The 72,089-nt window shown below is 36.2% G+C and overlaps 1 long non-coding RNA gene and 1 pseudogene across 1 annotated transcript; one reads left to right on the forward strand and one right to left on the reverse strand.

Annotated features, from left to right (window-relative positions):
• Window positions 1–10,983: 10,983 nt before the first annotated feature.
• Window positions 10,984–42,545, reverse strand: LOC144293447 (uncharacterized). Its single transcript, XR_013360679.1, has 3 exons — window positions 42,335–42,545; window positions 17,353–17,430; window positions 10,984–11,163 (listed from the first exon to the last, which is right to left on the reverse strand). It is a non-coding gene; the product is annotated as an uncharacterized LOC144293447 (long non-coding RNA).
• A 642-nt stretch (window positions 42,546–43,187) lies between these two features.
• Window positions 43,188–47,854, forward strand: LOC144292061 (profilin-1 pseudogene; annotated as a pseudogene).
• The last annotated feature ends 24,235 nt before the right edge of the window (window positions 47,855–72,089 follow it).

Raw genomic sequence — 72,089 nt, forward strand, 5'->3', positions numbered from 1 at the left:
TGAGTCTTTCTGAAACATTCCAAATCCATTTGGCTTCTAAAAATGACTCCTAGGCTGCTCTTTTTTACAAATAACATCATCTGATGCTGCTGGTTTTCAAAGCTACTGCAGTGAAAGTTGAAACACCAAAAAACCCACCATTAAATTACATTTAACTATTTTTGTTTTTTTTTTTTCTTAAACACCCACTTCTGGGTTGTTGTAGCCTTTGGTTAAAGTTCAGAGTTCTGAAAAAGTTGATTTTGATAATTCCTCCATTGTTACCATTGCCTTTATGAAGGAGTAGATTTTTGAAATCTAAATTCTGCTATTCTGAAAATGCCTCTGACCAATGTCGCTAGAATTTTAATATTGGGTTTGTCTGTATGTATGTATGTTCTTTGGAGAACTTTATGATGTCTTTTGAGCCCACCGTAGTATGCCTTTGAAAAGACACATTGAACATGAGGCCAAGCGTAAGATCCTATGTTAATATAAAAGAGTAAATGTTTCGGCCCTAAGTACACAATGACCTCAGAATTAATATTATTAATATACGTTTCTGGTAAATATTGGAGTTTTCTGAAGGAAAAAGTTTGTATCAAAGTTAGTCCAAGCAAAATAGCTTAAAGAATGGTTAATATTGGAGAATAAACTTACATAGAAGTCAGGAGGACGGTCATCTTAGGCTACTCATCTCCTCACTTGCGATAATAAATATTTAGCTGGTTAACAATTGCCTTAAGGTTACCAGCACTAGGCTAAGAGAACTTAACCTTGAGAATATTATATGGGATTATTCCTTCCCAACTCATTATATTTTTCTTCGATGTAAAGGGACTTTTAGTCATGAAACACATCTGGCCCTTTTTAAACCAATTTTCTAGTCATTACACCTAAGAAGATGAGAAATCTGAGTATTCCATTTGGAAGGAGAAACTATGCATATCAACCCATACTCTTTTTTTTTTTTTTAATCTTTCCTTTTAGGGATGTATCTGCCTATAGGAATCGAGATCTGCTCTGCTATTCCAAGCTGTGAGTTTTATGAGAGAGCCATTCCTTGGGGAAGCCCTTCAGTAGTGAATAAGTGGTTGCCTCAGTATTACTTGTTTCTGTATTAATAAGTCTAGTTGGTTTTAGATCCTAAATTATATTCTTAAATATCAGTGTTAATTTTCGGTTGGTTTACAATTTGCACAAGGAATTGGACAGTTTATACTGAACCATCTCAAAGTCCTTCATGTATCTTAAAAAAAAAATATATATATATATATATATATATATATATTAGAGTCAATATAAAAATGCATGCAACAATCAACCAATATTATCAGAGGTCATAAAAAGTTATAATAATTGAGGAAATATACTGTTCACAAAGATCTAAGCTTGAGAGCAAATTCTGCATCTTTATGGTTATGTGACTTTGAACAGTTCATACAAACTCTCCAAGTCTCCAGTTACATTACCTTTCACATAAGAATATAGTAACCCTGACTTTATCACACTTGGGGGTTGCTAATATGAGATAATGTTTCTACAAATGTATTTGAGATTTTAAAAGTAAAAAAAGAAAGCATATTGGCACTGAAAGTTGGTGGATAGAATATATCTGGCCAGAAATGCATGAGGTAGAGAGTACTCAACAAAAACTTTGATTATGCATGAACCAAGAATATGGAATGGGAATGGGAATTCTAGGTAAGCTGGAAGAGAGGCATAAGTTTTAAGGAATATTTGCTACATTGAAACGTCAATTATTTGTTTTAATGTCTCTTTTCCCCACTAGACTATGAACACAAATATCTTATTTATCTTTATTTTCCCAGAGCCTGGCACAGAGTACACACTCAATAAATTTGGCTTAATTGAATTGACTGACTGAAGGTAAATAATCAGGCTAATGAATGCATGCCAGACCCTCTTTACCTGCAGAGTAAACCAGATAGGGAAGCAATTATGAAAGAGACTAGAGAGATATTGCTCAGCTTCAAGAAGACAGGAGGGGAAGATTTGTCCTGTACTTTCCTGCTGCCTTATGCCCTGATCCTATCTATTATATTTTAGGTACTGTATGATGTACTGAAGATTCAGAGATTAAAAGACATCCTTTGGCCTTAAGAAGCTTAGATTCTTGTAATATAAAAAATTGTCTTAAGTGCAATAGCTGAGATATGCAAAAGAACACAATTTGCTGAGCAACCTTTGTGTACCACACACTATACAAGGATTTTTCAAGGATTATCTCTTTAAATCCACACAGCAAGCCCATAGGATTGTTAGTTAATACTCTATTTTGCTGATAAGGAACCTGAGACTTGGGGAGATGATTTAATTTTTCTAGAATGTAAGATTTTGGAAAAGGCTTAGCTAACATTTGAAAGTAGGTTGATGGACTCCACATTTAGTTCTTCCTGGGGAGCTATGTGTTATTTTCCATGAAGAAATCATGAAGTGATCAGGGATTCAGATGAATGGAAAATATAGGTTGATAGAATCAATGATAAATAATAATGATTATATATAATCATTCTCAAGAAAATGCACATTTATAAACAGGATCACAGAGAAAAGTCTATATATAGAAAAACCATGGATATGTTTGAGCTACAGATTTTTTTTGGATGAGGCCCCTCACACCATTACATATGTATCCAGGCTCTATCATCAATCATTCTATTGACTGCGGTATCCATGCATGAGCCTGGGCTGAATAGTGCTGAATGCAGTTCAAGAAGAGAAAGAGAAGGAGTTGAGCCAGGAGCTAAGGGCTAGTTATCTTTAGGTTACCTAAAAAAAGACATTGATATTTCTAATTATAATCTTGGCTTTTCAAATTATTTTGAAAATATATATTTAAAATACTTTAAGATTAAGTAGGAGATAGCATTACATTAAGAGGAATATTTTATTAGCTTGGTACATATATTTACCTGTGCCTATATCTGTATCTATATCTCTATTTGAACACTTGTTCCATGTTGTCTTATAATTATCAGGAACAGAACTATTGGAAAGAATTCTATTGAGCCCACTAAGGATCTCTTGCCCAGAACCCCAGATTTTGAACTGAGCTGTCGTATTGAAACGTTAAATGCCTGAAGGAGGGTTTTCTTAATTCTTCCCTCCCTCAAGGATTTTAAATTTAAAAGTTATAGGAGAGAAGAATTTCTTATAATTTAGGTTGTACCATTTTTACCTCTAAATTCTAAATTACTCTTTCCTCTGATTAATTTTTAATATGTTATTTACTTGAACATTAAGTACAGCATAAGGTAGTTGCCAAGAAGTAGGCCAAGGGAATGAGTGAATAGTAGATTTCCTGTTAACAATTCTGCATGATATATAGCATGGAAAAGTAATCAATTTTGATTGGAGATATTGTCTCCAGGGAAGCTAATAAAAATGAGCTTTCTTTCCTTCTTGTAGCAATATTATTGAAGCGACTGAAATTGGGGTCATAAAGGGCTGATAGTTATTCTTTGAGGACTTTCTCTTCATTACATCTCTAACTCTACATCTTTTCTAAATGTGTACTTGCTACATTACTTCAGAAAATGGAAACATGTCTTTAAGAGAATTTGAGAGTTTGGGTTTTTCATTTTTGTATTGTTTTGGTTTGGCTTGGTTTTTGTTTCATTTTGTTTTGTTTTACTTTGGTTTGGTTTTGGTTTCAGTTTTCTCTTTGTGTATCACAAGCAGGAACATATCAAAATTCAAGTATTTGCTGTAGCATAATTTGGGACTAATGCTCAACAGTTATCACTACTGGAGCTAAAGTATTTTCAAAAAATGAAAATCAAAACATCTAACATTTTTAAAAATGGGCAAAAATGAGTTCATAGGTACATTTGTCCCAGATATCTGTCTTGGCTACTGATTATGCATTTAGATGGGGTCTCCAAGTTTAGTCTTTTTTTTTTTTTTTTTTTTTTAGATTTTATTTATTCATGAGAGACACAGAGACAGAGACACAGGCAGAGGGAGAAGCAGGCTCCATGCAGGGAGCCCAATGCGGGACTCAATCCCGGGACTCCAGGATAATGCCCTGGGCTGAAGGCAGGTGCTAAACCACTGAACCACCCAAGGATCTCCCTCCATGTTTAGTCTTGCACCTTTATGCGGACTTGTTTATCAGCAGCTTTCTGGCATATTATTATACAAAAAGGAATCTTTTTTTTTTTTAATTCTTTAGCATCACGTACCTTCAAGTTTTCTTTTTTTAAAGATTTTATTTGTTTATACCTGAGAGACACAGAGAGAGGCAGAGACATAGGGAGATAGAGAAGCAGGCTCCCTGCAGGGAGCCCAATGCAGAACTCAATCCCAGGACCCCAGGATCACGATCTAAGCCAAAGGCAGATGCTTAACTAGTGAGCCACCCAGGTGCTCCCAAGTTTTCTTTGTTTTGTGAGACCTTAAATACAAAGAGTTGTCTGAAATATTTAAAGTCCCCAGTCTTAGTCTGTCACTACAGTGTGCTCAGTATTTTGAACCAGTTGTTTCACTTCAATGAACCCTCAATCTCCAATATCTAAAATCAGGAAATCATATATTATCTTTTAAGTCCCATCTAGATAAACATATCTGATACCCATATTTTTTCTCTCCAGATGAAATAACATATCCTGAGATGAATGTATGCATACGTACACATACCTTGAGGTTGTATTTTAAGATTTCTGTTATATAGTTTTAAAACATCTACAACTGAATTTGGAGTGTGTTGTTTTTATCTGTCATGTGAAGAATCTAAGATCAGAGAGTAAATGATCTCCAAATCATTCAGCTCATAAAGGAGAGAGTAGAACTTGATATCAGATTTCCAAATTCTTTTTCTTTTTTAAGAATTTATTTATTTATTCATGAAAGACACACACAGAGAGAGAGGCAGAGACACAGGCAGAGGGAGAAGCAGGCTCCATGCAGGGAGCCCAATGTGGGACTCGATCCCAGGACCCCCGGGGTCATGACCTGAGCCAAAGGCAGACACTCAACCACTGAACCACCCTGGTGCCCATAGGAAACAGTTTTCAGATGCCCATAAAATCTGAAGACAAGCCAAGTAAATTTCCTACTGGTGTTAAGCATTGCAGTTAACGATGCACCATTATTTCAATCTGATAGAGCACCGGACCCCCCATGTCTTGAGCTCTACAAGGCCCTCTTCATTTTGTCCAGTATCCAAACTCTTCCCTTTATCCCTCAATACTTTCTTACTACTTAGTTCACAGCTATTCTTTATTGAAATCTCTTAAGTACTTATACAATTATACCCACAGGAAAACTCAAAGCCCTTACCATGCTCCACCCATACAAGACTTCTTTATTTTCTTTTTATTCCTGGTACACATCAAATTCACTCATGTCTAACTGCTTCCATACTTGCCTTTCCTCATACCTAGAGCACTCTTTAATCAGGATTTCATTTGTCTATCTTCTTATTGTGATGTATTCTCTTTTGGGGGGGAGCCCTTCTGAACCACTCAATCCAAAGTAAAGCAATTCGCTATCACTCCTATTGCATAATCTTCTTGTATGCTATTTATTTTTTTCACTTGTGCCTTGAAGGTCTCCTGCATCCTCAACCTTTCAAGAATTTGAGCTTCATGGTAGATGAGACTTATCTTATTCATGGTTATCTTTTCTGTATCTGGAAAAAGCTCCCAAATAGTTTGTGATCAATAACATCTGTTGAATGAATGAATTAGTTTAAGCAGATGTTTGGCCTTATTTCTGTTCATAAATGTGCGCATGCCCGCGCGCGCACACACACACACAATTTCACATCCCTTTACCTATCCTGACCAAGAGACAAATAAACTTGAAGTGAGGAAGAGGCTAGGACAACAGTGTTACTCTCCTTTTCAAAACCATAGGAAGATGTGATCTCTGAATTCATCTTACCACTCTCTTTAAGGAGAAGGCATTTCTTGCATTGTGACTGAATTCTTTTGTTGTGCTTTAGTTGTGTGAAATGTCCAGTGCTTATTTTATACATACTGACTAAATAATCCCTCCTTTAAGATAAAGCATAAATCTCAAGGACAAAAAAAAAATTGTAAAAAACACTAAGTATGTTCAAAAGCATATGGTAGAGGGGAAAACCACAATGAATTATCATTAAGGATAGGTGAAATCAAAATCATAGAAACACTTGTGCAAGAAAGTATCTGAGGAAAGGGTGTTAAAGGAGATTAAACAATTCCACTAATAAAATGAAAGAAGAAATATGAAATCTATAATTATACTAAATACTAAAGACATCAAAGAGTTTTCAAAAATGTATCATCAATTAAAAATCAAAAACATGCTTTAAAATGTGGAAATTATTTATCTTACCCAATTATGATGCATATAAAAGGGATACAATACAGTGCGTTTGTAAAATTGAAAGGAATGCCTGCATCTTCTGCAGAACTAACATTACAACCTAGTAGGCCAAGAGGCCCTGAAATAATTAAATACATCATTTAAAATCTCTAACTGATGCTGGATAAAGAAACTAGGGTTATATTTATATTTAGGATAGTTTGAGATTAGTCTTTTTAAAAATATATATTATACATTTATTTTCCTTTTTCAAAAAGAATGTCCATTTCTTCGTACTTAATTCAACCACTTATGTAAAAAATAATTCAACCATTTATTAAACAAATGTTTTTCAAGCACCCAGTATGTGCCATGAAGTATAAAGAATAGTGAGAGTAGTAGAAATAAACATGATTATGACAAGAAGCATGTCTGAAGAAGTCTCAAGTTTATTAAAGAAGCAAAGGAAAGCATAGAATGAGAAGTCAGTGGAGGGATTGGAAGGTGGGACAGTAGAAGCAAGACTTTCCAGGAATAAAGGATTACATATTTTGTATTTGTAGCACAATTTCAAATACGAGATATCTTCTAGTAGCACACATAAAATAATCAAAAACCTCATAAAACATTACATAAAAGAATAATAAACACAACACAATCACCATCACACTATACCAGTGTCCCAAATTGTCTATAAAGGTATCCACAGTGATTGCGCTGTTGAATCTGTGATCCCCCATATCGTATTGATGTTTGGGTTGAATTATTTCCTGCCTTGACCAAGCTTTCTTATACACTCACACAGTAGTTCTTATTGATCCCAGGAAACAAAGATTTGTCTTGGTGTTGGTTTGGCATTTCATTTCCCACCTCTGCCTTCTAGCATATCACATCCTGCTCTACCCCACATTGAATGACTTCCCCCCACCCCAGACAGTCTCTCTGACAGGTCTTCTCATAACAGCAAGTATTCCTAGTTCTATCAAAATGCATTTTTTAAATGGATCAAAATTTCAGCAACTTCTGTGTACAATATTTGCTGCTCACTGATGAAGAAATACTATCTTATGTATAACGTATGCTGAGAAGTTCAGTTTATTGAAATCTGTAAGAAGCTGAGTAGGTAAAGTTCATTTAAGTGTAGGTACAAAGTTGGATGGTAGAAGTTTGAATGGGCATAAAAAGGGATCAGATTGTAACATTTCTTGAATACCCCACAAAGAAAATTAAATTATTTTAACCAAGCAATGGGAAATAAAGCCAAGAAAGGAACCAATCTCCACAAGCTATGCTTTAGGAAGCTAAATATACAATATGGGCAAGAGTGAAATGGGGAGATCAGAGACCTAGAGTCCTGTTAGAATGTTGTCTTGAAAGCAAGTAGTATAAGCTTAAGTAGAAGAGATGGCTTTGTGAGCAGAATGGAAGGGAATACCTATGAAAGTTGCAACAAACTAGATCCAAAACTACCTGGGATGTAGAAAATTTGCAATATAGACTATGCTTGGTAACATTTGTTATGGTAATGAAGTGTGAGATGACATCACTCTCATCATTATCATCCCAACATTCTAATTTTTCCTAAACATTGTCTAGATTGTAACCAAGGTTGAGTATATCAGTAAATTATGGCCCAGAATCTTTTCCCCTTACTGTACCTTTCAGAAAAAGTTATTAGGTGTTCTGTGGACTGAGGGCTGCTAATCTTTAAGACTGTCTAGGCACAAGCTATTGTGGAATCCAGAAAACTATAAGTTAATGGCATTGTTTCCTCTGCTTGATGTGATTTAATGGTAATCAATGTCACTTACCAACTCATTAAAAAGCCCTCTTCACAGCTCATCGAAAACTAAAACCTGGGGGAGTTGAACCTTTCCAGTCAATTAAAAGACAAAGACACCAATTTTTTTTCCAAGTACAATTTAAAATCAGCACATAAAATAATAGCTAAGTGAAATATTTATTAGTATTTGAAAACTCCGCTTTGACATCCAGCTTTATGAAAAAAAAAAGTAGTCTAAAAAGAGAAAAAATATATATAAATCAAAGGCTATTGTTCAAAAGTTTACATTTTCAATATCTTAACTTAAAGCAAGAAATTTAGAGGAGTCATGCAAAGTTGGCTTTCTAAATTTCAAAAACCTCCTCTTCTCATTCCCAAGGGCATTCTCAGTTTGATCTTCCAAGTGGAGAGATGGAACTAAAAAATTATGAGTATATATTAAAAGAATTCTATAATTACCTATGGTTTTATACAAAAGAAAACCAAAATCTAAATTAAATCTTATTAATTAATTCACCAAGTTAACTTTTTTTTATTGCTTTGGCTTTGGTCTCTGTTTTGTTTTTGTAACTTACATTACTGTACAACCCACCATATTTTCTTGTAAACGTGCTGTTAACTAGAGGGAGCATTTGTGAGATTTGTGGGAAAATTAAATAAAATTTACTTTTACCTTCCCCTGAGTCTTCAGGAAGTTTTTCCAAAGGAGTAAAATAAAGAGATCTAGCCACATAACTCAGCCACATAACTCAGCAACTCTGTGTGTACCTGAAGACTCCCCATTGCATCCAAGTGAGGAGAACAACTGGAGATGAAATAGAAAAGAGATTTATTTCCTGTATTGAAAGAACATGCAGTTCTACAGCCAGTTTTACTGAAACATTTCTTCTTGCTTTATTTGTAGGAAAGCTTTAATTGCCATGAAAAGGAAACTTTTCGTGTGTCACCAAAAAACAAAACACAACACGACAATAAAACAAGTGTTTCTAAAAATAGCACTAATTCAATGTCATGAAAAAAATTCCAGTTATGTATCTCTCTTCTATTACTAGCCAACAAAATTGTAAAGTAGGTATATGAAAGAATCCATTAGTGTAATTGCATTGCTATAATTCCATGTTAGGAACTTGTATTGGAACATTAACTTATAATAATTATCTTCTTGGCAAATGTAAACACACTTTAAAAAAGATTTCTGAGTGGTAATTCAGCTCAAGAAAGAACTAGTATTTTAGTCTAAACTGCCTTTTTTTTTTTTTAGAAAATGGGAAATATAACAATATGTTTAAAGTTATCTATTTTCTTATGTTACAATATAGGTTATATAAAACTCTTCTGACAGTTTGAAATTAAACACAGTCCTCCTGGAATAATTAGTGCAAATTTCTTCTTTGGTCTTTTCTGGCAATTAGGACAAAAACACGTCCCACCCCCAAAGAGGAGACATGCGTGTTTCCACTTACACGAACACATTCACCACTAGTATATGCTATGGATTAGAGTAAAGATCCTTAAAAATCTATTCATGTCTGATAAATACTCCTGAGATGAGTGATAAGATTATAAGCTAAAACAAAAATTCATAAGCCCACGAAAACAATCATCACATTGTAAATGTTGATATTCAGGCATAATTGTGATTTTTTGTTGTCGTTGTATGTAACTACATTAATTTTGGTCTGGAAAAGTAGCAATTGGATTTTACATGTTCTAATCAAACAAGATAACATCCTCTATGATAAGTGGAAACATACTTACCAACTCCTCTACCACCATCCTCACAAAACACATCATACTTTCCACCATAATTTATTTCATTATTCAACAACAAATTGCCTCCACTACATATGGCACTCTTTGAACAGGAAGTGGAGCATGACACAAAAAGGAATGAAAATTAGGTGTTGACGATCTCATGTGTGACTAAGGTTGAAGAGTTAGACATTCCGAGTTTTACCATCCTTAATTTTTATTGCCAAAGTTGTATTTTATTGTTTCTTATCACATTATTACCAGAAAAATGTAATTTACTAAAATATGTTTAGTAAGGAGCATTCCATTTTATTTCTTGCTTTATCTTTATGGAAGCCATACACATCTGGCAAGCTCAGCACTTGGTTGGAATGAGATCACTACATCCTCTAAGTTTTACCATAAGAGTGATAATTTTTTGATGCCTTACCACATTGATTAAATTCTACCATCAAAAGTGATAATACCAGCTGATAAGAATCTTATTAATTGCAAGTCAGCACATTTTATAAGTCCGTTGTTCATGAAGAGAGAAAAAATGAAAACAAAAATTTAGTATTTATTTTCAAAAGGAAATGAAAAATAGCACTTTCTGTGGGACAGGCACTATAATAAGTGACCATTTCATTGAGTCTATTCCATCAGCCAAATGAACTGAGTGCTGATAATATTACAGATTTTACAGATGAAGAATTTGAAGCTTCAAAATGTATACTCTAAGATTCCAAGTCTAGTAAGTGTAGGAAATAAGCTTAAACACATGCAGTCTGAGAACAGAATCCCACACTCTTACTCAATAAGATACATTTACTTGTATAGAATTACAAATATACAATTTCCATTAGCTTTTGAAAAATTTGAAAATATTTTGAAAATTCTATTAACTCACAATTCTTAGAGGAATCAATGAGATAAACTGCTAAGTAAAAGAACTGTTTTACTCATTTTTACCCCTCATTTTTCACTGAAAAAGTGATTAGTTTAAGAGGTTTTCTGGAAGTTCTTTACTAAGAATTTTTTTTTTTTTTGCATTTTTTATTGCTTTAGGTTTTTTTCATTATTAGAATAAGTCAACTATTGGGCAAGGACACAACTGAACACAATGACATGAAGAAAACTTTCCTGTGAAATATCATTCAAGAGAGAATAAGAAACATTTTTTAAAGATTTTATTTATTTATTCATGAGACACAGAGAGAGAGAGAGAGGCAGAGACACAGGCAGAGGGAGAAGCAGGCTCCATGCAGGGAGCCTGATGTGGGACTCGATCCCGGGTCTCCAGGATCATGCCCTGGGCTGAAGGCGGCACTAAACCGCTGGGCCACCAGAGCTGCCTGAAAATAAGAAAATTAAAAAAATAAATAAAACTTTGCAAATTATAAAATTGGGGACCCATTTTACAAAAGTATAAATAGTTTGAGAAATTGGTAATATTACAATTCTGCTCTCTTTAAAAAAGATTTTTTGCCTTTAATGTGTTTTTAAAAAGGTCTTCTATTTTCACAGAAAAATACTTGACATAAGGAAATGATTTTAATTGCAACAAGATCCATCTATTTTTAATTGTAATTTCATTTACTTTGGATGTAACATTAGAGTTTACTTTTTCGTGGCAATCTCGTAGCCCATTTTTGTGCATAATTAATAGGGGCTTTGATACTAAAATATATTCATTATAACCTTATTGATGACTGTAATCCATTTTGTTCAATTAAACTTAAACTCCAGGGTTTATGTAGCATTCACTCATTTGGAGATCATTAAATAATCATTCATTGATCATGTATTAGAAATTATTCTAAACAATGGGGATTCAATGAGGTAAGAAATTAAAAGTAAAATCTGTTATTCATGGTTTTATTGTTTCATAGAGTAGACATATATTTAAATAAACAATTGCCACAAGATATGATGTATTCTACACTAGATTTTGACATAGTCTATTATGGGAACAGTCAAATGAAAGGAGCTGATTTTGCTTTGTGTTTGTATTGGGTGCATAATACACCCCCTCCCCCAACTGAAATAATGCCCATTTGGACCTCAGTATGTAACCATATTGAAAATAGCCTTTGTGAATGTAATCAGTTAAGTTAAAATGAGGTCATACTAGATTAAGATGAGTCGTAAATCCAGTATGACTGGTATCCTTATATAAAGAGGAAAATTTGGATACGGAGACACAGAGACAGAAGATATCCTTTGCAGAAGAAGGTATAAATTGGAGTTTCCCGGTCCCAAGTTGAGGAATGACTGGGGACACTGGAAACTGGAAGAGACAAGGAAAGATTCGTCTCCAGGGCCTTCAGAGGAAGCATGGCCTTGTTTACACCTTGATTCCATACTTCTAGCTTTCAGAAGTGTGAGAGAATAAATTTCTGTTGTGTTAAGTTTCCTAGTTTATGGTCATTTTTATAGTGGTCTTTAGAAACTTCTGTAGATTTTGGTATCAGAAGTTGGGTGGCTCTATGACAAATACCTAAAAATGTAGAAGTAGCTTTGGAATGGGTAATGAGTAGAAAGGCTGGAAGAATTTTGAGGTGCATGATTGACAAATCATAGTTTGCCATGAGGAAAAAGTTTGTAGAAATGTGTTAAGGGAATTCTGGTGAAGGCTCAGAAGGAAGTAGAGCAAGGTAGAGAAATCTTCTCTTGTCTTAAAGAATTATATACATCATCATTGACCGTGTGTTGACATAAATATGAGAACTAAGGGAGGGTTCAGAAGGAAAGAAGAAATTTGTTACGGGACATTGAATGGCCAGGGATCCTTGCTATAAAGTGGTAGAAAACTGAACTGGAGGGTATTATGCTGAGTGAAGTAAGTCAGAGAAGGACAAACAGTGTATGTTCTCATTCATTTGGGGAATATAAATAATAGTGAAAGGGAATATAAGGAAAGGGAGAAGAAATGTGTGGGAAATATCAGAAAGGGAGACAGAACATAAAGACTCCTAACTCTGGGAAACGAACTAGGGGTGGTGGAAGGGGAGGAGGGCAGGGGGTGGGGGTGAGTGGGTGACGGGCACTGAAGGGGACACTTGATGGGATGAGCACTGGGTGTTATACTATATGTAGGTAAATTGAACACCAATAAAAAAAATAATTTATTAAAAAAAAAAGAAGAATTGAGTTGCAGGGTTGTGTGGAAGGTGCAACTTGTAAGCTATGAACTGGGTATGTAGCTAAGGAGATTCACACTAAGTTCTGGAAGGTGTGGCCTGGTTGCTTATTGAGTTTATAGCACAATGCAAGAGCAAAGAGATGAATTGAGGAGGGAACTTTTAAGCAAAAATGAGGCAGTATTGGGTAATTTGGGAAATTTTCAGCCTATTCATATAGAGTGGTCTGGATCTATCTGCCCAGTGTTGCAGCTTAAAAACTTCTGCTAAAGAGATGATATGTGGAAGACATGGATCTAATTGCCCATCTCAGGAGAAGCCAGGAATAGAGATGGGTTATATAAGGGTAAGATCTATAGAGAACTTTCTTCTGTACTGGTACAGATTCTGTTTATCTACATGGAAGACTGACAGATTTTTGAGAATGTGATATCAACAAGAACACTGCCAGCTTGAACTGAAGGGGTCAGAGACAGGATAAAATGAGGGAAAGCTGTTGGATTCCGGGATTCGATAAGTAAGAAAGAAGTTGATAAAATTTCTCAGGGTCGTAGCATGTACCAGCTTCATGAAAAAAGAAAATGACTTTGAAGGAAGAGCCAGAGGCTAGGTAGGCTGGCCCAGCGGTATGGGATAATGGGAGTTGTGTAGGCAGAGAGGACGAGCTGATGAGACCTCATTGCACCAAGAAGACAGAGCCTCCATCAACCCAGAGGTGGACTGGACCATAGAAAATTATTCTCAGGGCTTGAAACTTAATGGAATGTACCTTGTTGGATTCCTAATTTATTGTAGATCAGTGGCCCCCTCGTTTTTTGTTTGTTTTTTTTTTTTTTTTTTTTTTTTTTTTTTTGCTTTCTTCCATTCAGAATACAAATGTCTATCCCAATGCCTCTTCTACTATTGTACTTTGGAATCAGATCTTTTCTTTTACAGGTTCTGAGATGGTGACAAATTTCGTCCCAGGATTGATCATACCCAGAATCTCACCCTTAGATGATTTACATTATTTAGATAATAATAAAACTTTGGAAATTTTTGATTTGATATGTATATGAGATTTTTGGATTTAGAGTTAATATTCAAATAGATTAAGAATTTTGGGATACTGGGATTTGGTGAATGCATTTTGTGGGATGTGGGGTGGATGTGCCTTTTTGGTGGCTGGAGGTGGACTCCCCTGGGTTAAACAGCATGTCTTCAAAATTCATGTCTCCCCAGAACCTCAAAATGTGAGCTTATTTAGAAATAGGGTCTTTGCTGATTTAATTAGTTAAGGTAAAGTCAGACTGTGTTAAAGTAACTCTAAATTCAGCCATAATTGGCATCCTTATAATAAGAGGAAAATCAGATGCAGAGACACAGACACATAGGGAGAATGCAGCCATGGGAAGACAGAGGCATAGATTACAATTATGCTTTCCCAGGCTAAAGAATGCCTCAGACCACCAAACACTGGAAGAGACAAAGAAGGGGGTATTCTTTAAGGTCACTGGAGAGAGTATGCCCCTGCAGCATTTTGATTTCAGACTTCTAGTTTCCAGAACTGTGAGAGAGTAAATTTCTGTTCCTTTAAGCCACCAGGTGTGTGGCAATTTGTTATAACAGTCCTAGCAAACTAATACCATGGAGAATAGATCAGAGAGGGCTTCACAGAGGAGGAAATATTTAAATTGACTTTTAAAGGATAAATATGTGTTTTATAGGCAGGGAAGAGTGAGATGTGTGAGATAAGAAATGGATGCCATTTCTTTTAAGAAATTATTTTAAGAAATTCTCTACAGATCATTTTAAGAAATTTAAAAAGAGAGAGAGAAGTTTAATTTGTAAAGCAAATCGGGTTTCAGGAATACCACAAGAATAACACAAACAGAACAAAACGTTTGATTTTTTTTTAAAGATTTTATTGATTTATTAGAGGGAGAGAGAGAGAGAGCAATGGAGAACATGAGCAGGGAGAGAAGGAGAAGCAGACTTACAGCTGAGCAGAGAGCCTGACACAGGGCTCCATCCCAGGACTCTGGGATTATAACCTGAGCCAAAGGCAGATGCTTAACAGACTGAGCCACCCAGGTGCCCCCAGGCCATTGAATTTTAAAACTTAATACCACTGGGGCAAATTTGGATAGAACCTCTAGCAATATGGCCTTTTTTGTTTGACCTTTTTAAGAAACTGACACTTTTTTTCAACAGCTCTGCAGTTGAAATCTGCAACTGGAGAGTTGAATTTCCAATTCTGGAATCTAAGAGTTCCAATTTTTCCATGTCCTTGACAATGAGTGGTACAGTCAGTCTTCATAATTTTAGCCATATTAGTGGAGGTGTAATGGTATCTTACTCTGATACTAATTTGCATTTCTTTTTTTTTAATTTTTATTTATTTATGATAGTCACACACAGAGAGAGAGAGAGGCAGAGACGTAGGCAGAGGGAGAGGGAGAAGCAGGCTCCATGCACCGGGAGCCCGACGTGGGATTCGATCCCAGGTTTCCAGGATCATGCCCTGGGCCAAAGGCAAGCCATAAACCACTGAGCCACCCAGGGTTCCCTAATTTGCATTTCTAATGGCTAATGATGTCAAACACCTTTTTTATCTTTGACCTTTAAAAATCAATAAAAACCGTTCAACACCTCCACATTTAATAGTGAAGCTTGCAAATTCCAAAGATAAGGAGATCCTTAAAGCAGCAAGAGACAAGAAATCCCTGACTTTTATGGGGAGGAGTATTAGGGTAACAGCAGACCTCTCCACAGAGACCTGGCAGGCCAGAAAGGGCTGGCAGGATATATTCAGGGTCCTAAATGAGAAGAACATGCAACCAAGAATACTTTATCCAGCAAGGCTCTCATTCAAAATAGAAAGAGAGATAAAGAGCTTCCAAGACAGGCAGCAACTAAAAGAATATGTGACCTCCAAACCAGCTCTGCAAGAAATTTTAAGGGGGACTCTTAAAATTCCCCTTTAAGAAGAAGTTCAGTGGAACAGTCCACAAAAACAAGGACTGAATAGATATCATGATGACACTAAACTCATATCTCTCAATAGTAACTCTGAATGTGAACGGGCTTAATGACCCCATCAAAAGGCGCAGGGTTTCAGACTGGATAAAAAAGCAGGACCCATCTATTTGCTGTCTACAAGAGACTCATTTTAGACAGAAGGACACCTACAGCCTGAAAATAAAAGGTTGGAGAACCATTTACCATTCGAATGGTCCTCAAAAGAAAGCAGGGGTAGCCATCCTTATATCAGATAAACTAAAATTTACCCCAAAGACTGTAGTGAGAGATGAAGAGTGACACTATATCATACTTAAAGGATCTATCCAACAAGAAGACTTAACAATCCTCAATATATATGCCCCGAATGTGGGAGCTGCCAAATATATAAATCAATTATTAACCAAAGTGAAGAAATACTTAGATAATAATACACTTATACTTGGTGACTTCAATCTAGCTCTTTCTATACTCGATAGGTCTTCTAAGCAAAACATCTCCAAAGAAACGAGAGCTTTAAATGATACACTGGACCAGATGGATTTCACAGATATCTAGAGAACTTTACGTCCAAACGCAACTGAATACACATTCTTCTCAAGTGCACATGGAACTTTCTCCAGAATAGATCACATATTGGGTCACAAATCGGGTCTGAACCGATACCAAAAGATTGGGATTGTCCCCTGCATATTCTCAGACCATAATGCCTTGAAATTAGAACGAAATCACAACAAGAAGTTTGGAAGGACCTCAAACACGTAGAGGTTAAGGACCATCCTGCTAAAAGATGAAAGGGTCAACCAGGAAATTAAGGAAGAATTAAAAAGATTCATGGAGACTAATGAGAATGAAGATACAACCGTTCAAAATCTTTGGGATGCAGCAAAAGCAGTCCTAAGGGGGAAATACATCGCAATACAAGCATCCATTCAAAAACTGGAAAGAACTCAAATACAAAAGCTAACATGAGAATCACTTGAGAAGTTAAATAAGGAGATATGAATGCCCAAATCCTAACCTAGGTCAATTAATGAAAATCTCTGTGGGTGAGACCCAAGCATCTATAATGTATTAAAAAACATTCAGGGGCACCTGAGTGGCTCAATTGGTTAAGCATCTGCCTTTGGCTCAGGTCATGATCCTGAGGTCCTAGGATCAAGCCCTGTATCGGACTCTCTGCTTAGTGGAGAGCCTGCTTCCCCCTCTTCCTCTTTCTGCCTGCTTGTGTGCTCTCTCTCTGTCAAATAAATAAAATCTAAACAAAACAAAACACCCCCCCTAAATAAATAAATAAATAAATAAATAAATAAATAAATAAATACAAAATAAACTAAAATCCACAGATAAGACTTTGATCTCACTGGAAGTAAAAGGATAAAAATAAATATTCCTACTTACCATGCCCAGCTATTTATCTTCTGCAGATTACTGCATTTTTTCTTTGAGTCCCTCTACTCTTTTTGATTTAAACTGCCTCTAAGTTTAGCACAAAAAAAAAAAAAAAAAAGAAGAGACCAGTGAATAGTTTTACAGTTGAGGAATTGCTATCATTGGTACACTTGAATTCTCAATACAGACCCTTTCTGCTAGGTTATATTTTGGATTACATCTTGATTACATGCTAGATTTAGATTATATTAAAGACCTAGACATGGGAAATTATTTTGAAATATTTTGGTGTCACAGCTCTTTCAGGATTAGGCAATGCTATAGCCCCTGACCATCTGTATCAACAATACTGTCATTCCCTGGTATGGCTCGGAATAGAACCACTAAGTCATATTATCTTGGATTTTTTTCATTCAATCCATTGCATTTTCTATATTTTTGATTGACAAATGCATGAGTGACTTCAGTGCTATCATTTTGCATCTAGGTATGGGAATGCTGATGAAGATTCCCTGACTTCAAATTCCATTTCTACCACTCACTAGGTTTGTGACTTTGAGCAAGTTGTGTAACTCCTCTGTGCCTCTGTGTTCTCATCTATAAAATGGAGATTATAATGGTATCTCACTTCTAGAATAATTAATCATATTTAATAAATAATGCATGGAAGTCACTTGGAATATACAACAACATACTAAGTAAATTATATTATGAGGCTCTGTTATAGAAAATACAATGATTTCAACTTCTGGAGACTATGTAGGATTTAATAAAATCATATAAGGAAAAGTACCTGGTCATGGCATGGTAAGTAAAGCACCTCTTTTCTTTACCATCCCATTTTCATTGTAATAAAGTCCAAGAAGTTTTCAAATTATGTTTTTGTGGCTTGGTATTGAAAATCTTATTATAAAGAAAGGATGATGCAGAAAGAGTAGATCTATATTGCTTTCTATTGTGATTGCAACTCAAATTATAAGGTACATTTTGATAGATTTTCATTATTCTCTTAACACCACTATAGTTCAGCCATAAGAGGCCAAGTGTCAAGTCCAAAGAACTTCCTGGAAGGACACATCAATCAAACTGCTTGATGTTCACCCACATTTTTGACTCAACGTGTATGATACCACAAACAAAATAAGTGAAAACAATGCTGATTTAGTTTCTTGATTGCTGAAGGAGTTGTAGCTATGCATTTCTTAATTTATGTTCACTCTTAAAAGTCATCCACAACACTACATATGGAAGGATGAATACACACACTAAAATGATCGGTATTTAATTAAAAGTGAAAGAGATGAGAAATTTGAATTTTTACTTTCTTTTTTCCTGCATGGAGGGTTCTCATCTTTTAATAAGTGGTTGGGACAAATGCTTATTGGGGCTGGTTGATGAGGGCATTGAAAGAGAGAATGAACTTTATTTGAGAAAAACATTTCAAATGGAAATACCTCATATTGTTTCCCCACAGGTAATTTTTACTTACAAAGAGCTCTGTAAAAATGTATTTTTCCAATTTTAATTATATGACCATTAAAAAGAATGGTTTTCTTTTGCAGGCAGCTAAGAGAATTTCCAGTGCTTTAATGTGTTTGGAGAACCCAAAACGAGTTATTATTTTATTTTTAATTCAAACTTGGCTTAGATTTAGTCCTCTAGGAGACATACTGGAAGACATTTGGTTTTGAAAAAATAATAAGAATAACAATATTAAGGGTTTATGTTATCCACTAATTGTTTTTTTTCCCCATCCCCTAACGGCTGAAAGTGCCTCTTGGTGAATTTTCCAAATGTTTGCAGGTGCCGAATGCATCAACTTTGCACCTGCAGATTTACATGAATGTGCTTCCAGTAAGCCTCATGCTGAACAATATATGGTAAATGCAATAAAAACAGATGGACCTAGGGACAGCTGGAGTCTGAGAAGAAAAATGAAAACAACAAAAACAACGGCAACAAAAATCTGGCAAATATATCAATGTAGTTATCTTTCATTGAATTAGGGGGGATACGGTAGGTGTTTCAGTATAAAACCACAGCAGCTGAATTACAACTGGGACAGGAGTTGCCCAGGCTCCTCAAATCAATAACCCAACTAAAGAAACATAGAATAATGATGTGTAATCCCAGGTGTCTCTACAATAAACTAGACACAATTCTCCCAGGGCCTCAGACTCTACCATCTATCTTGCCTTCTCTAAAGTCATTATGTGTTGTTTATCTTTTCATCAAGTTGTATAGATTCTTCCTTCAACTCGATTCTCTAATTACAGAAGCTGCCATTCCCATAGCCAACAATTAGCCTCCTCATTATTTCAAATTGGAAAGATTACAAAGATTTCCTGCCTCGAGTAAGGCAAGATGGTATAATGGAGACCATGCATGATTGTTTTTAATATAGTTCCAATAGTAACTCTATCACTTCCTTGTTTAACCCTTCCAAACCTTAGCTACCTGATATAAGAATAACACCATTAATGCCTTCCTCCAAAGACTGTGGAGAAGTCAAAAGATAAGACAAATGGAGTCTAAGTTGTGCAGCTAGTAATACACTAAACTATGCACCAAAGAACCTACCATAGAACCTGGGATTTTATGAAGTTTCCTTCCTATTTCTGACTCAAATTCAAGGTTGATCTCACAAAAATCAGCATCTTATTTCCTTTGAGGGTGGAATAAAAGTCAAATGTATTATATATTGATTAGGACTGTAATAACATATATTGTAGTTATCTGTGCTGCCTCTCCAGATCCATTTACCATCATTCTGTAAACTTTATCTGCCTGGGGTAAGAGGAATGAAAAGTGTCAACACCAGTTAGAAGGATATCATGATGGTTCAGACAACTGAAAATGAAATGATCATTTGAACTAAAGTGGATGTGCTGAAGAATGCTCAAATTTCAGATATTTCGAATATTGAAAAGAGAACTCATGCAATTTGAGAGGATATCCAATGGGAAAGAAAAAGTGAGGGAGTGAGAAGATTAAAGATGATTCTTAGGATTCTTGTTTAGAGGAACAAAATAGAAGGCCAAGTGATTTAGGAGTTTCAAAAACATAGGAGGACAAATTTAGGGGGCAGACACATATAAAATCTGGAAGGAAATGGAAGAAACAATCATTTATTAATTTACCATCCCATGATTTTAAGTAGATTTTATTTTAATCATCATATATCTGAATTTTCTGGATTTTAATGAGGATGTGTGTCTCTTATATTAACAATTTATTGCTTTTTTATGCTGGCTACAAAACCTGACTTTAAACACAAAGATAAAATAGATTATATATAAATAATAAGAATATACAATGAAAACACTAATCAAAATAAATATTGAGGGACTGTATTAATAACAAAGTTAGACTTTGGAATGATAAATATTACTAGGGGGGAAAAAAGGAATACTTCATGTTAGTAAAAGAGCCAGTTCATCAAGAGCACATAGCAATTATAAATGTTTATAAGCTGAGGAACTGTGCTTCAAACTATATGAAAAATTAAAAATATATGAAAAGAGAAATCAAAAATCCACAATTACAGTATGAGATCTCATCATTCCTCTCTCAGTAATAAAAACATAAAGGACATTTGAACAACACAAACAAGCAACATAATTAATGTTTGCAGAACACTTTAGTCATCCGTTACAGAAGGCCCACCTTTCTCTAGTGCACGTGAAACATTCACCAAAATAGACCATATCCTGGGCCATAAAAGTAAGACAACAATTTTAAAAGGAATGAAATCATAGAGATTATGTTATCTGGCCACAATGGAATCAAACTATCAATCAATAGCAGAAAGCAGACTGACAAAATTGAAATATTTTTAAATTGAACAGCATTAAAAAAAAGCCATATGTCAGAGAAAAACAATCACAAAGAAAACTAGAAACTATTTTGAACTAAATGAAAATAAAAACACACCCAATTAAATTTGTGGTATTGAGCTAAAGCAGTGTTTACAGAGAAATTTATAGCAGCCTTTATATTAAAACAGAAAAAACAAGGACTAAAATTAATGATATAAGCTTCTCCCTTAGGAAACCAGAAAAAGTGAGTACCTGAAATTCAAACTAAGCAGTAGGAAGAAAATAATAAATGTAAGAGCAAGTATCAGTGAAAGAGAAAACAGAAAAAAGAAAAGAAAAAAAAAAGAAAACCAAGGGGAAAATCAGTGTTATGGGATAGGGGAAGGGGTTCGATTTCAAAAGGATGTGAATGATGGGAATATTCTTGATCTTGATTGTGGTATTAGCTAAGTGACCATCTACTTTTGACACAACTCATCAAGCAGTATGCTAAAAATGAATACACCTTATACATTAGAAAAGCTCCTTTTTAAAAATTCTTACATTATATATTCTGAATACAAGGGCTTTATTGTTTATATGTACTTTAACACATGCCCACATTCAATAGCTGGACTTTTCACTTTCTTGTAATATTTGAAGTAAGCTTTTTATATTAGAATAGTTTTAGATTCATAGAAATGCTGAAGGAGAGTTGCTGTACCCCCTCCCATTCTGTTCCTTATTGTTAATATATCAGTATGGTACATTTGTCACAGCTAATGAACCGATGTTGATATATCGTCATTAACCATACCCCATACTTGATTCATATTTCCTTAGTTTTTAGCTAATGTTCTTTTCCTGTTCCAAGATCTCTTCCAGGATCCCATAGAACACTTAACTGTCAGGTTTCCTAGCCTTCCCGTAACCATAAGGTTTCTCAGACCTTGATTTTGATGACCTTGGCAATCTTGAGGAGTTAGATATTTTGTAGAATGCCCCACAACTGAGATTTGCCTCATGTTTGTCTTATGAGTAGGCTGGGATTGTGTGTAGTTTTTGGAAGAAGGCCATGGAGGTAAAGCTCCATTTTCATCATAACACATCAAGAGTATATATTCTTGACTCATCATCTGCCTAAAGGAATATTTCTTAGGTTTCTTTGTAGAGTTATTCTCCTTTCATCTCTTTTCATGCTGTACTTTCTGGAAGGAAGTCATTATGAGCAACACACATTTAAGGAATAGGGAATTATACTCAAATGCTTGAGAGCAGAGAACCTGCCTACATGTACTGGACTTCTTCTCTACAGCAGAAGTGTTTCTTCCACCCCCAGGCTATGGCCTGATGTTTGCATCCCCCACAAATTAATGTTGAAATCCTAATATCCAACGTGATGGTATTAGGTAGCACCTTTAGGAAGTGCTTAGGTCATAAGAGTGGAACACTTGTGAATGGGATTAGTATTTTTATAAGAGACCCACAGAACTCCCTAGCTCTTTCCAATATGTGAGGACATAGAAAAGATAGCTGTCTATGAACCTGCAGACATAGAATCTGCTGGCACCATCATCCTGGACTTCCCAGACTCTAGAACTGTGAGAAATAAATGTTATTTATAAGCCACCTGGTTTATGGTATTTTTGTTGTAGCAGCCTGAATGAATTAAGACACTTTATTTCATTATATATTTAACCATTTATTTATATTAGAACAGATATTAATTTTAAACTTTGGGTGATCATCCAATACATAATTTATTTAGTTGCTTAAATTGTTCCAGCTTTGGTCATTAAGAGCTCTTTCAAATAGCTCCTATGGCCTTTTGACATACTCTTTTGGTTGTGTGTTTTTGTTTGTTTGTTTTAGTGCTTTCTTACTTTCTGGCACTAACAGATGACACAAGCTTATCCTGAATATCCCTATCCCAGTCCTAGAAATATGAACTCTGTGTGAATGTTGTCCAAATTTCAATTTTTTTAATATTCTGTTTAATGAATATTTCACTATTCCAAATCCATAGATATTTACATTATTTTTTCAAAAGTTTATTGTTTTATTTTCTGCGATTATTTATCTTTGATCTTCAGTCTTCCTCATTTTGTTATTTCTGTATGTCTTGATTTATAAGTCAAGCTTCATTTCTTCTATGTGAATATCTAGAATTTATTAAAAAGACTAATCTTTTTCTATAAGTAATTGGCAATGAGTTTGTATCCATAATGTAAAAAGAATTCTTGCAAAGCAGTAATATTAGAGACAATGACCTATAAGAAATTTGGTCATGAAACTTGAATTTTTAAGCATAAATTAAAGATTTATTACAAAATAAAAAAATAGTTTCTCACTGTCCATAATTCAAGAAAAGAAGGCTATGAGCCATGGGTGGGGCTGAGGGCTAAAAACTAGGCTCAGGAGCCCCCGATAGGCACTGGTTGACAACGGTTCATAACAGGTGGATGTTCACCAGGGCAACTGCTACCCGTTCCTTATCCACAGCTGCTTGCTCACTGCATGCTCCAGCACATAAGGCCTTGGTGTAATATGCATATATCTCTTGAAACACTAAGGAAGGGATTGTAGAAGCTTGGCTTTGATGGACAGGCCAATAAGGGTGGCCATGCTGCAGCGCAGAATGACATGTATGAAGGCCATGGCCATTGTGTTTTGGGAGTCACTGACCTGAACCTGGACTTGCTCTGTGCATTAGTGGATGCTGTGGGTCATTGACAGAGTGAATCAGATTGAAAATCTAGTACATCATTGCTATCTGGAACCTGCTTATCCTCCTTGCTCAAGGTCACTGACCACTCCTCAGAGTACTAGTAAATGAGGTAGTTAGTGTTCAATTAAAAAAAAAAAGTTTAAGAAATAATTCTCTGATTAAAATATCTTCCCAGCTTCTTTCCATAAATATAAATATATTTCAAGATACCTGTGTGGGACTTTTTTCTCCATTTCATATTTATGGAAATATTCATTAGGAAATGTTAAATTCTCAACTTGGTTTGGTGTTTTGTTTTTCCTTTTATCCTAATATTTCTATATATAGATATAAATGTTTATATATACAAATATTTTATATATAAATAAGGATACTATGAGGATACCAAGTCATCAAATAATTATATGAAAATATCTCTATTCCATTAGTTGTCAAGTAAGTGAAAATTAAAACCACAATGAGATCCCACTCTATAACTATCAGAATGGTTCAAGTTTGAAAGACTAAAAAGTAATGTAGTGGCAAATGGTGCAGTAGGAATTCTCACTCACTACTGTGGATAGGTTTATTGGCACAATTCCATTGAAAAACTATTAGCATTATCTACCAAATTTAAACATATTCAGGTATATGCTCTGTGGAAATAAGTGCACCTGTGGCCAAAAGACATGTAAGGAATGATCATAGCAGATGTAATAGCCCCTGTGGGAAACAAACTAAACATACATGAAGGGTATCATGGAGAAATTAATCATATTCTATTCATGCAATGCAATGCTGAACTATAATGAAAAAAATGATCAAAATATTAAGAGTTTAAAGAAAGCCCACATACTTTATGATTAATTTACATAAAGTTCAAAGACAGGCAAAGTTTATATATTCTGTTAGAAATCAGGAGAATGTTTTCTTTGGGTGAGAAGGAGGGTCGTGTTTAGGAAGTGCTTTGTCTATCTCTTTGGGTTTTGGTAACAGTTTATTTCTTGACCTTGATGGTATTTACATGAGTGTATTTAGGTCTATGATAATTCATAAACCTGTGGACCTAAAGTTGTGAACTCTTTTGTATGTATTTGATATTTTAACTTAAAAAATTAAAAAAAAACAAGTGTAAAAATAGGGGAAAAAAAAGAATTAAAAGATTTATAAGTGAGGTGGTATGTCTGTCTGTCACTGAATAGCATGGAATTTGCCTCATTGACAAATTGAAAAAGTGTTACTTGGAATAAAGATGAATTTAGGGCTTTGCCAGACAAAGATGCCAGAGGCATACTCTTTCAGAGGTAAGATGTGCTGCAGAGAAAAGGATTAGGAATTAAAACAAACAACTTCCAATACTCTGATTGGAAATGTGCCTGTTACAAGAACCTAAAAAGAATGCTACATTCCTCCCTTTAAAATAAGTCCAAAATACAGAGAACAGCAGTAAAAACAATCATTTCAAAGATTTTTCTTTGTATTTCCATATTTCATGTGCATTAATAACCATTTAATTTTTAAGGATTAATGATATTTTGATGAACACCAAAACAATTACTGATTAATCTAGTTATCAGAGAGTGCTTCTGCTTTGAGGTACTGCTTTGCAATGCTGGCATTAGCACAATCCATCTGGCTCTTACATTTATGCATAGTTAGACAGACGTGCATGTAATGTTGTATGCTGAACGCTAATAATGTGTTTAACAAATTTATTATTACCAAAATAAATGTTTTCACTCACTTGTTAAAAACATATCTCTTAGTACATAGGCTAATTTTTTTAGTCCTTCCTGAACTTACGTGAATTTGGGTTTGCTGTTGCTGTGAGTTTCAGACGTGCAGCAGTTTTATTTGTCTAGGAATGTAACATAAGTTCAGTTTTCCAATTTTTACTACCTAAGGCCTAAGCATGAGGACTATGTAAACTGTCAGTTGGACAGTATTCTAAACGACTTTAATAATCCCTGATTTGATTGAGTGATATAAATCTTCTCGTCTCATAACTGCTGAAGTGTGTATGATTGCTTGTCCCGCAATGCAAATAGCACTTTTGCCATTTTTTTCTAATTTTTCTAAATTTTGTTATTTTTAACATGAATAGTGCTTATAAATATCCAGATTCTTCTAATCCCTTTTTAGCAATAGCATCCATAAAACTATGTAATTAAGAATGATAAACAATATGGAGTTTCCTCAAAAAAATTTGAAATAGAATTACAATATGATACAGCATTCCCACTTTTGAGTATTTATCCATAAGAATTAGGGCAACCCGGGAGGCTCAGCGGTTTAGCGCCGCCTTCAGCCCAGGGCCTAATCCTGGAGACCTGGGATCGAGTCCCACATCGGGCTCCCTGCATGGAGCCAGCTTCTCCCTCTGCTTGTGTCTCTGCCTCTCTCTCTCTCTCTCTGTGTCTCTCATGAATAAATAAATTAAATCTTAAAAAAAAAGAATTAAAGTCAAAATCTAGAAGAGCTATTTACACCACTATGTTCTTTGCAGCATTATTACAATACCCACGATGTGAAAACCTCAATATCCATCCACTCCTCAATGAATGAAGAAAATGAGGTATATATATATTTATATATATATATACACACATACTGGAATACTAGTCAAAAAATTAAAAAAAAAGGAAATTCTGCTATAAGCAACACGTGGATGAACTTGAGACACTCTGCTAAGTGAAATAATCCAGTCTCAGAAGGACAAATACTACATGATTGTACTTGTGTGAATTATGTCAAATAGTCAAACTATATTTGATATAGTTATGTTTGATAGGAGAATCCCAGGAGCTGGGATGAGGGGAATGAGGAGTTACTGTTCAAAAGCACTAATTGTTGTTCAACACTGTGATTAGAATTAATATTATATTGTGCACTTAGAAATCTGTTAAAAGCTTAGATCTCCTGTTTAAATGTTCTCAGTACAATAAAAAAATGATAAATCAAAAATTTAATGTGCATAAATTTCTGACTCTGAAAGCAAAGGACTAGCAGCGACATTTAGGAGTGCAGTGTTGATTATCTGTATAAAGAGCACTTTGAGTCCACTTCCAATCACTGTCTCTAGATACAGCCCTATCACTGGAACTAAATAAATACCTAGTCATTTGGACCACCATGTTATTACTTTTAAGAGTTACTTTTTTCTACCCACAATTTTGTTGGGGTTACAGATGAATGATGTTTCAGAAATTTATCTCTGGATAATGTATGAATATTTTCTAAAATCAGGAATCCTTAGGAGATTCTAGACTAAATATTAATTCAATTTCTATATCTTTTCTAAATGTATCTAATTACCTCCTTGGATCAAAATGATTGGCTCTTTTTGTTACATCACTGATTGACTTTAGATCTCACAAAACAGTGAATTTCAAACCTATAACAGGTATTATGTTATATGATTTCACATAAATTAAAAAAAAGCAAGAGGAAATATACCTGGTTAGTAGGCATAGTAATAACTAAATAAATTCAAACTGATTGATGAAAATTTTTATTTAAAAAAGCTAGTGAATTTGGAAAGGGATTACATTTTCCACTTTGCATGGTGCTGAGAGCCAGGGTGATCAGGGTATGAAATTAAGCCCTTTCTTTACCAAATGTGTGACACTGGACAAGCAATTTAGTTTTGTTGTTGATGATGATTACTTTGTTGTAAAATGGAGATAACAGTCACCTCACTGAGTTGTTGTGAGCTGCTAGGGAAGAAATATATCAAGGACTTTGCATTCAAGTGGTATAGAATTTAAAAAGTGCAATTTTTTCGTTGCCTGCAATGATATACCAGAGATGAAACACATTATCTATCGCCTGTTCTCTCACACTGCCCGTGGTCAGCTTGGCAGCCAGACAAGGGAGCACAGGAAAAGCGGAGAGAGATTGGGTCTTTCCCCAAATGATTTAGAAGTCATTGTTTGCGATTGTGGTTAACCATTGGTTGTGGTTCTGGGGATGTGGGATGGATGAAAGACACTTATCATTCACATTTCTGCATATTATTTCATTGTACGATACCCATGTTTCTATTTTAGCAAATGTATGTGTGATTTTCATAATCAAAAAAGGGATAATCTGCCATTTTCTTTAGAGTATCACCATTTTCTAGAGTAGCATTAAAAATAGGAAAGACTGTGTGATGTCATTTGTAGTACTGAAATTTGGTTCAATTTTATCTGGAAAACAGTGTGAGCTCCTCAATGCATTTATATCAGTTGTCCTATCATAATAAAAAATACAAAAGGAAAACAAATCTGTACGACTACTAATGCCACTTGTAGGATGTTGAGAGTTTAGCTAAGCTATTCTTTGGCATCACAGCCTTGGCATCTGTTCTGTTGGGTCAGCAACCTCTGGGGACCTTACACTGACACTAAGTCCCTCAAGCAAGTGCACACTCTAGATAGCAGCCCTCAGAGTCACAAGCAGATATAACTTCTAGAACTGACTCTCCCAGGTGCCCTTCTAATAAGGCCTCTCCATCTCCTTGGGCCTTACCCTATGTGCCCCTTAGTTAAGATCTCATTAGAGTTTACCCAAAACCTACTTTTTTGGTTTGAATTGATCAATTGAGCTTTAGCTGGGAATCCCAAAGCACTCCACCCACAGACCCTAATAAGGAAGGGCATGTCCCCAACTCCTATGGCTCTTTCTGCCTGCACCTTGCCTTGACCTCCCTGTGTTGTCCCTCAAGACATGCCTACTACTTCCTCCAACACCTGTGAAATCTATTTCAATTTCTGTCATGGTCTTTTGTTGAACCACAACTTTCCATCCTTTACCCCAAGGCTCCACTTAACAAATGTTAACTTAAGAAAGTCATTAACATAGGGTTACTCAATGATAAACTTGGAAATAGATTAAATGACCAGTAATAGGGATCCCTGGGTGGCGCAACAGTTTGGCGCCTGCCTTTGGCCCAGGGCGCGATCCTGGAGACCCAGGATCGAATCCCACATCGGGCTCCTGGTGCATGGAGCCTGCTTCTCCCTCTGCCTATGTCTCTGCAATTCTCTCTCTATGACTATCATAAATAAATTTAAAAACTTAAAAAAAATAAATTAAAAAAATAACCAGCGATAGAAATATGATTAATTAAATCATGCTTTACTTACCAGATGTAATATTATGCACTAATTAAATTTTTTTAAAAAGACATTTTGATGGTACATCAAAATGATTTTTTTAATGGTAAGTAGTTACTTATAATATAAAAATTCATGTACATAATGACTTAAACTATGTAAAATATTCATTAAAGACATGACTGAAAAGAAACCAATATCACCAAATGTAAATACTGATCATTTTTAGTTGATGAGATGTTTTTTTCTCTTGTTTATTGCTAAATTTATTTCCAAAATTTACACAATAAATATACTTTTTATAAATACATGAAATATTTTAGACTTTAAATAGAAGAGTTGTAATCTAACATAAGAGATAAACGAGGGGTGCCTGGGTGGTTCAGTCAGTTAAGCATCTGCCTTCAGCTCAGATCAGAGTCCTGGGATCCAGGCCAGAGTCGGGCTCTCTGCTCTGCGGGGAGCCTGCTTCTCCCTCTGCTACCCCTACCTGCTTGTGCTGTCTCTCATTCTCTCTCAAATAAAGAAATAAATAAAATATTTAAAAGAAAAGAGAGAAATAAACTAATACAGTCAAATCCAATATTTTTTATCAAAGTCCAAGAAAATAATGCCAAATACCAGTAAAAGTAAAATATAATGACAGCTATTAACATCATTTGGGCATGTATTAGATTATAGACAATGTTCTAAGAAATTTGCATATATTAATTATCTAAGTTTTGACAACCACCCTATGACTTAGTACTATGCTCCCCTTCATTTAACATTTTGGGAAGATGAAACAATTTATGAATAAGAAAACTGCTCAGCTAACAAGCATAGGAGTCAGGTTCCAAACTCAGGAAGTCTGGCTCCAATAAGCTAAACTCTAATAGGATAAAATAAGCAGTGTTTATGCTTAATATATTCCAGTATTCCTAATAATTTTTCTTACAAATGATAACAATAAAAAAACCACTAACAGTATTTTAACTTCAGGGCTTTAGTCGAAGAAATAAAGATTTACACGCGTATGTACACATATACTGAAATATAACCATAATGATTAATTTCTATGACTTTCTAAATGCCCTTTGTGAATAATTTACAATGAATCACTTATCCGTTCCATAAAAAGATAGGCATTTGTTAATTAAACCTGACTTTATTTACATGGCTTCTATTTTAAGGGTGAAATTTTGCCATACAGTTTGTGACAATAAAGTCATTCAGAACTTAAAGATGGTGACCTAAAAAAATGTAAAGATGAAATAAAATAAAGCAGAAAGATCCAAATATATTCAAGCATCCATTCTAGACAACTGAGTCTAGACACACAAGAATTATTATGTTAAGTCTCCAGTTCGTTTCTTAATTTACCTAATGTGTTTTGTAAGGACCTTACATCACTAAACTCTCAGACAAACCTCCTCCTCCATTCTAGACGTGAATTTTTGCCAAAAAAGTGGTGAAACAATCTGAAATTTCCATTATTTTAAAGAAAGTTCCAGTTTTAATTAAAGGTATTAATGTCACATGAAAGAGCTTTCCTTTAATAAACAATTCATTACCACTTCACCTTGAGTCTTACTCAAAGCACACACGTTTCTAGATACACTTGCCTTGAAAATGCTCTAATAAATCCGGGGAGTGTACATAGAATTCTAGTCGTAGCTAATTCTCAACTACTAAATATATTACCTGTCCTTTGTTCAAAAAGCAATATGACATTGACATCAGAAGGTTATGAATATATTTTATGTCTGTAAACACCTTCAATGATATAGAGTAGTGTGTGGGGTGGAGACTAAGAGTCTCACATCAGGGCAGCCCAGGTGGCTCAGTGGTTTAGTGCCTGCCTTCAGCCCAGGGCATGATCCTGGAGACCTGGGGTCGAGTCCCATGTCAGGCTTCCTACATAGATCCTGCTTCTCCTTCTGCCTGTGTCTCTGCCTCTCTCTCTGTGTCTCTCAGGAATAAATAAATAAAATCTTTTTTAAAAAAAGAATCTCACATTAGCTCTTTGGAGTCATTCTTTTGAATTATTTTTCAAGATCTAGTGGTTTTACTTCATTCACTAAAATGAAGTGGCTCAGCGGTTGAGTGTCTGTCTTTGGCTCAGGTCGTGACCCCAGGGTTCTGGGATCGAGTCCCACATCTGGCTCCCCGCAGGAGCCTGCTTCTCCCTCTGCCCATGTCTCTGCCTCTCTATCTCTCTGTCTCTCATGAATAAATAAAATCTTTAAAAAATAAAAAAAAATAAATAATTTTTAAAAATAATAATAATTACCTAATGGGGCTCTAGTGGGCTGAAAGAGTTAATGAAGCTTCCAAGCGACACAGAATCAGCAATGTATTACTTATTGAAAGATTCAAACAAACTACACATTCCCCAAATGGTAACCTTTATAGAAATTTTACTTCGGGTCAGTACTGAAACACTGATCTCAACTCCCTGAGCAAAGCATTAGTGCCTATTCAAACAAAAATACTCACTATTCAGGTAGACAAACCTTGCAGCAAATCCCCCCAAACTTCTAGTCCTGGGAAAAAACAAAGCTTGCAGAAGAGTTTCTGAGGCATTTGACCCACCGTATTTTTTCTTTCTGATATTAACCTGTGTTGATGATGCATCATCTATGCTGCCAAATGATACTTAAAAAAAAAAAAAAAAGATTTTATTTATTTATTTGAGAGAGACAGAAAGGAGAGAAAGAAAGCATGAGCAGGGAGAGTGGAAGAGGGAGAGAGAGAGAAGCAAGGGGGGCCTAGCAGTGGTGGGGGCTTGATCCCCAGACTCTGGGGTCAGGACCTGAGCAGAAGGCAAAAGCTTAGCCCAGCAAACCACTTAGGCACCCCACACAGATGGTATTTTTTGAATTTTTACTGACTTTATTAAATACTAGGGATATAGGGCAACACACAATTGTCTCTCTGCAAAGACGTGAAGAAACTCTGAAGTCGAATTCTTTAGTTTTGTGATCCTGAAAAGTACTTTAATTATTCTGGGCTCTGTTTTGTCATTTTTTTATGATAGCATGGTTATTTCTTTTCTTTTTTATTAAAGATTTTATTTATTTATTTATTTATTTATTCATGAGAGACACAGAGACACAGACAGGGAGAAGCAGGCTGTCCCCAGGGAGCCCAATGCGGGACTTGCTTCCAGGACCCTGGGGTCATACCCTGAGCTGAAGGCAAACGCTCAACCACCGAGCCACCCAGGTGCCCCCAAACCATGGTTATTTCTGTGCCCTTTTCTAGCATTACTATTTAATTATTCCTACTGGATTTGTGTGTGTGTGTGTGTGTGTGTGTGTGTGTAACACATGTGTTTTCTAAATCCTATTTTCACAAGTTCAACATTCCCTTACTTAATAACAAAATTGTTCTAAGTGATAAACTCCCATCGTTATGTATCACATCATGTTACACAGAGGCAACATTGGTCACTTTGCTTGAAACAGTGTGCCGGGAATCATTTTTCTTTGTTGAGGTAGGTATACTTCTGTTCAAAACTCTTACTGTGCATCTACTTTGAGCACAGCACTCCAGGAGATGAAAACAAAACAGCATATACACTTAACGCTTATAATCCCACTGTAACATTGGATCAGAAAATCAGAAAAAAATCAGGTAAGCATTTACATGATACCAAGTGGTGGGGGAGAAAGACATATGTAATGTCCACAACGGTAGCATTGTCATGACACAGACATGGATGGGAATTTTGCTTTTCTCTCCTGATTGTGTCAATTTAGGAAAATAATTAATCTCACTTATTCTGGGTTTCCTCTGCTATAAAAGATAGAGGATAACAACTGAATTGTATGTTTTTATGTAAGGACTAAATGGGGTAATGTATAAAAAATGTTGGTGAATCACAGGTGAATCACTGGTGTATAAAAAATGTTGCTTGTGATTTTCCCAATTTTCCCCACTAGGATATTCTCTGCCTTTCTCATTTTAGTCAATGGCAATGACCTCCTTCCAGTTACTCAGTCCAGATCTGGACTTACTGTCTCTGTCACACACACCACATCTCTTGCCCACAGAAAACTTGCTTGATCCACTTGCTCTATTACAATTACTGTGGCCTAAGGCACCCGCATCCCTTATATGTCCTCCTTTCTGCACAGTTTATTCTCAAAACAACCATCAGAGTGACATCTGAGAAATGTCTGGGCAAGTCATTCTCTGGCTTCAATCATTTGACCATCTTCTCAACTCACTCGAGTTGAAAATCAGAGTTCTTCAATGGCTTATAATGTCCTGAATGATGAGACTTTCATCCTCAACACCCCACCCCTTTGCTCTGGCCCCACTCTCTACCATTTCACATCCCTGATTATTACAGCTAACATGGCCAGAGGTCTGAACATGTCAAGCAAATCTCTACCTCAGGATGTTTGTTCTTACTTTTCATCTGCTTTAAGGATTTTTACCTAATATTGGCATAGCTTGCTTCTTTCAGGTGCCAGCTTACAACACCACTCTAGTAGAGAGCTCTTTTCTGATCATATCATTTACATTGGTCACATGTCCATTTTCCTTACCTGCCCTTAATTATCTCCATTGTCCCACCTGACAGTCCCACCACACAGCTGACTTAGGCTCTGTCTTTTCTACAGGTAATAAAACTTCCATGGAAGCAAGGCATTGTGTCTGTTTTGCTTTCTTCTGTATCCAGGAGTCAAATGAATGTCTGATAGAGGGTAGGCACGTGATGAATATTTCTTCAAAGAATAAGTAAGTGAATAGATCGTGTGGTGGAATGTATGTTGGCAGCCATGTTCCATGTGCAAAAGGAAGAATCTAAACAAAACAATTCATAGGAGAAAGTAACTATCTTTGTAAAAGCATATTTTGGAGAAGAATCCAGATTTCTTTTAAAGATTTTATTTTATTTATTCACGAGAGGCACAGAGAGAGAGAAGGGCAGAGACACAGGCAGAGGGAGAAGCAGGTTCCATCCAGGGAGCCCAACGCGGGACTCGATCCTGGGTCTCCAGGATCACTCCCTGGGCCGAAGGCAGCACTAAACCACCGGGCCACCCGGGCTGCCCAAGAATCCAGATTTTAAAAGAACTCGTTCATCAGTGAAATCACCCACACATACACTGAAATAATGTCTCTTTTCTAAACACTAGTAGAGTGCTAGCACAGAGAAGATGCTCAATCTCCTAGATGGATGGGGGAAGTGAAAGATAAAGGTGGGTGGATGGAGGGATGGATGAATGGATGGGCAGATGGATGGATAGATGTATGGATGATAAAGGAAATAAAGGAAATAAACTAAAATACTATTGAGTCTAACATAAGTGAAGACGAATATGGAGGCATACTGGGTACCTTATTACTATTAGATAGTCATGGACACGGTAAGGAACTTACTGTCAGAAACTTATGATAAAAAGCAATTTTGCATAAAATAGGTTTGAAAGCTAAGCCACACTAGCTTTATTTCGTAGGTCTGCAACCTTATATCTGAATAACTATAAGTACATTTCTCAACCTCTACACGCCTCAGTCTTCCCATCTGCAAACGTAGGTATTCATGCTATTGTGTTGTCATAGGTCTTAAGATAATGCATGAAAGATGCTGAAATAGAACAGGTGCTCACAGAGAGTAACTAATATGATGTGGTGAGGACAATCATTGTCAGCACTCTGTTACCTTTGGTAAACCACCCAACCTTGAACTCTATAATGCCCTTTAAAAAGAAACTTAAAAACTCAAAAAAAAAAAAAAAAATTCAAAGAACTCAGTGCAATGTCTAGTTTTTTGTTTTTTTTTTTTTTTTTTTAAAGCAAAACTCGTTTCATAAAATTCCACATTTTCTGAACTGATTAAGTAATGCACTACTTCAGCTAGTTCCAGGTTAAAATATTTCATACCGGTTAAACAGATGCTTTCTAATCAGACTTGTGTTTCATTTCCTGCTCTGCCACACGCACCTGTTTGACATTGGGAAAGTTAATTAACTTTTCTCAGGCTCAGTGATCTCATCTCTAAAATAAGGATTAAAAATGCCTCTATCTTAGGGTTATTTCGAAGCCCAAAAAGTACATTTTCTACACAGCTCTTAACCTTATGTAAATGAGCTTACATGCAATTATTCTTCACAACAAACTATGAGGTAAGTAATACTCTTATCCCCATTTGTAGAAGACAATAGGAGGCACTAAGTGAGGAAGTCATTTGTTCAAGGACACAAATCTAAGGAGGCCAAGAGGCTGGATTTGTACCTGGAGAATCTGACTCTAGAGTACTCGGAACCACTGGGTTGTGTTGCTCCTCCATGCTTTCTTTGTAGGAATATATAATGACATTGAAGCCATTTCCAAAAAGAAGGTGGGGAGGGGGGTGGGGCAACACTTTTTTATATTCCTGGAAACCAGCAAAGGTCCCACGTGTCCTACCGTCTTTGGAGCGCAATTATTTTTTAAATGAAGGCTACGTTCCTAAGAGTTGGAAACTCAGGATAGGGCAGATTGTTTTTCCCATGAAAAATTATTTTTTTTTAGAAAGTATTTTCAATATCATTTCAGAATTCAGAAGAATAATATGATTTACTGGAGTAAGCTGTGGTTTTCATTTAACTGTTGGATTTTATCTACTCTGTAATGTGATGGATATTCATACTGATATGTATAATATCTGGGAAAAATGAGAAGTGGCAGGTTTTGAAGGAAACCATAACAAATTTAGTTTTATGACAAGTTGTCTATGGTCACATTCTGCCATTTATCAGCTCTGTGACTTGGGATGATTCCCTTCACCTCTTCGATCTTCAGTTCCCTTGTGTGTAAAACCCAAACATACACTTCAGAGTTGTGACCCACCGGGTGACATAAATAAAACAGTTTTCAAAATGTAAGCACTGATGGGCTGTTAGCACGATTAGTGACAAATCATTCTAATTTCAGTTTTGAATGCATGGCCTATGCAACCCATGAACTCGGCTTTACATCTCCATCTTTGGGAGATGAACTTTTCCCTGTGTAGGAGTTCCTTAAAAATACATTTAAGCCAGGGAATTTGAAAGAAAGAGTAGTCTGTTTCCCCCTCGAGAGGTATTCATCTAATATTTGACACACAGTCATGGCTCTTTACACATAATATATGGAACCTAATTTAGCTTTTCCTTAATGACTCATGATTAGGAGAAACATGAGTGCCTGCACTGAATATCGTATAGTGATCCCGACAGAGGCAAGGAGAGTGAGTGAGCATCTGCTGGGGTAGAGTCTCAGCTTTCTGGTACCATTGATCATGTTGTCGCCCATTTCATCTCCAGTGCCTAGGATCTTCAGTACTAAATTTAGCTTCCTGCCAATTCTTCTGACTTATTTTCTATAATCTGCTGTGGAAGAAAATATTTCAGGACAAGTGCATTAAGATTATTATAACAGAGTCATTAAGTTTAGAGCACAAGTCAAGTCTTCTGAACTAATGCATGCAGGGGTTTTTTTGGGGGAAAAAAAAAGATTTGGATGGTTGGTGAATCTCCATAGAGACTGCGTCCTAGTTGATTCACTGATTTTGCACAAAATCTTATCTCCAGGTAACTGAGGTATATAATATATGCCCCAATATTGGCAACATCAAATATCTTGGTATGCTGAAAAAGTTTATGAACCACTCTCATGAAAGGTTATAAACTACTTCGGAAAAATAGACCAAGAGCTTAGGCTTCATTATTAATACTATTCAGTTACTTTGTGCCAAAAAAGAGGACAAAAAAAAAAAAAAAAAAAAAAGAGGACCAGTGTTCATTTAGAAATGCTCTGCTCCAGCTCAATGTTGTTGCATGAAGACACCAATCTGGTTTTTGTATCTAGAAAAAGACAGAAAAGAAAAAAAAAAAAAAAGAAGAAGGAGGAAAAGGAGGAGGAGGAAGAGGAGAAGAAGGAAGTGATTTATTTTAGATATGTACGCTGCTTGCTTCAAAAACAAAAATTTTTAGAAACTGTAAAGATCATTTTCAACACATTTAGATATTTGGACTTAATATATGCCAACAATCTTCTGAATTTTAAAACAAAGAAAGCAGGAAAACATTTCAATTAAAAATATATTAGATAATTTTAGATTACCTGGAAGAAAATCCCTCTTGGGGCTTTTGGCACATGTGTCTGTGGCACATGCTTAATTACTCCTTCTACATAAAGGAGGAGGGCTTTTTTTAGCCCTACCTACAATGTGCTCTTACTTTTCAGTGGTGTGTTTAACCACAGAAGTGTTAGGCCCCTTGAATGTCACGTTGCTTTCATTCCAAACAGAGAAGACAATGAAAGAGTTGGGAAGTGTACGCAGTTCAGTTGTCTGGCCAAGTTCTGCTACCGTATTTGTTTTTCTACAAATTCTTCAAGTTTTTTTTGTTGTTTTGTTGCTACACTCTGTGCTTATCTAATAATGGAGTCTTACAAAGTAAATTAATGTTGTTTGTCAGGATTATTTTAAAGGTACAGCTTCCTGTGACTCATTTCCATTACAAAAATAGCTTGAACTGTAGGAATGAGCTGAAAAAGTTTGTGGATAATCAATGGACCAAAGATAAAAGCTTTCTCACTAATGAGAGAAAGAAATATTCAGTTCTGCTGACCCACGGTGGGTTTTATCTTCCTTCAGGAAAAGAAAAGTGACTTTACTTGCGTTTACTTTTCAAGGGGCTCTTAATTCTTAAGCATGAAAGATTTTGAAAATCATTGTACATTTTTGAGGTCAGTATATTCTCAGAGGATGTGGGGTTAACCTAACATATAATAGAACAAATGATATAAAATTATTAACGTCATGAATCTTTCCAACACAGAGATATTAGTCTATTTGTGATTTGTCAATAATGGAGAAATATCTCCTTTCTTGTATGTTAATCATTCCTATGATAAAAGGTAAAAGTTTTAATTAAAAAAAAAATTAAGATGGTGGATGGATGTAGGTGTGATGATAGCCATCCGTGACCAATTTTGGTTGAAAGATCTTTAGCCACCCTTGCAGAACACAGCTGTTAGTCTTATCATGTGCATTGTTAAACAGTATTTAAACAAGTGTGAATGTGAAGTGATGAAAGAAGCAGGGATATTGAGTTGCTCATTATTTTCCTAATCTCTGCCTCTTTCCTTTCAGAACGCAAGCAAAGTGACATTTATCATATATCATAAGCCTCTTGGAAGTACAGAAGAAGAAAGAGAGGGAATGAAAATTGCGGGGGAAGAGTTAGGCTGAGGCATTCAAAGAATATTTTATTTATTTAGTACATTAACATGTAATATTAGTTCAGGTTTAATTTTTGTCTTTAATTTCTGCCAGAAGTTTTAAGGCTTTGAAGTGTGAGGTTAATAATTTCCAACTAAGGTCAGATAGCTGTAAAATTACAGCTACAGAAGTTACGGTTTAAGTTATAGCGAAGTATGAAAATAACCCTCCTACTTTTTCCATTATTTATTACTGAAATGTCTATCGTAGTTTTACAATTGAGCAATTCTTGTGCTGATTTATATCATTAATGTCTTCCAAAATACAGCTATTATCAAAACAGAATTTCTCTGGTCCAATATCTCTATTTTTCCACTCTATATTAGCCTATAGAAATAGCATATAATCGAAGCCTTCAGTAATATCCAAATTTATCATTCCATTCCTATTGACCATTTCTTTCCTTCTCATATACACCTGCTCTTCAATGAAGTGAAGCTACTTGCCATTCTGTAAATATACACATCCTGTGTGCGTGTGTGTTGGCGCTTCCACCTGAAATCCTCATACTCTGTATAGCAGCTCATCTCAGCTCTGGCTTCTTGTTAACTCCTCTTTTTTCTCATTCATTCCACCAGAAGTAATCAATAACCTTCTTCCCTGAACTGTCCTAGTGCTTCAATTCTTTCAAGCGGCATGGGGCCTACTTAATTTATATACATAATATATAAATATATAGGAACATATATAGGTCATATGTGTATATAGGAATATATGTGTGCAGGTGTATGTTTCAGTGTTAGATCTGGAGCCAAGGTTTATTTCTTGGCTTCTCTCCATAATGTGTGAGTATTCTTGTATAAATTCTTAACCTTTCTGTGCCTCGATGTCCTCATGTAAAATGTGGTTGATAACAGTACATAGTGTCATTATGGATATTCGGTGAAATAATATAGGTGACAGTTTGAGGATTGCATCTAGCATATACCATGAGCTCAAATGATGTTAGCTTTTCTTCTTAATCCATTTCACAAATCTGTATTATTTATTGCACATATTCCACATGATTTTTATGTGTTGATATAGTTGCAAACTGTTCATACAAATGCCCTCATAAGGTATTTACGCATAGCGCTCCCTTCCCCAAAATATAGTTTTACATCTATAAGGAGTTTCAAACAATTACTGTGAAAAAAAAATTAAGTTGATACAAAATTTTATCAAAAGCAAATATCACTTCACTAATAGGCATGTGAGAAAAGAACACCCAAACGCACACATATGTAAGACCATCATTAGGACTAAATGCCCAGAATGCTAGTGTGAAAGTATCAGCCCATACAAAAATTTAAAGGAAGCCTACAAGGTTCCAGATGTTCTGGAAGTGAAGTGACACCACTGAGCTCTGGGTGCGGTGGTACAACCACCCATTTCCCAACTCTGTCATGTAAAGGCTGCCAACAGAGCTCCATGTCTTCCACAGGAGGACCAGTGCTTGAGGCACCTCCACACCAGAAACCTCCACTGAATGCAGATGGCCATAATTAGAATCAATTATCCATGTGTAATGGAAAGACAATGAATACATTCTTGTCTTACATACTCACTTACCTCAGTTCTAACCCAACTCCCTAAGCCACCAGCTGGGGTTCTGTCCCCTGTCCATCTCCTAATCTCAGATCTTCCCCAACCCCTAGAGTCCTTCCACCATGCCCTCGAATATACTTACGGCCTGTGACCAGCCAGATCTTTTATCCTTTAAACCTCCTTTCCAAACCCTCATTGCTGTAACACTTCTGTGTGAATCTGAGTGACATGGCCCCAGGGCTCTCTGAAGGATGACTACTTATTTCTCTCACACCACATACTTTCCACGTTGGGAAAGTGGGGTTGGGGCTGGAGGTGGAGGAGCATTGCTCCTACTTGCTTCTCATTCCCAGCCCCAGATGACTTCTTATCACTCCTTGCCTTAATAAGCTCAGGCTGCTATGACATAACATCACAGAGTAGTGACTTAAACAACCAACACGTATTTCTCACAGGTCTCAAGGCTGAGAAGACAAAGATCAAGGTGCCAGTTCTTGGTGAAGCCTCTCTCCTTTGCTTTCACGCAGCTGCCATTTCATTGTGTACTCATGTGACCTCTTTCTTGTGCACCCAAAGAGAGAGAGCTCTCATGTCTCTTCTTATAAGGCACTCAACTCATCATAAGGACACCGTGCTCATGACTTCACCTAACCTTCTAAGGCCCCAGCTCCAAATCCCATCACACTGAGAGTTAGGGTTTCAACAGAAGAATTGAAAGGTGGACACAAACATGTAATTCATAACTCTCCCTTAAAGCCCAGTGCTTTTGAAACCCATGTTATCTGACGATACTACATGACATTTCAAAATATTGTGCTCAATCTAAAACATTCACTGAAGTATTACCACCTGAGTCGTTCTCCTCTTTACTGCCTATAATTGTTGCTTATTATATGGTCTTCAGCCTCAGGTAGGTTCAAGGGTCGTGCCACGGGAAACTTCTCATCTGGCCATCCTTATAAAAAATTTATCTGAAAGAAATTTTTCCTCCTGCCTCTTTATTCAACTAGTCTCATAGTCATTTCTAGACTTTTTTTTTACTTCCAATAAATATATGACATCTCAAATCTTTTTTAAAAAAAGATTTTATGTATTTATTTATGAGGGACACACACAGAGAGGCAGAGATACAGGCAGAGGGAGAAGCAGGCTCCCTGCGTGGAGCTTGATGCGGGACTCGATCCCGGGACCCTGGGATTACAACCCCGTTGAAGGCAGACACCACCCAGGTGCCTCTTACATCTCAAATCTTGATTTAAAGAATCCTCTCTTACAAAGTTCTAACATTTCAACTCACTGACTTTGCACACATCTAAACAATTCCTTGACTTCCCTGAATCATGCAATTCATTAAATTTATCACTTTAAAAAAAATATCTACCACCATCCCCAACTTGCTGTCTGCAGTGTATCCTGTACACAACTTGTATTCCTTCGTCCATCACCATAATTTCTTGCTCAATACAATCAAAACACAGAACCCACTATCCCTCTGGCTTTCTCACTTGGCAAAACCCCAACTGTGATTACATGCAAAACTTCACCTAATTTGCAGAAACAAGCGCTGAAACTGATTTGCCTTCTTTTAAATGTATAACTACAAATTTGGAATGCATGATCACAGGAGCCTGTCAATAACACTTGTTTTCACTGGTAATTCACTTTTCTAGTATTAGAATAATTCTACATTTTCTCCTCTCAAGGAGAAATTCTCAGATTGACTCTTGGAATTACTTCTAATTCTGCAGGGATATTTTCTCACATGTGTTTTGACATTGTGATTTCTTCTCACTTTATTTCTAAAGATTATATTGTATATATTCTTTCTATTCTTATACTAAACATTTCTAACTCATTGCTAATATCTTCCATTCAAATGTTTTTTAAACCTCTATTTATCTGCTATTTACCTCTCTCTGAATCTCTCCTCTCTCCCCTCATTATATGCGGAGCCAGAGAAAATAAAAACATATGTTCAGAACATCATCTTGCTCCAGTCCCATTTTTTCTGGATTCATTTTTTGTTTGTACTTGAACATAATCATATGTGCATAGATAACCCTTACATCTATATTTTGAGCTTTGATATATCTCCTGCCCTTCAGAATCTGCCTATTGTACATCATTATTTAGATTTTTCTAAACATATCTTAAACTCAGCTTATCTGGAGACAAACTAATTTTCTTCCTAAACATGCTCTTCTTTTATAAAAAAAATATAAATTTCAAAGAATGCCAACATGATCTACCCATTGACCCATTTCCAAAATCTAGTCTGAGCACCACTATTGATGTCTCCTCTCCATTGCCCTCACTTCCCACCATCAATCAATCCCAGGTCACTATCATATACTATCATGTCTCACCTGGGCTATGGAAACAACATCTAATTGGATTCTCTGCTTCTGGTCTTCCTTCCCTTTGGTCCATTTTTCTCGGTACTTAGAAAGGCTATTCTAACATAAAACTTTATCAATTTAATATTCTAGTTAAAAGCTTCAAGACATTTAATGCTTTAATGCTCTTAGTCCACCAGGAAAAACATTATTGATTATCTAACCAACAGCCGTCTCTCCCATTTTTCTGGCCAGCAAAACCTATCTCCTACAATACTCACCGAGAATGCCAGATAAGTCCTTGCCTAGGTGTGCTTGCAGCATGAGAGTCAGCAAATAACTCAATCTTGGCCAACTGAACTTGAGATATGACCTATTACAGAGCTTCTCACAAACATTTTCACCATGATAAAATGAGAGTGATGAATAAAGATTATTGTATCAGCTCTTACCGCCCCTTCTGGCTCTGTTCTCGCTTCTCTGCAGTCTATTAATAACATGGCAGCGATTTAAAAAAGGAAGCCCTTTAAAAGGAAGTTAAATCATGACACATCTCTACTCACAACCCTCACTTAGCTTCCTATCTCACTCTAAATGGCAATCAAAGTACATAGAGTAGCCTATAAATTTCTTTATAATCTACACACCCTCATTCTTGCTGATGCCACACCTAAGATGGTAGCCCACTAGCTATGAGACACGTAAGTGAGAAGTGAAATACAACCTGTATTTTAAAGAAGGCTTCAAAGATTTGAGATCATAACGTTTTTAAGACTTATTAAAAATGATTGAGCAGGCTTTGACATACTTAGACATCAGCCTAGTTTCTTCCACACCCTTGTTGGCCACCCAAACAAGCAGAAGACAGAGGAGTAGGAGAGAAGGGACAATTGCGGGATTCGTATATAAGTCAAGTGCAAAATGGAGTGCTGTGTGTGTTCCTTCCCTATCACCATGTAAGATGCCACATCCTAAAGCCAAGTGAGGAGACTTCAAAGAATCAATTATAGAAATCGGGAATATTTACAAAAATGAGAAACTGGTATCTTTTCTTTAATTTGGACATCCACTAATGCAGAAGACTTGCTCATCTGTTTTCTATGGTTATGTAGCGGAGAACAGATTTAGACAGAGATGGCCAGATGTGAAGAAGGGATGGCAGTGAACAGCCTGTACACATACTCCTCTCCCAACAGGAGGTGACAAGCATGAAGGTTTGTGTGTGTCAAGTGAAACTGCTGAACATAGCCACAGTTGATAAGTCTTGCTGTTGCTTCAACCCAGTTGACATAATTGGTGTGATTTCCCAGAAAAAGAGGCTGTGGTACATTCATCTAATGATGAGAGTCAGAATAGGAGTCTGGTGAAGAGGTTCTTATTGAGCTAGATCTCTCTAGTCAGAGAATCATGCAGTGGTTTTTGTCTTTTTATTTTTCTTTAGCAGTGCACGTACCCACTGAGAGAACTAACTTTTGAGTGTCTACGACATAAAGGATATTGACAGGGATTCTTTGCCAAAAATCCTTCCCTATGGCCCAGTGTCTGAGAACCTTAGAACCAGAAGTGGATAAAAGGAGTGAATAAGATTACTATCTTCCCAAACCATGAAAGAAGGAAAGAAATTTAATTAGAATAGATGCAAAATGGAGTGATAACTAAGTTAATTAGGGCTCCTTAATAATTAAAATTCCACGTCATCATTAGATCTGAAAACTGCGATTGAATCCTGAGAGTACAGAGATTTTACATATCATAATAGGTGGCAAAGACTAATATAATACAGAACCATTTAAGATTAGTATCACAATAAGTTTTCATATTGCCCAATAAAGCAATCCTTAGATAGTTGCTTTGTGCTTATATTGCACCCTCCTTCTGGGGAGCTCATTGGGTTTTCTCATTTATCAAATAATCTTAGTTCATAGAGGGAAGAGGTCTGAAAAAGTTTATTTTCCCCAAGAAGATAATGGGGAGAAGTTAATTAACCCAACTAAAATTACAGGCTTGGTCATAAGCTGTCCTAAATATTTTACTCATTTGAATACCTACCCTTAGAATATAAAGAAGACAGTGTTTGTATAGATGTTGTAACAGTTTCACTCTTACATAAGGAATTCTCAGACATTTTTAGTGGAAATAAGCTTACTATTTTAACTTTTTAATCCTTAGAAATATGAAATTTTAGAAATCACTTCTGTTTCTGGATGTGTAGAGTGAGATTGTATCAGACCAATGCTGGTAAAATAAACAACTACTTGAAGGATTCTGGGGCTCTCCAAACAACCAAGACCTGAGGGAGTAGGTAGGAGGGAAACACAGAGGGAGGAACATGCCACTTAAATCCTCTTTCCCTCTAGATGCATTTGTTTATTCAAAATGGGGAGGGGAGGTTGAAAAGATGAGTCATTTCTAGTGGTTCCACTAAACTGCAGACCTAGAAATTGGGCATCACAGCTGCTAAGGTAGGAAAGACGCATAAAATAACTCAGGCCTTGACTTGAAGAGCTGGAAGTTTATCCCTTTCAGAGGAAGACAACAACATCCCTTTCAGAGGAAGATCTAGAGCTTCTAATAATCTCTCTAACATTTAATTAAAATTTTCCAGTACTTAATAAAAATTATCCTGGCTGCTTGGAGTTATTAAATGGAAACATTAAAATAATTGTGACTAAAAGGTTCAACAAAACAGACAGTGAGATGGAGAATTTCAGCAGAGAATGAGAATCTATGACGAAAAGGTTAAAAACATGTAACTGGAAAGGCCAACATCTAAAGCTATGAACATATTAAATGGATATGATGGCAGAAGGGTACAGCTGAAGAGAGAATTAATGGCATGGAACATGGGTTACCAGAAAAGATCCAGAGTGAAACAAGAATTGTCTGGTTTGTTTGATTTGCCACTAAACAGAGAACTAGAGTGGTTCTCAGACATGGTAGGCATACTACTACCTCCACTACTAGTACTTATTACTACTCCTTACTGTTGCTACTATTACTACCACTACTATTATTTCTACCTTAAAAAAATACCAGCTAACAATTACTGAACACTCACTATGTGCTGAGCATGACTAAACAAACTTTTATGTACTAATCCATTTGATTTATACTAGAATTTTATTAAAATAAAATAAATACTGTCCCCATTTTATAGATGAGAAACTGGAGCACAAAAGACTAAGTAAAGGATGCCCAGCAGGTTCAGTGAATAGAGCATGTTGCTTTTGATCTTAGGGTTATAGTTTCAAGCCCCATGTTGAGTATAGAGACTGGTTAATAATAATAATAATTAATAATAATAATCAAAAGATTAAGTAAGCTGCTTGGGATCACATAATTAGTGAATAGTCAATATCAACTATTTTTTATTTTTTAGAGACAACATGTGCCTGAGGATGGGGGGGGGAGGGGCAGAGAGACAGAGAGAGAGAATCTTAGGCAGATTCCACACCCAGCATGGAGCCCTATGGGACTCCATCTCAGGACCCCGAGATCATGACCTCAGACAAAATCAAGAGTCATACACTTAACCAACTGAGACACCTGGGTGCCCCAATATTAACTCTTAATCAGCTTATTCTTACTATACTAATTCTCAGAAAGGTAAGTGTTAATAAGCTGATGAAAAGAAAGCAAACAAGAAGGTTTGGAGAGAAAGAACGTAAGAGAGGAGGGAAGGGATGCCTGTATTAACTACTTTGTCAGTTATCTTTTCAAAGTTTTCCATTTATTTGTCTCTGTGTTAGTAGTCAAAATGACCAAAGTAAAATCTTGATCATTTTGACCATATTAGTGTAGGATGGAGAAGGGAAAAATGGCACCTAATCTAGATTCCTAACTTTATCATCCATAATATTATTTAACATCATCATAATTTTTACAATTTTCAATGACAAACAATGAAATGTTAAATTTTTACTGTGGATTTTTGTCCTTGGAATAGACTCACTTTTCTATAACTTGTCAGAAAGGATAGATTAATGAGCTAATGTTGAGAAAGCATATCAAATGCAAAATAGACATTTGAGAGATTTTCTACAGATTTTATTAAAAACAAGTAGAGAGAGTTCTATGGAACACACATAGAAAGTATGCTGATATTGAGTAGTGACAGTATCTTTGAGGTTCCTAGCATCCCCAACTTTGAAACAATTTACAGTTTTTGAAAGTTAAAAAGTCAGTGACAAAACAATTTGCATTTCTACATTTTATGCTATAAAAATGCTAGTATTTGAAATACTTCATCACAGTGTTTAAAATTGTGAGCTAATTGAAAAATGGAGAGAGCTACAAGCATCACATAGATAATCTATTTGACTATAAACATTTGGGGTGGGGAATATAGAGGTTTAAAATTGCCAGGTCTCATCAAAGAAATATATTTTATATCACTTGCAGCCTCAATACGTATCTTGTTAACCTTCCTAAAGTATCTGTTCACTTTCAGGTTTTTAACAAATTGTCCAATACAGAACATTAAAAAAAAAGAGTAGAAATGTTCTTAGAAAAGTGCCTGAGAAAGATCTCTTTGACTTAACAAATAAATATTAATTATATTCATTGCATTAGAGATTCTTAAGTCATTTAAAATATACTTTCTAAAACAGTTTAAATAGGAAACATGAAATCAAATGAATAAAGGTCACTATATTATAAACCTAAATAAAACTAAGCGTGCAAATAGGAAAGTAACATTTAATTATACAAATGGGAATTAGAAAAACAAATGAAAGACAACATTTTACTTTTCATAGTTATCAGGATTTTAGATATACATAGATATTTAAAACATGAAAAATGATTTAATTGTTTTTTAAGCCTATCCATAACATTCCAACTATATTTTAAGTCATTTAATGTGTTAATGATAATAACCATTATTAATACTTTTTTATTATTAATACTTTTTAAGCTTCTGCAAATCCTAAGGTCAAAAGAAGTGATAAAAGACAGCTTCAGTTGTGTTTTGTATCTTCTAAATTCAAACTTTTGGTTAATAATACTCAGAATCAGTAAACTATTTAAATCTCACAAAAATACTCACTTTTCTAAGATTTTCCTCCAAAAGCTTGTTCCTTCATTTAGAAAATGTTTTTGGGAGTCTACTATATGCCAGTAACTTTTGAGACCCTGGAACCATAATAGTGAATAATCCAGGGAAAACCCTGCTGTCATGGAGCAGGAAAACACACCTGAAAAGTGGAGTCTGGTGGTGGTGGTGGTGGTGGTGGTGGTGGTGGTGGTGGTGGTGGTGAGGGCAGCTGCACAGCTAGCAGAGGTGCAGTTCCTGGAGCAGTGGGTGCTGTGAGCTCTCCGCCTCCTCCCCAGGGCAGCCCGTGGTCCCCAGCCTAGTCAGCAGCCCCAGCAGCACCAACACCCCCCCACACAGAATATCTATATCCACAACCTCAGGGCAGAGGTCACCTGTCAGGTCAGGCCATCGGGGGCCATAAGGCCTCACCCTCTGAACCACCGTCCCAGGGAAAGCCTTCGTCAGCATCACTCCAGCTGAGGTCGGTGTCCAGGTAGGCAAAGACCAGTCTAGTTTTTGTATGTGTGTGAATGGGCTGACCTTTGGGGGCCAGAAAGGCTCTATTATCCAGGATTCATTGCTGCCGGTTGGGGACTTCACCATGGAGCTTCCTACCAAGAGCACTGGGGGTGTTCTCACTTCCAGTGTTGCTGTCACCATGACTGCCAAGACGCTAGTCCTGCTGAGGGGCAGAGATGTCCACAGTGGTATGATCAACAAGAAATCTTATGAAGTGACCTCCCACCTACAGCATTCCCAGTGCTGACCTCATCTGTCCCTTTCCCCCACACCATTACCCACTGCTTTTGCACCCCTCTCCTTCCCATACACACAAACACACACACACACACACACATACACACTTTTTACTTGTGCGGCCATTACTCCACACCCCTATTGCTGCCAAAACCACATGGCCTGGGGGCTGGGGCTGGATGAACAGACACCTCTCTCTACTCATACCCCTCCTTTGTGTGGTTGGAAAATGTATTTTGCATTTTGTGTTTTTTTTTTTCTGCATAAAAAATGATTCTACTAATACATCTTTTGAAGATCATGAACAATGTGAGAGTGTGAAGTGGGTGAGGAGCAATTTAAAAAGAATGGTCAAGTACCACCTTGCAGAGGTGGTAACCTATGAGCAGAGAGCAGATGACAAGAAGCAACCAGGGCTAGGGGAGCAGAAAGCAGCCACCCCCCCCCCCAGCACAGAAACGGCCCACAGAGCACCCACAGATCTGCGTGTTACAGTAATGGAAAGGGAGTCCTGTGGCTGAAGCACAGCTGCACAGGAAATGTATGGTAGAGGAAACTAAGGCAGTGGCCATCAGGACACTTAGGGAGCTGTCTGCGTAATCCAGGTGAGGATGGTAACACGGATGGCCTGGGCCAAGTGGTAGTAGTAGGGACGGAGTAGCATGATCAACATTCAGAGTAGATTCATTTCTTGACTTTTAAGTCTTTAATTAAATTGAACCTCTGCAAGTATTTGCTCTTGGTATTACCCATTTAGATCCTAGTGTATCCCTTCAATTAGTTTTGATTCCTAATGAATATAATTTATTTGTTTTTCATCTAATCACCGACAGCTCTGACCAGGTTGGAAAGAAAACCACATCTGGATCATAAAAAATCCGTAAATCTGAGACTATTTATACTGTAACTTCCAAGCGTGGCAACAGAAAAAGAGGACTGTGATATTTAAAAATATAATTTTCTTCTGTATAAATTAAATATGGTGAGCTTGGCAGCTCTTCCAATGGTGGAGGCCAACTTGCTGAATAAGTTCTTTTGATAAATGGACTGAAATTGGAAATATGACCAAGAGAGGTATTTGTGAATTTTTAATTTTTCCTCTAACAAAGGTTTCCAAATTCATCTTTAAAATCTCTATCGTGAAACCTTAAACAGGAGATCATTTCAGTTGGAACAAATTTTATATGTCAGTATTATTGTACATAATTCTACCTTATTTTAGTGGACATCAATAGCCCATTTCTAACTTTTAATTTTAGATGCCGGAAATCCCCGTTATATATGGAAGAAATACGGCCTATGCATATATAATATAATATATATTTTCATGCAAAAGAGCAAAAGCCATGCATTTGGAGATCTAAAATCAGCTTCAAGTGCTTCTGCTCCAGCTCCTTTCTTTGAGGCAGAACTTTCTTCAAGCCATCCTAAATAGTTTCCTACTGCAGCTCAAGCCCTCTCATGCCTGCAACAACAGCCATGTACAGACTAATAGAATACTAAATCTCTTTAACTGGTTTTGATTTTTTTTGAAAAACAATTTAATTCAATATTTAATTTAATATAAGGAGAATGTCTGGACAAATCATACATTTTGATATCCGAGCTATCACTTTTATAAAAGCTATGTTGCATCCATCTCCCACATCCTCAATATTTCCTAATAATTGAAAGTTTGTATTGATAGTTTCAATAAAATCTCCACCTGATCTTTATTTTTAACTCATTTTAAAGCTATTTTATGTGGGCCTTGTTGTCCAGGAGACTTAAACTCCTCTGGGGGAGGGGGAATCCCTGAATCTTCTGGTGTCTGCATCCGTGCACATTATCAGTAATGGCTTTCACATTAAAACATCCCCTGGGGCATCCCGGGGGGCTCAGTGGTTTAGCGCCGCCTTCAGCCCAGGGTGTGATCCTGGAGACCCAGGATCGAGTCCCACGTCGGGCTCCCACATGGAGCCTGCTTCTCCCCCTGCCTGTGTCTCTGCCTCTTTCCCTCTCTGTGTCTCTCATGAATAAATAAATAACATCTTTAAAAAAAATTAAAAAAATAAAACATCCCCTGCTTCTCTATGACCTTCTGTGTACTGATCTGTCAAAGTTGAACAAAGTCCTACCTGCATTACGACACCTTTCCTGTGTCTCTTCCTCTTTACCTGGTTCTGTAAGATTCATGTGAGAACGAACTGACAACTGTCCTTTCTGGCTCTTTGTTTTGATTCATGTTCATGTCCCACTTCTGAACTATGGGAATACAATTTTTTTTTTTTTTTTTTTTTAGTTTGAATGCATTAGAATGGGACATACATAGTCTCTGAGCAGTACTACCCAGAGACGTATACTCATTTCATTGTATTTTTCTTTCTGGCCAGTGGGGGTCCTTCATTTGATGACCCTCTTCTGCACCTATTCCTTAGAGCACAGAGTAGAGACGAGTTTTTTACTCAACTCTACGTAGTGATGGAGAGAGCTTCACATTCTCTTCTAGTCATCACTCAGTGGGACAGAGATAAGAAACGTCCTGCCCACATTTCAGCAGTCAATATTTTCTTTTTGTCAACCTTGATTTCTCTATGGAGATGGAGAAAGCAAAAGTCAAAAAGAACTGTGCCAAGCCGAAGGTGGAAAAGACTCAGTGCAAGGCAATGGAAGAGTAAGACTTGGGAAGAAGATACAGGATTCCTCGAGTCCCTTCTGAACTGCCACCAGCACATCTGCTTCACGGAGACATCCTGTGGGCCTGGTGCCAGCAGCTGATGCTGAGCACCAAAGGCCAGGAAAATTGGATGTAATTTAGCAGACTCTGCAAATATGCTGACCCCGATCCAAAGGCGACCGTTCCTGTCACCGCAGAGGAGGCCAAGATTCTCACACAGTCACAAAAAAGAAAGATGGACAAGGGGAATATGTCCCCAGAAAGTTCTGGAAACAAACAAGCTATCTTCCTGATGTGGCTGCTCTACCTGAGGGTGGAGGTACCTGCCCCTGTTGGGTCTAAGGCTCTCCTGGGGAGTTGATACTGTTTTATTGTTATTGTTATTGTTATTGTTATTGACCACTTCAGCTCCAGATGCTGCGTTTGCCTCCTGGTCCAGATTTGCAGCCAGACTGGGAGGATGCAGGTGGGGGACTCGCCACAGGAGGCCTATGTTGTCAGGGAGTCGGGGCGTCAGGGGTTCGGGGGTCCCGGGGAGAAGTCCGCCTGCAATTCCGTGCAGGACAAGCCTGGGCACCTGAGACACGGAGGAGAAAGCGTCTGCTCCTCTCGCTACCTGCCTGCACCCCCGTCCCCCCAACATGCTGGGCCTCAGATGGGTTCGCAGGAGTCAGGTGGCAAGGGGAAGCCCCCAGTGAGGCTGTAATACTGAGCACAAGGCTGCAGTGCTGCCAGGGGCCGTGCAGGGAGCCCCTGAGCCGGCAGGTGGCTGCACCGCGACCCCGCAGGGCACGGCCCGGGCAGGTGCGGCTGCGGGGAGGCTGGGGCGCGGGGTGCTCGGCTGTGAAGGGCAAGCCGTCGTGCACGCCGCTTCCTACGACCCATGTCACCTTTCCGAAGGTGACCTCAGCGGTTCCTCTCAAGTGGGAGCCTGGGCCGAGCATCCCAGAGGGGGCGTAGAAAACAGGTGTGATTGCATGCGGATCCCTTCCCGGCAGGACTCTTCCAGGCGCTCCCCTTCCGCTGTCAGCATTTGGACATGTTGAGTATTTTATTTTATTATTTTATTTTATTTTATTTTATTAATTTTATTTTATTATTTTTATTTTATTTTATTTTTATTTTGATATTTTATTTTATTATTTTATTATTTTATAATATTTCATAATACTTTATTATTTTATTTTTATTTTATTTTTTATTTATTATTTTATTATTTTATAATATTTCATAATACTTTATTATTTTATTTTTATTTTATTTTTTATTTATTATTTTATTATTTTATAATATTTTATTTTTTATTTTTATTTTATTATTTTATTAATTTTATTATTTTATTTTTATTTTATTTTTATTTTATTTTGTTATTATATTTTATTATTTTATTTTTATTTTATTATTTTATTTATTATTTTATTTATTTTTGTATTATTTATTAATTTTATTATTTTATTTTTTATTGTATTTTATTATTTTATTAATTTTATTATTTTATTTTTATTTTATTTTTATTTTTTTGTTATTATATTTTATTATTTTATTTTTATTTTATTATTTTATTAATTTTATTATTTTATTTTTTATTTCATTTTATTTTTATTTTATTTTGTTATTTTATTTTGTTATTTTATTTATATTTTATTATTTTATTATTTTATTATTTTTATTTTATTTTTATGTTATTATTTTATTTTGTTATTTTATTATTTTTATTTATTATTTTTTATTTTATTTTATTTTTTATGTTATTATTTTATATATATATTTTTTAATATTTTATTTATTTATTTATTCATGAGAAACACAGAGAGAGAGAGAGAGAGGCAGAGGGAGGAGCAGGCTCCATGCAGGGAGCCCGACATGGGACTCGATCCCAGGTCTCCAGGATCATGCCCTGGGCTGAAGTCGGCGCTAAACCACTGAGCCACCAGGGCTACCCTATTTTATATTTTATTTTATTTTATTTATTTTATTTTAAATGTTGAATATTTTATTATTTATTTATTTATTTACTTATTTTTTGCTTTATATAACTTTATTTCAACATAACTATGCTTACAGAAATACACTCATTTTGGTTAGTAGAATGCAATTTAAGTTTAAGTTATCCTACACAATTTGGACCAACAACTTGGTATATGATTTAGATTTATGATTTAAGCTTAAAAAAAAAAAAAAAAAAGGTTTGCAGTCTGGGTTACTTTTCAACTATGACAGTGTTGAGTATTTTAAACCAAACAGAAAGCTCTTATTCTTTCCCCCACTCCCCAAAACATACTGTTAATATACAAAACAACACTTTGTGATGTTTTCTTAATAACCCGAGACTGCTATTGTGTGTCTCTGCAATAAAAACACAGGATACTTGGCCAGGATTCTTTCCACTTATAGCTGTTATGTATGTTTCTTCTACTTAAAAATGTTGAAGGCTGCTCCTAAATCATAAATACAAAATGTACTAGCGTTTAAACCCGTACAGAAAATCATTCTTTGTATATAACAGTCATTGCAGTCTGTTAATTATTATTGTTAATATTCTTAACTCAGGATTAAGCCAAATATCATGACTTTCTTTTGGCATGATTCTTTTTTTAAAACCACTTGACTTAAATATGATTGACCTACAAACTGCTGTACCTTTAGTGTATATCATTTAGTGTGTTTGCTTGCTTCATTTTTACTTTTTTTGTGTACTTCCTGAATGTATAGCCCTGTGTCTCTTAGAAAAGACGTGTTATTCACTTGTCTTGCGTGTTCATGGCAGTTTCCGACATTGTTTTATTGTCATGGGTTTTTGGATTATGAGATTCCCTGCCCCCCTCCAAGAGGTATTGGAAAGGTTAGTAGAGTTGGAAAGTTTGGGGCACCCCGGGTGGCTCATTGATTTAGCTCCTGCCTTCAGCCCAGGGCCTGATCCTGGAGACCCGGGATCGAGTCCCACATTGGGCTCCCTGTGTGGAGCCTGCTTCTCCCTCTGCCTGTGTCTCTGCCTCTCTCTCTCTCTCTCTCTCTCTCTCTCTCTCCTCTCTGTGTATTCTCATAAATAAATAAAAAATAAAGAAATAAAGAATTGGAAAGTTTGTAACCATCATGATATAAACAGGTTTGGGCAAGAATCTTCAATAAATGTTAAAAACTAGAAAAAATAAAAAATAAAAAAAAGTCTTCCCCAAAGAAAGATACATAGCAAAGCAGGTAAGAGTAGCAACTAACCATGTTCCACATGCTCTGTGCTTTTTGTTCATACTATGAATACATCATTCATCACATTATCAGTGCTTGTTAATATGCCCCGTCTCTCCATTAGAACGAAAGCTCTGTATTCGAATTGTCAGCTCATTGACCAGCATACTGTAAGCATTTAATAAACAAGGGTTAAATTGTTTTTCCAGTGTGACAGGTGGAAATTAATTCGCCTTAATGTTCTTCTTCTCTCAGCTATCTTTTTGTTATTGTTTGCTTCTACTTTGAATCTTTTTTTTTTTTTTTCCAGTGTGTCCTATGTGTTCATTGACTTTAAAGGTGGGAAGGCAATTTTCTAAAAGATGGTTAATTTATTTGGGGGCCTTTACATAATCTTGGCGCATCAGCTGGAAAAGGCCAAATGCAAACCTGTTTGCCAAAACAGCTTATGCATCCCTGTCAATTGCTGCCTGCTGAAAACATACTTCTTTCACAGCAGCCAGCAATGAGGAGATTTGGAGCCAAAAAGCAAGGAGTCTGCCTTCCTTTCCAACTCATATCATGTTGTACATTTGGAACCAAGAGCTTAAGATATTTTATTCCTCTCTTATCACCAAAAGAAGCTTAACTGTTTCATGATGCTTTTCAACTCAGGTGATTGGTGAAGCTCAAAGAAGGGTTCTACGTGATTTGACCATGAAGTCTTGACACATTTCATCAAGTTCCCTAAAGATGCACTGCTTTTAAGAGGAATGAGTCACTTAGCAGCCCCTTAAAAACAAAAACAAAAACAGATTCTATAAAACTTACTAATCAAGAAGGAAACAAGGAGGCAGGATGGGTATGTAAATCCCAAGCTAGACGATCCTTCCAACATCCCAGTGATTTAATCCTGACAGTCCTAAGGATATATGTGGCCTCTTTATAAGGTAACAATAAGCATGGATCTGAGACAAGTGTAGAGTGTGCAGCATCCTATGCCTCTAAGAATAACAGAGCTAAGTTTAACACTGAAATTGTACTTGACACACATGCAGTTTTAACAATCACAAACTATCTTCTAGGACCAGTTCCAATAATTGTATCTAATTCAAAACACACAGCAGGCCCACTTTGTTTGCCAATGCTCTGTATGCCTCTTGTGCGTACACTGTGGGTACCTTGGAGTTTGACAGTGGGGGATCCCTGAAGCACAGAAGACAGGATCAAACTATTTTTTTCCTAAATATTTTGTCTTTTAGGGATACCTGGGTGGCTCAGCAGTTGAGCATCTGGCTTCAGCTCAGGGCATGACCCCAGGGGCCTGGGGTCAAGTCCCCCCCCCACCCCCCGCCCCCGCATTAGGCTCCCTGTAGGGGGTCTGCTTCTCCCTCTGCCTGTGTCTCTGTTGTCTCTCATGAATAAATAAAATCTTTTAAAAAATATTTTGGCTTTTAAAGATACTCTCAGACTCTCCCTCTGTATATGCATATAGATATGTTACATACATGTCTGTGTCTGTGAGTATGAGTAGATAGGTTCAGGCACTGACACTGGAGAGTGTCTTTTAAACAATTATTTAAATTGTAGAGTGAATGCAGACATCTGTATAACTGGGGAGATGTGTGAGTGGGAAAAGACAGGACTTTCTGCACTGGTCAGGTTTCTTCGTTCTGCGTTGCCCACGAGCCATGATTTGCCATCTATAGTCCACGTTGGAGTTATTCCTGTTTGTTTTGGACGATATCTCAAAGTCCTGGAAAATCCTGTGTGTGTTTCACAAATAAACTAGGTTGGAGATTTGGAGGCAAAACAAAACATTTCAAAAAACTATAGAGAGATATATTTAGACTTATCCATATCTATACCCCTATCTATACCTTTATTTCTGTCTTTATTTATACCTATACTTATATATCTCTGTACCTATCCTTATATCTATCATGTCATTTATTATCTATTTATCTATCATCTATCTATCATCTATCTATCTATCTATCTATCTATCTATCTATCTATCTATCATCTATCTAGAGAACAAAGCCGCTGTGTACATTTCAACGTAGGGGACAATACCCAATAGAGTTTCTATTTATAATTTCATAAAGTAATGTAAGTTACCATTTTATAATTTCTTTTAATTTTCAAATGTTTTCTTAGAAAGCTACTCACTTAAATTAAGATGCTTCCAAATTGTATTCAATATATGGTTATTTTCATAAAGGTTTGAGCAATAGGAAAAGCAAAATTGAGCCAGATTTTTAATGACAGTTATAAATTATTACATTTCTTTAAATATATCCATAAACTTACTCAAATGTTTAATACTTGATTTTTATTATTCTTTATTGTCATTCACACACTAGATTTTCCCTCTTTTGACTTTTGGCATACATAAATAATTTTAATACTTAAGAATATTGTATGGGAATGAACCACTGAAATTTGGGAGAATTGAGATTGAAATAAATAGGGACAATAAGCTTATGTGTAAATTCAAGAATGCAATTCTTATGGATATTAAAACTGCTGAGACTACACACTAACTTTATTTTTCTTGTAACTCTTAAGAACTAGTAAGGAAGTTCAGGTACTAACTTGCCATGTTTTTTCCAGTCTACAGAAAGATATAGGTTAATATTTTCTATTATTAAGCAAAAGCTTAGTCCAATTTAAAGTATAAAAAAAGTCACATTAATAAAAGAGACTATAGGGGATCCCTGGGTGGCTCAGCGGTTCAGTGCCTGCCTCTGGCCCAGGCCTGATCCTGGAGTCCTGGGATCGGGTCCTACATCGGGCTCCCTGCATGGGGCCTGCTTCCCTCTCTGCCGGTGTCTCTGCCTCTCTCTCTATGTCTATCAAGAATGAATAAATAAATAAAATCTTAAAAGAGACTATATATTTCATCTAACAAATCAACCTAATCGCCTAATAAATGTGTACCTGATTTTTCCACATCCCATTAATAAAGCTTTGTATTTTTCGGGGTACCTGGGTGTTTCAGTTGGTTAAGTATCCCATTCTTGCTTTTGGCTCAGGACAGGGTCTCTGGGTTGTGAGATGGACCCCGCAGTGGGCCCTGCACTGGTCTAGAGCCTGTGTAAGATTCTCTCTCTCCCTCTCCCTTTGCTCCTCCATAACCTCTTCATTTTCTCTCTCTCCCTCCCTCTCTAATATTAATTAATTAATTAATTAAAATAAATTAATAATTAATAAATTAATTGATTAATATTTTTTCTTTACTAGTTTAAAGTTGTCTATAGTCTCCTAAAATGTGATGAAATATTAATTTTACATGATTTGATATCCAATTAAAAGCCAAGATAATCATGATTTTATAGACACATAGTGCCTCGATGTATTGTTCAGTCTCTTTAATAAACCTATCAACATATAGAAAAAAAAAAAAGAGTTGGATTAGTTGTTCTCAAAGTTTGGTCCCAGAGCACCAGCAACAGCATCACCTGCAACCTTGTGAGGAATGCAAATTATTGGAACTGATTCTACACCGGTTGAGTCAGAGACTTTGCAGTGGATCCCAGAAATCTCTCTTTAAGAAAAGAAGAAAGACCCTGATTTATAGCATTTGTCTGTTTGCGTGGTATAAACACTCCCACCACAGTCAATTTCAAGATGCAAATGCAACACCGTCCAGTGCGGAGCTGGGAAGTGATTTACACCCCTGCCTGTAGATGATGTTGATGCACATTACGGTCTGAATATCTCTACGTTGACAACAGGGAAATGGATCAGAGATGGTGTAGACCTCAGACATGTTTGAGTTTGCTGGATTAGGTCTCCGTCACTTCCTGTATTCCTGAGTCCCTGATCCTGGGCCAGTGACAATACTTCTATATTCATTTATTTCCTTTTCATAGGGGTCAACGAAAGTATCTGTATAACAGTGTGAGAACCCAAGGAGTTAATCCAAGTAGAAGGGAGGTGCATCTCATACAGGATTTGTAAAGTCAATACTTAGAGTTTAATTCTCTATAGACCAAAAAAAAAATCATCCTAGCAAAATCCTTGTGTCTAAGCGACCAAGACAGACTCCTTTTCTTCTATCATACAAAGAGATCACTCTCTCTTCAGTCGAGCACCAGATACAACCTTTGGCTTGCACTTAGGCTATATTGTATAAAAGTCTATTTTTAACACAATAACACAGAATGTAGTGTGGATCCTTCTGTGAGAGGTCCACAAAAAATAGTCTAATGAAGGTACAATTGATTCACGATTTACACTCCTGGACAAAATGCAATTAAAATATATATTTTTTTCTATTGGCATCACTATTACTGTTATTGGTATTGTGTTATTATTTTTGTTTGTTTCTCCTCTCTTCTAGGGAATGCAGAGTAAAATTTTGAAGTCAATTCAAATCCCAAATATTGAAAAAAAACAAATCCCAAATATTGGAATTCTTTATGCTGAAGTATTTAATACACTTCAATTAATGCAGTTTTGCTACAATTCGACATATCACAGACCATCCATATATTACTTAATATTCCTCCTGTTTCTGGATGCATCTAACTTAAAAGCTAGATTTAAACAGGGGTGCCTGGCTGTCTTGGTCAGTAAAGCAGGTGGCTCTTGATCTTAGGGTTGTGAGTTTGAGCCCCACATCAGGTGTCGATATTACTTAAAAATAAAATCTTTAAAAAAATTAAATAAATAAATTTTAAGAAATCTAAGATGAACAGATCCTCAGAAGTTTTTCAAAGACCTCCACTTCTCCACCCACACAAAAACTGTTGTAAAAACACTAGCAACGAAAGCATAAAACATCCACTCATTGAGTAAAAGCTCAACACGTTCCTTAGAACAATGTCAACCCATTTTAGTTTTGCTACTTTCTTACAAAGACTGCATATATCTTCCAGTTCAAATTTCACCAGATACCCCCTTTTCTGTATTTCATCCCGACACTCCCAGCTGTATATTGTCTCGTACCAAAATAAGTAATTCCTCTTGGTCTCTGACATTTACTCTATTCAAATATGTGTACAAATTAACCTATTCCCCCTTCAGTTTAGCTATAAATATGTATTCCCTTTAATCTTTCCTGATAAGGCAGCCCTCTAATCAATTTTGGTGTTCTCATTTCAGACCTAATTCAATATACTGTATAATTTAACTACTGTGAGTGAGTTGACCAGAATGAAAGTGATGCTTTTTAGCCCGAATTGGAAGGTTTGGGGCACACTTAGACAACCACTCACTACTGTAAATGTATAATGAAGATTAACCTGAAAGACATTGATTTTTATCTTGATATATATTCTGAAGCTCACCGGTATTTGAACACTTTCAGCCCCTGTGTACCTAAAAGCAATAATACATTTTTTCCCCTGGCCTTTAAAGAATTAATGAAGCTTCCGATATCCATCATATTTGAGCAAAATCAATAAGCCTCGGGTCCTTAAGGCTACCGTAATACCTGTTAGAGATATTGACCATTTGGATATTTCTTGTTTAACCACTGAATTCACTGGCTAATGGTTCTCAAGGAACCGAGTTGCAAATACAGCAAGGAGGCTGACATCATAATTAGTTGAGCTTTACAGTGAGATTTGTATTCATTTAATTTTATAGAGACATAATCAGAAATGTTTGCTGATAGCTAATATTCTAGATTGTCAAAACCATTAAAAAAAAAAAAAACTTGGTACTTTCTAGTAACAGAGACTTCTTGCATCCCATATCTTTTCAACAAGAATTTGAAATTCTTTGATTTTTGTATATTTCATTTTCATAAGAGAGGGCCCCTCTTTTAAAAATATATTTTACTAAAAAAAATAAAAAAATAAAAATATATTTTACTATCAAAAATATATATATATATATTTTGCTATCAATCAGTCTTGAGTACTTCCAACCTATATTAATTATATGTATGATCCTGGGTAAGGGTCCTTGTAAGTAGAAAGCATGGCCTGATTCAAGGCACCGTTCAGAATAATTCTAAAAGATGTCAGTCATGGTAATCACCACATAGAACTCTTGTCCTTTCACTGCAATGACCAGGTTTGAGAATGCCGGATTCCCAACTGGGGAGTAACAGAGCAAGAGTATGGTTACAATGGAGCCAAGGTGGTGTCCGAGTCAGGCTGGCTTATGTTTGCATCTTTCTTGCCAACTGTGTGACCTTGGATTTTCAACTTAGATTATCTGAGTGTAAGCTGCTTCTTTTGTTTTTTTCTTAAGCTTTTATGTATTTACTCATGAGAGACACAGGGAGAGACAGAGGCAGAGACACAGGCAGAGGGAGAAGCAGCTTCCCTGCAGGGAGCCCAATGTGGGACTCGATCCCAGGACCCCAAGGTCACGATCTGAGCCAAAGGCAGACGCTCAACCACTGAGCCACCCAGGAGTCCTAAGCTGCTTCTTAAAAAAAAAAAAAAAAAATATATATATATATATATATATATATATATATAGAGAGAGAGAGAGAGAGAGAGAGAGAGAGAATAGATAGATGATAGATAGATAAATAGATGATATCCTGCCCCATACACTTGTTCAAGTGATAAATGAAGGGTCCACGATACTGCTTTGTTCCTGATGTATACTTAACAGATCAATTTTTAATTTATCTCCTTTATGTTTTGTTCCATTAGTAATTTTTAAGTTTGATGAAACGTTGTATCCAACCTCTGAATAGAAAAAAAAAAAAAAAAGATCTTCTGGGCTGTCACTTAAAGAAGACAGGAGAAGGTACATATGAGGAATCTTAATTGTTCCCTTCACTTTTGTCCTTAAAATGGATTCTGAAGAACTTCACTGGAAATCCTGGGCTCAGGGAACCACAGTTGTTAGACGGGATGATCTGAAGTCCTTCCCACAGTCTGCAAGGACTGAATTTTCCTCATTTCTTACTACTTTCCTTCTTACTGATACAGACCATGGCCACTTCTTTTCGACATCTGAAACATCCTAATTGCATTATATTCTCAGAGGTTCTGCGCTAGTCTCTCTTGCCTCAAACACTCTTTCCCAGGTATTTTCATGGCTAATTTCTTGAACTAACTCATCTATTTTTTTTCCAATATTTCCTTTTCAAAGGCCTTCTATGAACAGCCCATTTTAAGTGACACCCCATATTCTCTATTCCGTTACTGAACTGTGTGTCATGAAAGTGCAGGTTTTGAGGACAAAAACTTCCTCTCTCTTGCATATGAATGTATTCCCTTACCTGAAAGAAAGTAGGTTCTCAAAACCCTGTGTCACATAAATAAATAATTGGATAGCATTAAAGGAATTTGGGGGAGAGAAACCATTTATTTATATATGTATTTGTGTATATACAGTTGACCCTTGAATAGTGCAAGAGTTAGGGGCACCAACCCCGCCATGCAGCCAAAAATCTGCATATAGCTTTTGACTCTACCACAAACTTTACCACTAATAGCCTACTGCTGACTAGAAGCCTTGCCAATTCCATAAAAAACACATATTTTGTATATGTATTATACACCGTATTCTTTATAGTAAGCTAAAGGAAATAAAATGTTATTAAAATCATAAGGAACTAAAATACATTTATAATACTGTATTTTTAACAAATAATCAATTTGTAAGTGGGTTTGCACAGTTCAAACCTGTGTTGCAGAAATAAAAAATAAAATCTTAAAAAAAAAGACAAAAGAAAAGCAATTAAAAAAAAAACTGTGTTGCTCAAGGGTCAACTGTATGTGCGCACACACGCATGTTTTCATGTATCATTGTGAACTACAATCTGTCCTGATGTACACTCTACCAAAAAAAAAAAAAGAAAGAAAATGCATTTAAATATAACCTACATATTGTAAAGCTCTGTGTATATTTTAATGAATTTTTAAAAATACACACACTCCTATATCACTATAATTAATAGAATATTTCCATTTCTTCAAAAAGCTCCCTGTGGCACTTCCCAGTTAATCCCTACTCTATGCCTGGTTGCACGTAACCACTGATCATCTGCCTTTTTCTTTTATAAAATGTCATATAAACGGGATCATACAGGGTGTGTTCTAGGTTCAGCTCCTTTCAATCAGCATAATATTCTTGAGATTTATCCACATTACGGTGTATACGTAATCCATTACTTTTTATTGCTTACTGGGATTCCACTGTGCCAATATTCTACTTCTGTTTATCGTTTCAACAATAAAAGAGATTAGGTTGTTTCCAGTTTGGGGTTATTATGTCTGAAATTGCTATGAGCAGTCATGCATAAATCTCACACGGACGTGTTTTCCAGTTGGGATATTCCAAGAAGCAGATGCCGAGGCAGTTAGGAGTGCCAAAAACTGGGGTGGGGGGGCTCAAACCTGGGAGATAGAAAGGTTTGGGTGGGTCAAAGGATCGTGGAGGACTGCAGGCATATCCAGAGCCTGCAAAGGAGAAAGGAAACCAAGCAAAACTAGGTAGAGAGAGCCTCCAACCAGAGTACAGGCCTGACAGTGTTTCAGTCCACCCAACAGGAGATAGTGGTGCAAAGATTTCCTGGAAGAGGAGTCACGCCCTATAGTTCAGGTGTTTCTGAGAAGCAGGTGCCAGGATAGGATTAGACACACAGGAGATTTACTAGACGTCCTGGGTCAGATGGCAAGGCTTTCCATTTCTGCCTGGGCCTGATGCAAAATTCTTTCAGTGCCAACTGATATATGGGCTGGAACATAACTTCTAGCTGGGGCATATATATGCCTGGGGAATTTATGGGTGCTTACCAGGGATTTTGCTTCCCCCATTGTGGCACGGGATCCAGAATTCAGAAAATTTTCCCAATTTATATGGGATATCCCAGCATGCTCTTAACAAGTGGACCCCTAAAAACTTTACTTGTGCTGCAGGTTCCTAAATAATTACGGAGCTTATATTCCACCCTCCGGGGCCCACGTATTTTACCAAGGCCTCCTGCATGCTAGCCACTTCCTGCTCCTCCTGCCCAATCATTGCTGGTCGTTGATTTGATGATCCAATCTGATGTCCAAATCTCTTCCACATATTGTGACAGAGCAGACGATGCCTCTAGACTTGGAGCAAAACTCTAAATGCGTCCTGTCGACAGTGCTACGCCATCGCAACTTAATTACCTGGTATTATTTTGTTTTCTTTTTGATCAGTTATATTGAGTTATACTTTATGCAAGTAATTTTTTTCCATGCCACGTGTGGTTAAATAGATTTTACAAATACGTACAGTCAGGTAGTTGTCACCACCACAAAAATATGTGACATTTCTGTAACCACAATAATCTTCCTCGTTCCCCTTCAAATTCAGCCACCTTCCTCAATCCCAGCTTCAGGCCTCTGCTAATTATATCAGTATGGACTTTCCTCAAATTTCATATAAATGGGATAATATAATATATAATCTATTGTGTCTGGCTTATTTCACTTAATATAAAGCTTTTGAGACTCATTAAGGTTGCTGCATCCTTTTTTATTGTCTTTTATTTTATTTAATTGTATTCCGTTGTCTGAGCAAAGCACAATTCTTCACCAATTTATAAATCAGTGGTTTACCAAAATATGTTTACTGCTGTTCCCAGATGATTGGCTTTTTTTTTTTTTTTTTGGCTATTAAGAATACAGCTGCTATGAACATTCGCATATAAGCCTTGGTGGAGGCATGTGTCATCTAGGGAAAATACAGAGGTGTGGAATTGATGGGTCCGATGGGAAGCATAAGTTTGACTTTCTAACAAAATGCCACACTAACTGCTTTTTAATCAATTATATGTGACAGTTCTACTTGTGCCACTTCCACACTAATTCTTGGCATTGTCAGTTCTCTGACTAGTAGTCTTTCTAGTACGTGTTGGGATATCTCACTGTAGAATCCATTTGCATTTCCTTGGTGACTAAGGATAGGGTTCATCTTTTTATGTACTAGTTTCTCAATTTTGCATCCTCTTTGAAGAAGTGTCTATGCAAATATTTGCCTATTTTTTAAAATGAATTGTTGTCTTCTTTGGTTGTTATTGAATTGTCAGAGCTCTTTACATATTCCAGAATAATTTATATATGGGATACATGCTTTACAAAGTTTCATCGGACTTGTCTTTTCAACTTACTAACAGTGTTTTTTTTTTTAAGTATCTTCACTGATTTATAATTGGTGTAAAAAAAGCAACCCATATTGAAAGTGTACTATTTTATCAATTTTTACATGTATATATGTGTGTACACATACACACAGACACACACAAAACTTTTAAACCATGAAAACAATCAAATAAACACTTCTGTCATCCCCCAATTTTTCTTTTGTTTTGTTGTGACATAGGTCTACACGCACCCTTGTCAGCAGGGAAGCAATGATTTGATTTCTGCCATTATAGATTAGCTTGAATTTCCTCAAAATTTATATAAATGGATTCATAGTATATGAATATATTTTTTCCTGGTTATATTCATTGTGCATAATGCTTTTGAGATTCATCTATGTAATTTTCTGAATCAGTACTTCATTTTTATAGTAGATTATTATTCCATTTTAGGTATGTAAAAAAATTGTACATTCATGCACACTTTGATGAATATTGACTTGTTTCAAATATCTCTAATATAAATGATGATACATGAATATTTGTGCACAAGCTTTTTTTGAGGGGGAGGTAGAAGGAGAGAAACAATCTTAGCAAGCTCGACACTCAGCTCAGAGCCCAACATGAGGCTCAATCTCACAACCCTGAGATCATGACCTGATCAAAATCAAAAGTCGGTCACTTACAGGACTGAGTCACCTAGGTGCCCCTATGCAGAAGTTTTTTAGGTGTATATATATTTTTTACTTGTGAGGGTACATCTAGGAATAAAATAGCAGAATAATGTGATAAATGAATGTGTAACTTTTAAGGAACTCTAAAACGATTTATTAAGTAGCGAGACCCATTTTACACCAATGAGGGCACTGGGACTCCCTTGTAAATACGTGATATTGTCTTTTTAAAATTTTTGACTTGCCTGGCTCTGTTGCACAATGGATAGCACATTGGATTTCTAAAATTGTTGGCTTTATAATGAATGTGTACCCATGTCTCCTTTTGTGTGCATGTATGTGTGGATTTTTCAGATTTGTTTTTTTGTTGTTGTTTAATGTTGATTTTTCTGCTTAAAAAAAAAAATCACCTTTATTATTTCAACTGCATTTCTCTAATATCATTGAGTGTCTTTTGATGTGCATATTGGCCATTTGTATATCTTCTTTTGTGAAGCAGCTAAGCAAACCTTTTGCCTCTTATTTAATTCAGCTAATTATCTTCTCATTGAGTTGTAACAGGTTTACATATATTCTGAATTCAAATCCTTTGTATGATTTATGTGTTTTGAATATTTTCTTTCAGCCTGTGGATTGCCTTATTATATAACTGATGGTATTTACTCTTGATGGGGTCCAATTTTTAAATTATTATTTTTTTATCTGTTATTTTTGCTGTAAGAAACCTTGGCCTAAGCAAAGTAAGGAAGATTTTACCCTATGTTTGAATCTAGAAATTTTAGTTTCAGATTTTATAGTTTTATTTGTAATCTGTTTCGGGATTTATTTTTTAAATTGTGGTAACATATAATACATATAATTTGCTGCTTTAACCATTTTTAAGTGTATAAATTGTACAATTAAGTGTACCATTTTTCTTAAGTGTACCTTAAGTGTGACATTAAGTACATTCATAATGTTGTGTAATCATCACCACTCTCTGCTTCCCTAACATTTTCATCATCACACACACAAATTTTCTACTCTAAATAATAACTCTTGGGGCACATGGGTGGCTCAGTCGGTTAAGTGTCTGAGTCTTGATTTCAGCTCAGGTCATGATCTCAGGGTCATGAGATCGAGCCCCACATCAGGCTCTGTGTTGGACGTGGAACCTGCTTAAGAGTCTCTTTCTCCCTCTCCCTCTCTGCCTCCCCCTTGCCCCTACTTGCACTCTCGCTCTCTCACTAAAAAAAAAAATAAATAAATAATAACTCTCCATTCTCTCCTATCAACCTTAGTGACTTATGCATACCCCTATTTTCTATATTAGGAACTTGTCCAGTCTAGGTAATTCATATATGCAGAATTATACAATATTTTTCCTTTTGTGTCTGGCTAATTCCACTTGGCATAATGCTTTGAAAGTTCACTCATTTCTTAGCATGTATTAAAATACCATTTTTTTTAATGCCATTCCTTTTTAAAGCTAAATAATATTCCATTGCTTGTGTATGCCACATTTTGTTCATGGACATTTGCATTGTTTTCACTTTTGGGGTATTGTGAATAATGTTGCTATGAACATTGGTGTACAAGTATATATTTGAGCCATTCCTGCTTTCAGTTATCTTGGATATGTATCTCAAAGCATAATTGCTGAAAGATGTGGTCATTCCATGTGTAATTTTTTTAAAAAATAGCCATACTAATGAGTGTGTAGTAGTATTTCATTACAGTTTTTTTTTTTTTAAGATTTTTTTACTTATTCATGAGAGACACACAGAGAGAGGCAGAGACACAGGCAGAGGGAGAAGCAGGCTCCATGCAGAGAGCCTGATGTGGGACTCAATCCCGGGACTCCAGGATCAGGCCCTGGGTTGAAGGTGGTGATAAACTGCTGAGCCACCCGGGCTGCCTCATTATAGTTTTAATTTGCTTTTCCTTAGTGATTAGTGATCTTGAGTATCTTTTCTTGGACTTACTGGCCACTTGTGTATTTTCTTTGAAAAAAAATGCCTATTTAAATTCTTGGGCCATTTTTAAATTGAGTGTTGTTCCTGTTGGTGACTTTAAGGAGTTCCCCATATGTTCTAAATGTTGACCCTTACCAGATATATGCTTTCCAAATATCTTCTTCAATTTTGTAGAGTCTCTATTTTCTCATGAAGAGTACAAAGTCAGAGTCAATGTTTTTTTGTTTGTTTTTTCTTCAAATAAGTTGCAGGCTTCTGTATACTTTCCTTAAATACTTCAGGATGTGTAATGTGTATTGTTACCTAATGTTCAATATTTATTTAGCAATTCTATGCAAAATTTACATATATTGAAGTACACAGATCTTAGTGCATTTGCTTAGTTTCGAGAGATGCATACCCCTGTTGTAAACAAGATGCCTGTCAGGATACAGAATATTACCATCATCCAGGGAAGTTCCCACCATCTTAGCCCCACATGTAGCCATCACTCTCTTCTTTAATCACAGATTTCATTTGACAGTTCTAGAGCTTCAGGAAAGAAAGAAAGAAAGAAAGAAAGAAAGAAAGAAAGAAAGAAAGAAAGAAAGAAAGAAAGAAAGGAAAAGAAAGAAAAAAAAAGAAAAGAAAAGAAAAGAAAAGAAAAGAAAAGAAAAGAAAAGAAAAGAAAAGAAAAGAAAAAAGAGGATATGCACTCTTGTGCAAGATTTGTTCCACTTAGATTGATAAATTGGATCCATCCATGTTGCATATAACCAGTAGTTTGCATCATCATCATGATGAGTGATATTTTATTCTGTGAATATACCACCATTAGCTCATTCTTTATTAGTTGACATTTGGGGTGTTTCAAATCTGGTGCTGCAATGATCATTTTGTATAAGTCTCCTTTTGTGGATGTATATTTTCATTTCTCTTGGAAAACTAAATTTTGAATTTCTAGTCACAGGCTGGATATATATCTTAATTCCATATGAAAGTGACAGAACTTTTCTCAGAGTAGTTGCATCAAACATACAAGTTTGTAAATATTTCCACCAACAACATAGAAGAGTTTAAGTTGCTCCACATTTGGTGTTATTATTAGATTTTTACATTTTGTCCATCTGACATCTGAGACGTGTGTAGTAGTATCTCACTATGGCTTTATTTACATTTCCATCATTAATAATGATACTGGGCCATTTTCCAGGGGCTCATTGTCCATACTTATATCTTTTTCCCTGAACTGATTGTTCAAATCATCTGCCTATTTTTCATCCAACTTTTCATGTCATTTTATTACTGAGTTGTAATAATCTTTCATGTAGCCCAGATAAATTCATTTTATTATTGATGCCTTTGGACAAGGAAACTGTTTTTTTTGTTTGTTTGTTTGTCTGTTTGTTTGTTTAAGATTTATTTATTTATTTGAAATAAAGAGAGAAAAAAAGAAAAAAAAGAGAGAGAGAGTAGGGGGAGGGCAGAGGGAAGGAATACCAAGCAGACTCCAAACTTGATCCAGGGCCCATGAGATCACAACCTGAGCAGAAAGCAAGAGGCAGAGGTTAAACAGAGGGCTCCATGCTGCACGCACCCCCATGAGGAGACATTTTTAAGTTTGAAGGAGATTCATGTATTTTTTTTTTATTTATTGCTTTCAGTGTGGTCTTTAAAATATATTGCTTATTACCAAATCTCAAAGAAATTTCCCACATTTTCCTCTAACATCAAATTTAGACTCATGATCTATTTCTTTTTAATTTTTGTTTAAGATGCGAGGTAGGAATAGAGGTATAGTTTTTGGTTCATAGACAGCCAGTTCTTCTAAGATTATTCATAAAAATCATTCCTTTCCCTTTTGGATGGTTATGATGCCATCATCAAAAATCCAACAGTCATTTTACTTTGACTCTATTTCAGGGCTTTCTCCCATGTTCCATTTATCTATTTGCTCATATACCAATACCATACTTTCCTGATTATTGTACCTTTTTAGTAAATCTTGAAGCCAAACTCTGCTCTTCTTTTCTAAGATTGCTTTGTATATTATAGGCTTTTCCCTTTTTATGTACAATTTAAAAATCAGATTTTCAGTCTTTATTAAATAGTTTTTAGGGAAAATGATTTTTCTAGCATTGAATCTGCAGATCAATTTTTAGAAAATTGGCATCTTAATTATGTTGTGTTTTTCAGTCCATGAATACATATCTTTATATTGATTTAATTATTCTTTAATTTTACTCACTTGTTTAATAATTTTCAGTGTAGCCATGTAGTACTGCCTTTGTTAAATTTATTTTTGAGAATTCTGTTATTTGAAAATATTATGAGTGTATATTTTTATTAATGAAAAGCGACTTAGTTGTTACATTTCAGTTGCTTTCTTAAATAGAATAGATATCAAGCATACAGTGAGAAATACAACACACTAGTGAAAATCACGGAACAAGACTGCTCACTCAGGACACTCCAGCCCTCAGCTTCTGGAATCACAGGCCTCCACTACTCATTTACAGGACAGAGCTGCTGTCGACACAGGACTTACACCCTTGTGTGTCTTCAGAGGACAGAGGACAGGACGGAGGGTGGAGACAGGGAGGAAGTGGCAGGAAGGCCTACTGTTCCTTCTGGAGTTTTGTACACTGTTCCCTCCTTCCTGAGGCACGGGACTCACTTATCTTGTGTCCTACCTACCTTAAGTTAGGGAGGAGTGACATTTGCCTGAATTTTTCTATTCATCTTTAGTGTTTTATGAGAGAGTTGAGAATTATGAGTTATGAGTTTGAGAGAGATTCAAGTAACACTCCCCAGGAAACATGGACAACACTCACATAAATGACTCCAGAACCTTTTGGCAGTTGGCTCAAATCAAGGCTCAGAGCAGCTGGTCAGTCACACAGCGTCAGCAAGACTCCAGCCATGTGACGGCCAGGTGGGGGTAGGTGCACCTGTCCCCCAGATGCGACTGGTCTAGAGTAGCATTAATGACCGTCTGGACCAACATGGAGAGAACCCAAACCGTTCCACTTACTTGGAGTTTCAAAACAACTGCAAATAACCACTTAAATTGTTTTTGAATATGCAGCAAAACAAAATCATCAATCTAAAAAGAGAATAGAATGTTGCTCTTAGGGCAAGCTGCTCTTCTGAAGCAAGACTCAAGATGGACACGTCAGGATATAATAAAGCTATAAGTGGATTTTTTAAAATTTAATTCTGAGGTTATTTCCATATTGTGGCTATTATGATAATGCTGCCATGAACATGAGGGCCCAGATTTCCCTGAAATAGTGATTTTTGTTTCCTTTGATTTATACTCAGAAATGGGATTGATGGATCATATGGTAGTTCTATTTTTAATTTTTTCAGGAACCTCCATAATATTTTTCATAGTGAAAAATAGTTTACATTCCCACCAAGAGTGCTCAAAGGTCTCCTTTTCTCCACATCCTCCACAGCACTTGTATCTCTTGTCTTTTTTATAGTAGTCATTCTAGTAGGTATGAAGTGATATCTCATTGTGGTTCTGATTTCCATTTCCCTAATGATTAGTGACGTTTAGCATGTTTTCATGTACCTGTTGGCCACGAGTGTATCTTCTCTGGAAAAATGTCCACTCTAGTCCTTTGCTTATTTTCATTTATTTATTTATTTTTCCTTTGCTTATTTTTAATGAGATTATTTGATTTTGTTTGTTTGGGGTTTTATTTTGTTCGTTTTCCTATTGAATTCTTTATATGAGTTCTTTATATTTTTTGGATTTTAACTCTTTATGAGATACATGATTTGTAAATTTTTCTCCCATTCCATAGGTTGTCTTTTCATTTTACTGAATGTTCCAGTCTGTGCAGGAGCTTTTTAGTTTAATATAATCTCACTTGTTTAATTTAGATTTGTTGTCTGTGCTTTTCCTATTGTATTAAAAAAAATTGCCAAGACCAATCATATTATCCGGCAGTCTCACTGCGGACTATATATCAAAATGGTGTATTATTCAGCCACACAGAAGAAAGAAATCTTGCCGTTTGCAACATGGATGAAGCTAGAGGATGTTATGCTAAGTGGAATAAGTGAGGCAGAGAAAGGCAAATATGCATGGCATTACTTATATGAGAAATTTAAACAAAAGCAAAAACGAGAAAGCTGAACTCATTGATACAGAATGGTGGCTGTCAGGGGCTGAGGAGAGGGAGAAATAGGGGAGAAGTTAGTCAAAAAGGATACAAATTTCAGTTATAAAATAAATGAGTTCTTCAGGGTCTGATGTACAAGTATGGGGACTATAGTTAATGCCACTGTATTATATACTAGAAACTGGCTGAGAGGAGATCCCAAGCATTCTAAAAAAAAGAAAGAAAGAAAGAAAGAAAGAAAGAAAGAAAGAAAGAAGAAAGAAAGAAAGAAGAAAGAAAGAAAGAAAGAAAGAAAGAAAGAAAGAAAGAAAGAAAAAGTATGTGAGTTGATGTTAATTAACTTGATTGTGGGAAGCATATCACAAGTGCACACATATCAAATCATCAAATCATCACATTGTGCACTTTAGATATATTACTTTTTTTTCTCATTTACACTTCAATAAAATGGGGAGAAACATAATGCTGATTTTAAGCTCCTTAACTCACTAAGGCTCACATTTCTAATTACTGAGCACCAACTCTGTGCAGATCACTATGCAAGACACTGAGGATAGAGAATTGTAAAAACCCATCCCTGATTTTAACAGTTCTTTCTATTTATTAAAAGATATAAAACACCTGTGTTAAAAATAATAATCATACAAGGATGCATATACTAAATGACCAATATTGACTGCATGGTTGTTTCAGTGGAATGATAATGCAATTGAGTGAATGACATCATTAGGTAAAATCATAAGAAATAGAATTTTTTTTTTAATGTGGATAAAGAATTTTTTGGGGGAAATGATTTCTCCTGCATTGAACCTGTAGATCAACCTGGAGAAAATTGATATCTTAAAACTGGCATTTCCCCAAGTGTAAAATGAGGCCAGTCATCCTGCTCTACTGTCCCCCGGGGATTGTCAAGAGGACCATCTGAGTTCCTGGCAAAGGGAGAGGTATTGGGAGGGGACATCACCCCTCACGACCCCTCCCTCACCAAGAACTATAGCTCTCACTGTTCTCCAACAGTATAGGTCCCATGGATGAGATCCTCCACGCAGATGAAAACTGACATTTTTCTCAGATACCACAGCACTGCCAGTTGGAGTTAAGCATCACTGGTCTTCAAGGTACCACGTAAGACCTGCCACTGCCAACGACATCACCTTGTCGTTCTTAGGATTCACCTATTCTCAATCCACTTTTACCAATTTCACTGGGGTTCTGCCCTGTACTGACTTTCCATCTCACTTAGGGGCTCCAATACCGGTTTATCTATTTACCAGGCACATTTACCTGATAACATCCGTAGCAAATTTCCAAGAACCTACAATCCAAATAGGTGAATTGGAAGTTCATAAGGGAATTGCAAGTAATTTTCTAGAAGTGCCATTTCTGTCAAGAAGACCTGCTTGTAGACTACTCACAGTCTGCCTCAAAGTCTGTCATTCGAGAGTTGCTAGAAAAGGGTTAAGGAGTTTAATCAAGGGAACAGTTTTTAAATAATAACACATTACTTGAAAATAAGACTGTAAATGAAAGAGATGACCTGGCTTGTAAGAAAATATCTTTGGGGCGCCTGGCTCGTTCAGGTGTTTAAGTGTCCGACTCTTGGTTTCGGCTCAGGTCAAGATCTCAGGGTTGTGGGATCAA

This window comes from Canis aureus, chromosome 21, assembly GCF_053574225.1.
Source record: "Canis aureus isolate CA01 chromosome 21, VMU_Caureus_v.1.0, whole genome shotgun sequence".
Lineage (NCBI taxonomy): Eukaryota > Metazoa > Chordata > Mammalia > Carnivora > Canidae > Canis > Canis aureus.